The following is a 60948-nucleotide window of genomic DNA, read 5'->3' as shown; positions in this document are numbered from 1 at the left end:
TACGGATTCTGATGGCATATAGTGGTCTGCGGTTTGGATTGGGACTTACATTTAGGTCGAATGATGTGATGAGTCCATCCACGCCTCTATGATCATGCTGCAAGGGCCTGGGGGTCTCCCTCACACAGACCCCCCCTGGGCCCAGGAATGCCTTCATGGTCTAACAGCCATGCTATTGTATACTCTGATCCGATGGTTATCCAATCTCAATCCTGACCCCCCCAATTCATATTCCAACCACACAGAACCTTCTGTTCTCTAAACTTCACAAACTTCTGCACCCGTGCCAGACTGCATTCCCTGCCAGAAACACTCTCCCCGACACCCTGCCTTCTTATCCTGGCACACTGAGATCACCACACTCTGGTAATCATCAGGGACATGAACCCAGCACCTACTGTGTGCAGTGTGGATGAGGAGGGTGAGGGCAACAAGAGACAGAGCTTCTGGCTAAATAGATGACACACAATTTCCTCCACAGCACAGAATGCCCCCTGCAGTGCGCGCCCCCCCCCCACACACATACAGACATGCACACACACACATACAGACATGCACACACACACACACCGCCACCTCCAGGCTGTAGTTCATCCTCCCCTGCTTGTACATTGTCCCCTGACACCTTGTGGCTAAGTTAGACTCCTCTAAGCCTTGGCCTGGTTGCCCTCTCCTCCAGGTGTCCTTGCATATTCGAATTCTGGCTCACTCCATGTCTTTAGGCCTCAGTTTTCCCTTCTGTAAAATAAAAAGGAATAGTTAATACCTAACGCATGGTGTAGTTCTACAGTCAATGAAATAGTACACTAACAAGCCTGTACTGAATGCTGAACAAATGTTAGCATTTCAATTTCTGTACCCTTAGCACCAAGCACATAGTGCATAGTTGGTGGCAAATATTTGTTAGATAGGTGGCTAGATGGATGATATATATAGGGATCAAGTATATCTTCAAAATAGGAGACAATCGTTGATGGTCTCCCATGGCAGTGGGGGGTAGAGTGGGGCCACCAAGAAGAACCTGAAAGAAACTAATCTTTATTGTCCATCTACCACACATCAACGCTCAACATACACGAATTGTCTAATTGGAGCCTTGCAAGAGGAAGAAATTATTGCAGAAGAGGAAGAGACTCTTCTGAGAGTCAAGCCCGCAGATCAATGTCACACAGTGACTCTGAAATTTTCAGGACAGGTGAGTTTGACAATTCCCTTGACACCTGGAAGGAGGGGAAGGGCTTGCTCCATGCCTCTCCATCTCAGACTGGCAGCTCCAGGACGGCAAGGTGCCTCTGTAGGTGGGTCTGAGGGACCCCACTCCAGGCCTGTGTCAATTGCTCAGCTGAGAATTGGCTTTGGGGGAAGAAAGACAGGCTGGGCCGGGAGGACTTAGGTTCTTGCTGGAGACTCTCCAAGCACCCTTCTTGTGACAGCCCTTGTCCTTCTCAGTGAGAGCCCTCGGCAGCTTCTGTAAACAGGAGCTAACTCTGGACTTAAGTTCTAGAAGGAATCTGAAGCTTTTATTCCTTGGCCTTTCCCCCTTCCTGTCTTTGCAAAGTCTTCCTGATCTTTCCTCCTCCAGTAAGTCCCTCCTCCCTACTCCCACCTCCTGGCTCCAAAAACACTGTGATTGCCAGGGTAGGTCAATGGTTAACACTCAACTGGCTTTATATAAGCCTGCCCCGGGGCCACCTACTGGCTGTGCCTTCTGTTTGGTCCTTCAGTTCCTTGGCTCCTGGAGACTGTGGCTCTGGCAGCTCCAGTTGGTCCACACCATGGCCACCTGCTGGCAGGGCCTGTGGGCCTATCGCTCCTATCTGATTGTGTTGCTTCTGCCCATCCTTCTGCTGCCTCTGCCCATCCTCATTCCCAGTAAGGTAAGGACTTAGGGTTCTGGGCACAGAAAGCTCCAGGGGAGGCAGGGGAGGGTCTGTCTGGGCCAGGGTGGGACATCCTTAGGACCCAGCATAGCCTCCTCATCTCCTCTACCCTGGAAGTGTCATTACAACCTCCTGGTCCTCCTGAGGGCTGATGTCCAAGAGGTCAAGGGGGCTTTTGCTTGGTACCCAGAAGTAGAAGTTCCTTGTGAATCAATCAGGTGCATTTGAAATCTGCTGCTTTGGGGAACAGGAAGCCAATCCTGTCTGTAAAGGAGATGCAGGAGGAGGCCGATGGAGTCCATCTGCCTACCACGTGCCACCCAAGTCCCTGCACTGGGCTCTTTGGGGGCGAGGGGGCGGGGTGGTGGAGGACAGGAAGAGGGAGGTCGGTGTCTAGGTTTGGGAGGGAAGGAAGGACAGTAGGAGAAAGCTGACCTCAGGTAGTCTGTACCTTCACAGGTGTAAATAAAAAGAGAAGTTGACCTGTAACCTCAAGGGCTAGGTCTGCTGAGGAGGGGAATGGGAAGAGAGGAACCCCTATCAATGCACACAGTCGGGGCACAGGGTCCCTGCCTCCTTCCCCAGCCCCAGCAGAAGTGATAATTTCATCTCATTCATTTGAGCCCCCACCTCATGGCCTGCACCCTATACCTACTAATCCCAGTCCCCATTTTATGAAGCAAGTCCCACCTTCCCATTTTACAGATGGGGAAGGTAGGTTCATTTACTCAAAAGTCTCAGGACAGATCCTGGTTTCATGGAGCCAGGTTTTTGTACCCTTTCAAGTTCCTCTGTAGGGAAAGAAATGCAGAATTATGAATCTAAAATTAGCCTGCTGACCTATGAGACGAACTTCCTCTCAGGTCAAAGCCAGTGATGTCTCTGTTGGGAATCTATCCGATGCATTTTTCAAATAGGCAAGTGTGATAACCCCACCATCACCACCCTAGGGGAAGCACAACCCAGAAAGATCCAGTAATTTTCCCAGGGTCCCGCAGGAAAACCTGAACCTGTGCTAAAAACCAGGCCTTTTGGTGGGAATGCAGTGTGTTAGGAGGCCCAGCTGTCCCTTTAGTATAGCTGGTCCTGCCACCCACAGCTGGCCCAGACACTGCCTACCTTGTCCTCATTCTGAGGGGGCCCTGGAAACCCACTTGCAAAGACTTTTGCTCCTACAATTATCCTGTCTTTCCTGCCTGGTAAATTTCTCCCCCCGCTGCCTGATCTCTCTCTCTCTCCCATCAGCACACAAACATCCCATAATATCTCTCATCTTGAACAGACAAAAATCCCTCCCTCATCCCATCTCCAGACACTCCTTCCTCTGTTCTCTCACAACAGCAGACCCAAAGACCCTGCCTACACCACACCTGCACTTTCTTCATTGACTGGCTCCCAGCTCCAGGGACCCAGGTCCCCACCAGCTTCCATGGCACCAAACAAACCCCACACCTTTCTCTACCCTTTAGCAGCTTCCATCATAGCCAGTCACCCTTCTCTTTGCCACCATCATTGCTGGCTTCTGTGACACCTTCTGGTTTTCCTTTCACCTTTCCTGGCTCCTCCTCCATCTGATGCTAGAAGCTTGAGGTTTCCCAGGGTCCCCTCCAGCCCCTCCCCTTCCCCTCCCTCTCCCCCTCCCCCAGGTGACCTTATGGTGTTTCACATGCTTTTAAAAGCGTCTCTATGCTGAGTCCCTGGTCTGTACCTTTGTATTCTTCAACTAACCCTGATGGCTTCCCCACTTGAATATTTTCTCTGTAAGTAGCCTACACGTCTCCAGATCCAGATCAAAACCCTGAGTGCCCACCTTCTCCAGCAGGGTCTTCCCTCAGTCTTGCCAAGAAATGATTCAACTTGCTCCTTCATTGTGCTGAGCCAAAAACTCAGGGTCCCTGTCTCCTCCCCCAGCCCCAACAGAAGTGATAATTTCATCTCTTTCATTTGAGTCACCCTAGAGGGCTCACCATCCATGTCCACACACACCAGCAGGCCCTGTGTACCCACTGTCCCCAAAACACCACAGATGCACCCGACTTTATGATGTGGTAACCTCCAATAAACTCCCCCTAGGTTGAACTATTGCCAAGCTGAAAACACACTTTATGAACCCAACCTACCACCCATCCTGGCTTAGCGACACCGTGGAACAGGGGTGTACACCCTCATAACTGTGTGGCTGACTGGCAGCGGTGTCTCACTGACACTGCCCTGTATCACCCAAGGGGACGGGGACCTGACCACATGTTGCTAGCCTAGGAAAGACCAAAATTCAAATCTTCCAGCATGGTTTCTGCCGAATATATGTCAATTTTGCACCAACATGAGTGGAAAATCATTAAATTGAACCATCATAAGTTGGGGAATTTGTACTCTGAATGGAATCCCAGGGTGGGGATGTTGTCATTTCTCATCTGTCCTATCCCTGCCTGGACCATTCTTCATCCAGCAGTCAGGATGATCTCAAAACCTAAGATCATGTCACTATGCCTACAACCCCAAGTGGGCTTCCCATCAAACTTGGAATTAAATCCAAACCTCTCAGAATAAGCACCTTCCTGAGGCTCTGCTCCCTGCCAACCCCTCAGACTCCATGCCCTACCTCCTACATTCCACCTCCAGGTCACTCCTCGGTAGGTAGTCTTTCTAGTCTTTTCTCTGCCCCTCAGACTGCTCCGCCCTGCCTGGACTATTCTCCCAGGTGCCTCCACTAAAGACCATCTCAGAAAACCTCTCTGATCTTCCAGCCTCTCTTTATTACATACCCCTATTTTTGTCATAGAACATTCACTATCTGAAACAATCTTTTGGTTTCCTTTTCTGCTTATCCTCTGACTTCCTACACTAGAATGTAGGCCCCAGGCGGACAGTGGCCTCATCTCAACCAGGGCAGAATCCCAGGGTCACAGAGCAGATGCTCAGAAAGTACTTCTTGAGGGAAGAAATAAAGGTAGGAAGAGATGCAAAGGGAACCCTTTTCTGAATTCCCATTGAATCTCTGCTTTCTGTAATGAGTCTCTAGACTAAGGCTGTGGCCCCCAATGTGGGAAGGAGAAACCCCACACTAGGCTCAGACCTGCGTCCAGAATAATAGTTGACATTTATTGAGTATATTTGATGTGCTAGGCATTGAGCCAGGCACCTTAAAGTATTAGATCACTTATTTCTCACAAAAGCCTCAGTGTGACTATTGCCACATAAGTGGAGTTACTACTGTTCTCTCCGTTTTATAGACATGTAAACTGAGGCACCGGATGATAAAGCTATTTGCTTAAAGTTCCAGCTAGAAAAAAAAAGTCTAGAATGAAACTTGGTCTTGGGGTCTCTGCCTGAGGCTGTTCACGGAGGCAGGGTGTTACCCGCACTGTGACCCCCTCCCAAGCCTTCCTCCTTCGAGCCCATCCAGCCAAACCTTCCACCATCTTCCTGTCCAGAGGTCTGTGGAGCACTTGCTCTGTGCCAGGGGTTCCAGAAAGGGATACAAAGGTTCTGTCCTCAAGCTCCTTACAGTCCAGAGACAGGCGTTTATGCCACACAGAGATACAGCAAGAAGTCTGCAGAACTCAGAGGAGGGAGCAAATTCTTCCAATGGAATCGGGGGAGAATCTGAAGCAGGTGGTGTTCGGTGAGGTTCTGGTCAGAGGCAGATGTAGGGAGCAAGCCAGGTGGAGGGAAGGCCAGGAGGAAAAGTGCAGGGCTGCAGACAGCAGAAATGGCAACAGAACCCTTAAATGCTGGTCCCCTCTGATGGTCCCTGCCAATCGGGGACAGTAAACTCTAACGTACTCCCTGCACCCTCAGCCCTGCAGCCAGAAGCACCCTCAGTGTGTGGCACCTTCCATTCATTCATTCGTGCATCCCTTCCCTTATGGGTGAAGCCAGGCCTGAGTGCCATGTGACGGGTACCATTTAGGTGCATGGAGGAGAGAATTTGACGAAATGGGCATTCCTCATGGGGGCGTGAAGTGGGGAGACATATGGAAAGCACATGCTGTACAATCCATGGAAACACTAGAACACCTTTCGACTGGGACTCAGAGAGGGGCTGCTGTGCACGCAGGGAGGGCAGCCTCCTGAGGGGCACACAGCAACCTGAGACCTGAATGGCAGGTAGGAGCCAGTCAAGCCCAGCTCTGGGTGAAGAGCAGTCTGGGCAGAACATGCAGCAAGTACCAAGGGCTGAGGACAGGAGCGAGCTTGGCAAGGTGGCCTGAAGTGAGACAATCAGAGTATTTAAGACAAGGTTAGAGATGGAGGGAGAGGTCAGCCAATGTCCTGCAAGGCCAGGGGAAGGAGTGGGGATCTTAGGCTATGGACCATGAATGGTAAATGATTGGCTCCAGGGTCAAACGGCTAGTAAGTTAAGAGTCAAAAAAGTAGTTGAGTGTGGTGGTGCACACAAGTTTGAAGCCAACCTGGGCAACTCAGCAAGACTCTGTCTCCAAACAAAAAAGAAAATGAGCTGGAGATGCAGCACAGTGGTAGAGGGACATCCCTGGTAGAGCAAAATTAAACAAATAAAAATTAAAAATAACACTCCTAAATAAATTGTGTTGCTTATTTAGTTACCTAATTTGTGTTGCCTCTGCCCATCCTTATTCCCAGTAAGTTAACTATTCCTCCTAGTTTCTCATCTGGCCCTTCTCCCCTCCCCTCCTTGTTCCTCAAGAGCAGCAGAAGGGACCTCTTGATTCTAGGTGGCTCCTGTCTTCCCCTCAGAGTCGTTTTTCACTCTGAAGACCTTGGGGATGTGGCAGGAGCAGGATCCTCCCAGAGCCCCCAGCAGAGGGCAGGGGGCACCCCGGGGCAGCCCTGTCTCCTAACGCCACCCTCCTGCCCCCAGAAATCCGGCCTGTCTGTGTGGCTGGGAGACAAACTGGCCCCGCTGCAGAGTGTACCACCGCCCGCTACCGCCTTCCTCCTGTGTCTCCTGGTTGCCACCTTCAGTGAGTGCGCCAGCAACGTGGCCACCACCACACTCTTCCTGCCCATCCTGGCCTCCATGGTGAGCTGGACCCCTCCCCCAGGCACCGCTCCTGGCTGCCCCACCAGGGGCTCTGCCTGCTGGGCATAACGACCTGCCTTCAGCCTCCTCTTCTTTCCTGCAGAGGACCCCTGAGCTTTCACCCTTCTCCAGGTTCTTGGGCTCTCGGGCCACAAGGCCCTCTGGCCCCTGACTCACCCCCTCCCTGGTGACATCACCCCTTGAATATCCTGATGGGGCTCAGAGGTGGCCTCGCCCACCTCCCTGCCCCAGCCCCTGTTCTGGTCATTCCAGAGGTGACGGGTAAAATTGCTCCCTGGAGCATCCCCAGCCCCTTCCTCTCCAGGCGCGTTCCCACAGCCTTTGATGACACCTCCCGAGCCCCTTTGAGATCTGTTTTATGGGCCCCTCCCCTCACTACGCCCCACAGCACACTCATCCCCTCCAGGGAGGTCAAGGGGCCTTTCCCAGGTCACCCAGGGTTTTCTTGCAGAAGTGGAGGGTTATGACCAGAGAGTGTGCAGGGGGTTGGGGTTGTCCCCCAGGCCGGGGAAGCAGGAGTATTGGGGCCACAACCTTCCTTCGGGGATGGGGACCAAGCTCAGCTCTGCCCCATGGTCCCCTCTCCAGGCTCAGGCCATCTGCCTCCACCCGCTCTATGTCATGCTCCCCTGCACTCTGGCGGCCTCCCTGGCCTTCATGCTGCCCGTGGCCACCCCACCCAACGCCATCGTCTTCTCTTTCGGGGGCCTCAAAGTGTCAGATATGGTGAGTGGCAAGCAAGGCTGGAGGTCTCAGCACTCCTTCCAGTTCCAACTTCTTGGGCCGCCAAGAAGGCTGAAAGGCACTGAGAGTCTCCAAGCTGAGAGTGGGACCCTCGGGGGTGAGGGGACAGCAGGGAAGACTGGGGACAGGACTAGTTGGCACATCTTCAAGCACTTTCAGCCCTGGGCCATGAGAGAGGGAAGGAAATGGGGGACATGCGGAAGATCCAGAGGGCCTGGTGTACCCATACTAGGGAGATGAACTCAGAGAAAACAAGGCCCAGGTTTGCAGCTCATGAGGAGCCCCCTTTTCCCGGTTAGCCCTGGGAGTCAAGAAAATAGCAAGAAAGTTGCTGAGCCCTGTGGGCTAGATCACAAGAAGGAGTTCCCAAAGTTTTGCTATTGGAAGGGCTCGGAGCACCCCTGGACACTTGAGAGGTTACTTAATGGTGCTGCTCAGTATCTGCTTAGTTGAACTGACTCTCCTCCCACCAGGCCCAGGTGGGATTCCTGCTCAACATCATCGGAGTGCTGGTCATCACGCTAGCCATCAACAGCTGGGCCATCCCCATCTTTGACCTGCACACTTTCCCTTTCTGGGCCCACTCCAATACCATGACCCAATGCCTTCTCATCACCACCACGTCAGGCCCCTAGATCATCCTGGCTGCTGTGTGGAAAGGGGGTTGGCAAGGGTGAGACTGGAGGTAAAGGGACCTAATAGAAGCCTATGACATGGGACAGGATATGTCAGGGGTGTCAGCAATGACAGAGAGAAGCACTCAAGAAATGTTTAGGAATGGAGTTTGCAACTCGGTACTTGGGAGGAGAAAGAAGAGCTGAGGGAGACCTCTGGCCATGAACATAGGCGGCCCAGTGGATGTGGTAAACTGGGTGAAAGGGCAAAGTGGGTGAGAGGAAGAAAGTGAATGCTTTGGGTCATGTTGAGTTGGAGGTACTTGAGAGATGCCCGGCTGGCAAGCTTCAGTGGGCAGTTTAGCCACCTGGGTTCTGGAATCTTGAACCGAGATGGTGACTGGAGACAGAGGCTTGGGGTAGGACATCAGTGTGTCAGCCAAATAACTCTCACCAGCTAGATGTGGAGGCACACATCTGTAATCCCAGCTTCTCTGGAGGATGAGGCAGGAGAATGGCAAATTCAAGGTGAGCCTAGACAACTTAGTAAGATCCTGTTCAAAATGAAATAAACAGCTCGGGATAGAGTGTTTGCCTAGTATGTGCAAGGCCCTGGGCTTAATCCCCAGTACCCAAGAGCAAAAATAAAAACCTCTCACTTTAGTCCCAAAAGGTCCCTACCTCCAAGGTCTAAACCATGGCTTTTGCTTACTGCTTTAACTTTGTATGTGAACTTGGGCACCTTCTCTCCCTTTCTGGGGTTAATTTTTATCCTTTGGAAAATTGAAGGGATTGGACCACAGACTGCAGTTTTTACTCTGGTTGTGGGGCTAGTAATAGTTTCATCATCAAAAGTTTGTGGGGTTTATTTTTAAAATATTACTGGTTCAAGATTATCCCTATAATGTTACTTTCTCTACTTTGCAATCCTCTGGAGGACTTGGGTGTTGGTAACAGCTAGTGCGCAGGGAGTGGTATACCCCATGGCCTACTCTCTCTGCACCCACAGCTGTTATTCATGGGTGCTCAGAGGAATGCATCTCACAGGTGATGGTCACTCATCACATGTGTCCCTTCAGGCAAAAAGACTTGTGTTAGGAGTCTCTGAGGTCTCTTCCAACATCTAATTTTCTAGGAGCTTCTGACTCTTCTCTCTGAGTCTCAGAGTTGAGCCATGAGACTTGCTCTATAAAGCACATCATTCTGCTTTGGGAGAAGGGATTTGGATGGGTGTAGGGAGCAGGACCTCAAGGACTGGGTCTGGGCAGCAGTTGTGACCACAGGCTCTGTCACCCCTTTCCCATCAAGGACAAATGAGTGCAGTTCAATGAAGATATGTTGAATTTCCAGTCTTTGTCCTTCATTGTGCCAGGCATAGAGCTTCTGTGGTGACTAAGCATGTCCTTACCTTATAATCCAATGGAAATTGCATTATCCACTAGTAACAGTGACATTCAGAGCATGATACAAGTCCTGTTTGGAGGTTGTGGACCAAGCTATGGAGGAATCAAAGCAAGCTCCCAGAACAGATGCTAATCAATTTGGATTCTGATGGATGAGTAGGTTTCCTACAAATAGGCTGAAAGCACTAAGGGTTTGGAGACACCATGGGTGGAGACCCGAGGTGTGATCGCCTTGGTAGGTATGTGAAGTGAGCTGGGTGCAGTGGGCTGTGGCTACACTGTGCCTCCTGTTGGCCATGCTGAGAGCTCAGACTTCATCCCAAGGTGGGTAGAAGCTGTGGAAGAGACAGGCGAGGGAGGGGAACCTGGTCAAGAGTCCAGTGAACTTCACAAGGGAGACTCCACAGGACCAGGTGACAGTGGATGAAGGCAGGGTTAGGGCAGATTGAGGCAGAGGGGATTCTCAGCACAGAGATGAGACAAGTGGGAGGGACCGGGTATGTTTGGGAGCGGCTGGTGAGCTGGTGGACTCTAGACGTCCTCTCCTCCCCTCCTCCATAGGTGTTCAGCGACATTGGCGCTATCCAGAGCCTGAAACGCCTCGTTTTCTACTCCACTAATGGCAGTACGTTAGCGCTGGCGAAGCACGCACTGCGCCTGCTGGGCGAGGAGGTGCCCTGGAGCATTCTACCCTGCGCGGCCAGCTGGAAGGAGGCCAAGGTCCAAACGTGGCTGCAGCAGATCGGCTTCTCCCAGTACTTCCGGGTAGAGCTTCGGGGTCGGGCTTCCCTGAGTGGGACGGAGCGCTTCCCTGAGAGCCTCAGGGTCACTGGGGTCCCCATGAGCACAAGCGACTGCATACTCTGTGGCCCTATAGGCTCCAGGCGCCACGGTGCCCTTTGGGGGATGGGGAGCCTGCACTCATCCTGGAAGTCCCTCATCTCTGCTCTGGGTCCCATCCACCTCCTCCACTGCCACTTCCAGTTTCCTACCCTTGTATCTGTGCTTGAAATTTGGGGGTGGGGGAGGGGAGTCCTTCCTCACACCCGACCTCTCCCCCAGGAGCAGCAGGTAGATGGCGACCTTCTTCTGCGGCTCACAGAGGAGGAACTCCAAGCCGACCTGGGCATGAAATCTAGCATCACCCGCAAGAGGTAAGGGGATCTCCGAGCCAGCAGGACCCTACCAGGTCTAACTAACTGCCCGCACTGCCGCTAGCCAGTCCTGAGTCAGGATCTCAGCATCTTTTCCTCCTGTGGTGCAGGTTCTTTAGGGAGCTTACGGAACTCAAGACGTTCGCCAACTATGCTACGTGCGACCGCAGCAACCTGGCCGACTGGCTGGGCAGCCTGGACCCGCGCTTCCGACAGTACACCTATGGCCTGGTCAGCTGCGGCCTGGACCGCTCCCTGCTGCACCACGTGTCAGAACAGCAGCTGCTAGAAGACTGTGGCATCCGCATGGGCGTGCACCGCGTCTGCATCCTCTCTGCTGCCAGAGGTCAGCCCACACACCAGGGACCCCACCACAGCCCGGGCCCTGGAGGGGCGAGGGGAGACAGGGTGGAGGTTCGAGCCTCCCTTGGGAGTGATTGAGTGCTGCGCTGTGGCAGACTGGGCTGTGAGGATCTAAAGATGTAGCCCTCAAGAAGTTCACAGTCTGAATTGAGTATGGCTAGGTGGTTCTACTGGGAAGCATATCCAGTAGGGGGTGGAGGCAGCACTTACTACCCTATTCACCCAGATCTAAACTTCAGAGGAGACGCCTGACCAAGTATTGAGGGGTGTATGAAGGGATGGGGTAGCAGGATGGGCAGCCCAGGCCAGGGCTCAGCTTGTGCCATAGTAGTAGGACAGTGCATGGGCCCATACATGGGGTAGTAGCCAGCTTACAAAGTATGGTTTCTGGAGTTGTTTTGCAATGGCATCTAGGTAGAGCTCTAAAAACTCTATTTACAAACTTATTTTCACTAATTTTCTATTTAGGTAGTAATTATCATCAATACCAGGTACTAATATTAAAATTTTTTATACTTTTATTTTATTTATTTATTTTTATGTGGTGCTGAGGATTGAACCACAGCCCCATAATATTAAATAAATATTACGTCATTAATTTCTACAACCATCCTATGCAGTGGGTGGTGAATATGTTTTAAATCAACTTTATACACCTTTTAAAGAATAGAAAGAGGGGATGGAGTTGTGGCTCAAGGGGTAGAGCACTCACCTAACATGCGTGAAGCACTGGGTTCGATCCTCAGCACTACATAAAAATAAAATAAAGGTATTATGTCCACCTACAACTAAAAGTATATATTTTTAAAAAGAATAAAAAGAGGCCCTAAGAAAAGGAAGTTTCCAATTTGAAGAGTTTGAAAAATATACGCCTCTGTGATAGAGCATTTCAGTCATAAGTATTGCTTCTAAAGATAATGAAACTAAGATTTAAAGCATTTAATTTCTCAAGGTTATAAAAGCCAAAAGGTGACAGAATTGGGATTTGAGCCACTGTTTTTATGCTTCATAAACAGACAAATATCTGTGGGTGTTAATTCTGAATACTATAGGAAGAAGAATTCTTTTCATTGAACCCATCCATTCAGCAAATAGGTACTGAGCACCTTCATGGCACAAGGGACTGGGCCTTGGCTTCATTCTTTTGCTTCAACCAAACCAGGTCAGCTCTTATCATTTTCACTTTACAGCTCTCAACAAAATTCTAATATTTTATTGTTTTAAGAAAACAGGAAGTTCTAGGGCAAAAATAACTTTCAAAAAACAGTTTCTCTAGGGAATAAGGAGCCATGCACAGGTTTTTTTTGTTGTTGTTTTTGTTTGTTTGTTTGTTTTGTGTGTGTGTATAATTGTTATTGTTTTGTTTTGGTACTGGGGATTGAACTCAGAGGCATTCAACCACTGAGCCACATCCCCAGCCCTATTTTGTATTTATTTAGAGACAGGGTCTCACTGAGTTACTTAGTGCCTCACTAAATTGCTGAGGCTGACTTTGAACTTGTGATTTTCCTACCTCAGCCTCCCAAGTCACTGGGAATATAGGCGTGTGCCACCATGCCCAGCTTGCACTGTTTTTAAATGGGGCAGTGACATGCTTAGGTTTGTGGTGACTAGAGATGTAGTTTAGTGGGAGAGTGTTTGCCTAAGGTGTGAGGCCCTGGATTCTATCCCCATCACTTCAGAAAGAAAAAAAGAAAAGAAAAGAAAAGAAAAAAGAAAGAAGGATATTGTAAAAAAATGAATTAGATGGGACAATCCTAGCTGGATTTTGGGAGTCCATTGAGGTGAATAGTGTCAAGGATCTGCACATAGGACCCTGTGGCTAGGTAGAAACCATAGAGCAGGGTGCCTGGTGCTGAGGCTAAACTGCGATATTCAAAAGGCTAGATGTATTAAATGCATTTTATTTATTTTTATGTAATTATTGGTACTGGCAATTGAACCCCAGGGTGTTTAACCTCTAAGCCACATCCACAGCCTTAAATACTTTCTTTCTTTCTTTTTCTTTTGTGTGTGTGTGTGTGTGTGTGTGTGTGTGTGTGTGTTTTGTACCAGAGATTGAACCCAGGGTGCTTAACCCTTGAGCCCTTTTTTATTTGTATTTAGAGACAGAGTCTTACTGAGTTGCTTAGCAATTCACTAAGTTGCTGAGGCTAGTTTTGAACTCTGATCCTCCTGCCTCAACCTCCAGAGCCACTGGGATTACAGGCATGCTCTACTACGCCCAGCTTAAATGCATTTTGACATGATATTTTCAACTTATCATGGGTTTTCAGGAAGTAGTAACCTCATTGTAAGTGGAGAAGCATCTGTATTTATTTATTTATTTATTTTAGTATTTATTTTTTAGTTGTAGTTGGACACAATACCTTTATTTTTTAAAAATTTTATGTGGTGCTGAGGATTGAACCCAGGGCCTTGAACATGCTAGGCAAGTGCCCTATTGCTGAGCCACAACCCCAGCCCCAACATCTGTATTTATTGAATAAATAAAATACCCAGGTTTCTGGTGGAAACTGGAATGAAGGGGCGAGGGGAGGACCTGGGCCGTATTGAGTTTGGAGTGCCTGTGGGCAGCTGGCTGTACAGGTCTGCAGTTCCAGAGAGAGGGCAAGGCTGGAAGTCCATGTCAATGAACCTTTTGAGAGGGACTCATCAATGGCCTTCCTTCCTGTAGGCCCCATATCTCCACCTCAGTCACCTTTATTGAAGCAAGCTACCTTGTCCAGGCTGGGCTGAGAGGGCTGGGTAGACACAGGACCAAGTCTCCAAGGTATGGTGGACTTCATGGTAAGTGGTGGGGAGGGACTGCCCTCACCATGCTTTCTCTCTTATTGGCCTCAGAAATGCTACACTCCCCACTGCCCTGTACTGGCTGCAAGCCCGGTGGGGACATCCCAGATGTCTTCATCAGCTACCGAAGAAACTCAGGCTCCCAGCTGGCCAGGTAAGGAGGGGTAGGCAGCAGGCATCCTGGGCCTTGGGGAGAGGCCAGGGTGGTGACACAGGGCCTCTCTGCAGTCTCCTGAAGGTGCACCTACAGCTGCATGGCTTCAGTGTCTTTATCGATGTGGAGAAGCTAGAAGCGGGCAAGTTTGAGGACAAGCTCATCCAGAGCGTCATGGGTGCCCGCAACTTTGTGCTGGTGTTGTCACCTGGGGCCCTGGACAAGTGCATGCTGGACCATGACTGCAAGGACTGGGTGCACAAGGTAGGAGTTGACCTGTGCCTCTGCCATCCCAGTACTGGCCCCAGGCCCAGGGGACTGAGTTCCCCTTCTATCCCTTCTTTTCTACTCACCCAGCAACACTTGGCCCCAGAACACCTCTCTGGCCCAGCTGGAAGTTGGGAGCCACAGCTCTGACTGGAATGCAGCTTTAGCAAACCACTTTGGATCTCTCTCTCTTTTTTTTAACATTTATTTTTTAGTTGTAGGTGGACACAATACCTTTATTTTATTTTTATGTGGTGCTGAGGATTGAACCCAGTGCCCCACACATGCTAGGCAAGCAGTCTATCATTGAGTCACAACCCCAGCCCTCACTTAGGATCTTGAACCTCGGTTTTTTTCATCTACAAAAGGGGATAACTTACCCATGCTGTTCACCTTGTAGGATTATTGTGAGTGTCAGAGGGGGATGAAAATGCTTTGCAAAATAACCTCTGTGAGGCAGAAGACAGTACAGTGACAGGCAGACAGGAATCATTGTTAAGAGCATAAAACTGGAAGTTTGGATCTTGGCTCTGGCCTTGGGCAAATTACTTAACTCCAAGGAACTTCATATTTATTACTGTAAAGTGGAGAAAATAATAGTAGCAACTCCCTAGGATACTGTTACAAGGATTAAAAGAGCTAAACTGAAGTGCTTAGCAGAATGTCTGGCACATAGTGATTGCTCAATAATGACAGCTATTATTATTATTATTAGGCCGATTGTATCTGTATAATTCACCATTATATATTCAATGTATGACACATAATAGGAACTTAGAATATTTATAGAATAGCTGGTTGTAGAGGTGCACATCTATAATCCCAGCAATTTGGGAGGCTGAGGCAGGAGGATTGCAAGTTCCAGGTCAGCCTTGGCGACTTAATAAGGCCCTAAGCAACTTAGTGCGACCCTGTCTCAAAATAAAAAGAATGAAAAGTGCTGAACTTATGGCTCAGTAGTCAAGCACCCCTGGGTTTAATCTCTAGTATATATATAAAAAAGAAGATGGAAACATAATCATTAATCAGTTAGTAAGAATTGAAGGTTGGTGCTAAGGGATGCAGTAGTTATCTAAGATGGAGTCTCCACCATGCGGCCAGCGCAATGGTTTCATTAATGAGGTTCTTGGCATAAAAGTTAGCTAGCAGAGATCCAAATAAAACACACAGACTCAGTTACCTTATTTCTAATGCCAGGTCCGAGACGGCTCCCCTCTCTGGTTCTCACCTCTAACCGCCCCGCAGGGCAGCAAGGATTACTCAGGGCTAGCAGGAGAGAGAGAGAGTGAACACGCCAGGGAGTAGCCTTTTATTGGGGAACAAGAAATTCAGGGGAGAATTCCATCCAATGAAGGTTGAGTGGGGACCGCACTCCAAGGTCAGGGTCAGTGATTGGGCCCCCGGGGTCAGTGGTCAGTCACACCCCCACAAGGATGGGTTTTCTCATCAGGAGAGGGTCAGGAAAGCTCCAACACAGCCAGAGCGCCTCAGACCCAAACCGGGAGTCACCCAGTCACGTGTCAGAATGGCTCCCCACAGGAGTCCTTGTGTTCAAGCAGTTCATGAGATAAGAATGTGCCATCCCTGAGTCAGGTGTGGTGGCTCACACATGTAGTCCCAGCCACTTTGGAGGCTGAGGCAGGAGGATCACTGAGGCAGGAAAAAGGCTGAGACCAGTCTGGGCAACATAGTGAGACCCCTGTCTCTTAATACACACACACACACACACACACACACACATGCCACCACCACCACCACCACCACCACCACCACCACCACACACACACAGCATATGCTCGCATTGCCTAAATCATATATAAGTTGATATAAATGCTAAACGAGGTAGATGAACCTGTTACTCGCTGTGGAATATGGAGAAGGGAGGGATCATTGAGGGTTGGAATAATCAGGGAAGTTGCCGGGTTTCTGTTCTCACGACTAAAAGGCTCAGGGGTCACTCCAGTTAAACTGGGCTAATTGGGCTGCACGAAATAACCACACAAGAGACACAGATACCTTTTTCTTTGGGGTTGCTGTGACAGCTCCTCTGACCTTAAGGGTCCGCAGGAAGAGAGAGAGCGAGAGCACATGCTGACCCCTTTTATTGAGGAGAAATTATTCAAATGAGGCAAGGGGTCAGGTTTCAGGGGGCTGAGTCTATCTTCATGATGTCCACTGTCAGCAGGTTGACTGACACCCAGGTAGGCCACACCCAAGGGCACAGTAAGAGAAGGGGACACACACAAGGCACTTCCATGGAAGATTCTATCCTAAACAGGGCAAGGGGTTATATTACAAAGGAACAGGTGAGCATAGCTTCACCCATGGGGCTGTAGCAAGACACACCCATGCACAAGACACTGACCCTCGAACCCAAGAAGGGTGGGGAAAGCTCTGTCACATTTCTGTGACTGAGCGCCTCAGCCAGGAGTGTGACTTAGTCATGTGTAAGGTTGGTCTCCCACAGGAAGTTTTCATGGAGGAAGCAGGACTTGAGAAGAGTAGGTAAGTGGAAGAGAAGGCATCCCAGGCAGGGGAACAGCATGAGTGAAGGAATGACAATAGGAGTGAACCCGTATGAACCACTAGTATTGATTTATCTGTCTCACGGATGAAGAAACTGAAGCTCAGAGAAGTACAGTAATTTTTACATGACCACAACTGCCAGTATAGAAATCAGAAAATCTGGTCTTAGACTCTATCTGTCTGACTCCAAAGCCTGTGTTCTCTCCCAGGACCTGCACTATGGTCCATGCTGCTGATCTGAGTTGGTAGGAAGGGAGATGGTAGATAGGGTTGGATTCTGCTGACCCCAAAGCTGATTGTCTGCACCTGCTCTCAGCTTCACATCCAGTGACATCATGTGATGGGAACATTTACATCAAGAAAATTGGCAACCATTACCAATCTATGTGTGTGTGTGTGTGTGTGTGTGTGTGTATTTAATGGGGATTAAACCTAGGGGTGCCCTACCACTCAGCTATATCCCCAGCTTTTTCCGTTTTTTTTTGTTTTTGTTTTTTATTTTGGGACAGAGTTGCTGAGGCTGGCCTTGAACTTGCCATTCTCCCGCCTCAGCCTCCCAAGTTGCTAGGATTACAGGTATGTACCACCACACAGATGGCTTTTTTGTTTGTTTGGTTGGTTGGGTGAGTGTTTTCCTCTATAGAGAGCTAGTTGTTATACTTTTACCAGCACACTGCTGGCTGGATAAGAACTATGGAACCAGGTTATGGAGTCTAAAGGCAGAGAGAAGATCTGTGCTTGAAGCACTGGGAAACAGGGAGCCCATCACGGGATGGGGGAGATGGGCAATGGGTGTTTGGATGGAAGCACTAGAGTATAGTCCAAATTGGCAGCGGGGAGGAGGGCCTAGTTCCAGAAGCCATGCAGGAGGAGGCATGAACTGGGTCTGGTTTCAGGAGGAGGCTCTGGACCAGGAAGACATCCTGGAGGAACATGACTGATGACCAAGAGCAGGCAGCCTTCTAACAGGTGGCAGGTAGCCTTCTGAGAGAGAGGAAGTGTCTGTGAGCTCCATGAGAGTTCAGAGGAAGCTCAAAAAAGTGTATAGAGCTGGGTGCAGTGGCACGTATCTGTAATCTTAGCAACTTGGGAGGCTGAGGCTGGGTCACAAGTTCAAAGCCAGCCTCATCAACTTAGAATGACCCTGTCTCAAAATAAAAAATTTAAAGGGCTGAGGATGTGGTTCACTGGTAAAGCACTCCTGGGTTCAATCTCTAGTACCAGGAAAAAAGTTTATAGAATAACTGACCCAATGACTAAACAAATGAATGATTTTGATGTGCATCTACTAAGTTTACCAGGTCAGAAGACTTGTCGTTAAATTTTCATTCTAGCCAGCTGAGGGATCTTGAACAAGTCATTATCCCTTCCTTAGCCAGTCTCTGAATCTGCACAGAGCAATCTCTTTGGTTCTATGTAATTTTACATGAAACAAATTATTCTAAAGACTTGTGATTAAACTGTGACAGGATTGAAATCCATCCAGATGCTCAGCAGAGATGCAGCAGGGCTTGGTTGAAACAGGCCTGGACTTAGGCTCTGAAGGCTCCAGTTGCAGGCCTGGCCCCTCCCGGAGTGGGTGTTTGGGTGATTGTTGGGGGGTCCTTTCCTTTCTCTAAGCTTCCTTCTCTTCAGCTGTAAAACCAAGAGGCTCCCAGAAGCCAGTCAGGGTTGAAGTTAGGCTGATTCTTTCTTCAAAAAGTCTCCACCCCACAAGGGTGCTTGACACCCATTGTCCCAGCAGACAGTGAGGGGCAGGTGGAAGGCAGAGTGGTGACAGCATTTGCCTTGGACTGGTCCCAAAGGCTCCATCATCCCTCTCTGTTCCTTTTTAATGCTTAATTGCTTCTGGTTTTAATCCTCCTTTCCCTGAAGCCACATTTGGTGGGTAATCGATCTGGAAAACCACAAGTGAACTGCACTCAAGAAAGTCACGTCCCTGTGGTTCCCCCTTGAAAGGAAAAGCATTCAATAAGCACTTACCAGAGTGCCATTAATAGTAAGAAACACCATCAGAACCACCCAGTGAGGTAGGTTTTATTTTCACTTTACAGAGGAAATAAGGACACCGATTACTTCTTAACCATTCACTACATGCTCAGCACTGCGCTCAGCACTTGCCGTGGAATATTGCAGTTATTTTATGCAACAAACCTACAAGATACAGGACTGTCATTAACCTTATTTTATATGTTAGAAAACAGAAACTTTTGAGACCCCATTATTTTTGCTTCTGGTCACAGACATTGTGTCAGAGACTCACTAGGAACCTAGATCTGATGATTCCAGAGTGCAGCCCCCTAACTGCTGGGCTGTGTTGCTTTGTTCATTCATTCATTGTTTCATTCTTTCATCCATCAGTCAAATAGTTAGCGAGAGCTGACCATGGGCAGGACTTTGGGAAAGATGCTAATAAAGTGAGTAAAAAACACACACAGCCCCTGTCCTTCTATTTGGCAGAGAAAACAAACATTAGGTAAACGACATGTTAATTAATTTAAATCTGCAACTGTAGCCTGGGCTGCAGAGCCTGAGAGTATATAAGAGGGGAAGCTGACTTGGTCACGGAAGTAGGACAACTTCCCTAGAAAAGTGTTGATTGTGGGCTGGGGCTGAGGCTCAGCGGTAGCGCACTTGCCTGGCATGTGTGAGGTACTGGGTTCGATTTTCAGCACCATAGAAATAATATTTTTTTAAAAAAAATAAAGGTCTATCAACAACTAAAAAAAATTTTTTTTTAAATTGTTGATTGAACTCAAATCCGAAAGATGTGAGGATGCAAGTGAAAGGGCAGAGAAGCATGTTCAAGGCGGAGGAAACAGCATAGGCAGAAACCCTCTGCAGGGAAGGACGGTAACAGAGCTAAGGGTGTAGGTTCTGTGTGTCCAGGAGGATGGGGAAGGGGTAGAGATTTAGAAATGGGCTGTGGCCAACCATACTGGCCTTTCAGTCTGCATTAGAAAGTTTCTTCTTTATTCTAAGAGACAAAGTCTTGAGGAGTTTTAAGTAGGATGTGACATGATCAGATATGTCAGATTTTTCATTTTTCAGAGATTATTCCGGTGAAACGGCATTTTGGAAAACAAATTAGAGGAGCAAGAGTGGATGAGGAGAGACCTGGTAAATAGGATGGGATTGGACAAGGCTAGGCAGGGTACAGGTAGAGAAAAATGTGGAATTGAGAAATAAGTAAGTACAATGGGCAGGGCTTGTGATGGAGCCACATAGATGCAGGGGTGAGATGAATTTCTTTGACAGAAAATTATATGGGGTTTTTCCTACACTAACAACTAATCAATTTTCTGACACCAAAGGGGTACCCTTCAATTGAGTTTGATCCTGGAGTGTCCAACTCCACAGGCTGAAGAGCCTGACTTCAGTCACAAGTCCTGGGTGCCTAGGCCACCTCTGTCTGACTTGACTATCAGTTTGGCAGTTCTCATGATCACCACCCACCCAGCCCAGTTCAGTTTTTCTCTGTGACTCACTGAACTCAGAAAACCCCCGACCTACTCTTAGTGGGTTTTACTCTAAAGGACACAACTCAGGAAAAGCCAAATGGAAACGAATCACAGGGCAGGGTAAGGAGGGCAAGGGGCTTCCCTACCTTCTCTCTGGCACCAGTTCCTGGCTCTTCACCAACCCAGAAGCTCTTTAAATCCACTGTTTAGGGGATTTGATGCATGTTTTATTAAATAGGCATGATTGCTCAATCATTGGTCATGGGGATTGAACCCAACCTGCAGCCCCTCCCCAGAAGTCACCTAAGCATGCCGGGGTCTTTCTGGTGACCAGCCCTCTTCCTCTCTTTGCCACTGCCCTGGCTCACCCCTGGCTGGGAGTTATCTCATTAGCAGAAGATGTACTCTTATCACTCAGGAAACTGTAATGGGTTTAGAAGCTCAGTGACAGCTCTGTCCCAAGATCAAATCTTTTTTTCACTGTAGGGGGGTGAAGGAGAAGTTGGGGGGATTTGAAGCCCAGTGTCTTGCCTCGGGCTCAGTCCCAGGCCAGCACCCTACTTCCCCACTGCCCCGGCACCTATCTGGCCCTTGGGTTCCTAGATGAGACAGAGGTTTCTTCCTCTTTTCTCTTCTCCCTTTAGGAGATTGTGACTGCTCTAAGCTGTGGCAAGAACATTGTGCCCGTCATTGATGGCTTTGAGTGGCCTGAGCCCCAGGCTCTGCCCGAGGACATGCAGGCTGTGCTTACCTTCAACAGCATCAAGTGAGCCCCAGGGCCCCAGGGAATGAAAGCCAAGGGGAGTGGGTACACATCATCCCTACAGGCAGCAGGGGGGTAAAGCAAACAGGCCCCTGGCCAGCAGCTCCATCTGTGCAGCCATCTGATCCCTTGGTCCTTGTGCCCACAGGTGGTCCCATGAGTACCAGGAGGCCACCACTGAGAAGATCATCCACTTCCTGCAGTGTCGCTCCTCCTGGGACTCATCTGCAGGCTCTGACACCAGTTTGGAGGGTGCTGCACCCATGGGCCCACCTTAACCAGTTTCCAGTTCCCAGTCCCTGCTATGTCTCCCATTTCCATGCTCCTCCCTGAAGGAACAGCTCGTTAAACAGAGTCAGCCTGGGCTCTTAGGAAATGGCTGTCCTTGTCCCCTACCCTCATGGCCCACTTCAACACCCCCTTCCTCAGTATGTGGAAAGGGAAGGAAGCTAGGCTTGGGTGTGGGGGTTCCTCCTGCCTCAGGCCTTGCCATCAGGTTCTCTGTCTCCCGTCCTCAGAGTTGTGTCCCTGCCAAGTTCTGGAAACGCAGGAGATTGGAGGAAGGGTCACGGCACTTTCTCCCATATGTCGCCCTGAGAGCAGCTGGCTTGAGTAGGCAGCCTCTGACAGAAATCAGGGCCATGTGCAGGCCCCTCTGCCTGGGCCCTGTAATCTGAGCAAGGGCCTGAGCCTGGGAGGAGCCTCAATGGCTGTCCACCCAGACTGTTCATGGGCCCTGATGCTACTTCCTACTGTCTTGTGACCTTGCCCTCTAACCACTCAGTGCCCCTCCCAGCCTTCCTCACAGCTGGGGTCAAGGTTGAGCTGAGCTGGCCCACAGGCTGTATATGCCTCGGCTACTTTGCTGTGCTTGTGCATGGGAGCCTCCTACCAGGGTCCAGTTCTGGGCAGGGAGGCCATGTCTCAAAGCCCATCTACCCCAGACCTTGGTGCTCTGCCTAAGATGCCTGACCACCCAGGCCCTACTGGCTTCCCCAGCTCCTCACCCACCCAGGGCTTCCCACCCATTTGCTCAGGGAAGAGGGGGACCGGGCACCCCCACCCCCCCAGCAGCCCCAGTAGCCTGGACAGCACCTGCAGCTCTGTGGGAAGAGGCAAGATCCTGAAGGGCAAGGGTGAAGACCTAGCAGTTTCTCCCAATGTCAAGTGCATTCAGGAATCTTGTTAAAATTCATTTCAGGAGACCTGAGGCAGGGCCTGAGAGTCTGCATTTCCCACAAATCCCTGGCAAACCGATGCAGGCGGTCAAGGGACCACACTGAGCAGAAAGTCCTTCACAAATCTTTTGTCATTCCCAAACACTCCACTCCTGGTCTCTGTAATCATCACAGCAACCCTGTCCAGTACTGTCCCCCTGTACTGGAAGGTAAGGAAGAAAGACTGAGAGATAAATCCCATTTTTCAAATGATTATTGGTAGCCCCAGGATTCAGAGCCGGGTATCCCAGCACCCAGGCTACTGCAGATGGACTGGGCTGATGATTCCTGAGAATCGTCTTGGCGGATGAACCACTGCAGGGCTGTGGCTTCTCCCATGCTCCAGAGAATCTAGCAGCGGGGGATAGGTTTTAGCCAAAAGGCTGACCCAGGGGTCATACAGAAATAGCTAGGGAGGAATGTCTCTGTGGCCCTCTTTCCACTGGAGTAGGAGGGCAAGAAATGCCCTCCCTCCAATAACCCACGCTCCAGCTAGTGGGGTCGGCTGTTACCTCCCTGTACTTCCTACTGGGGGCAGTGAATTCACACCTCAGGGTTGGCTCAGCTCCTAGACCCCAGCCCTGCAGAGCTGGCCAGGTTTCTCCTTGCTTTTGGACCACATCATCAGGAAGCCAAAGATCTCACTGCAGGCTTGGGACTCCTTCCTTCCACTTTCCACCCTCCCCTTGTCTTAAGTGCATCCTGGCCCAATTCTGGCTTTGACCATACACCATCCTCTCCCAGACACTCAGCCCAAGTGCATGCTAGTTCAAGCCCAGGATTCTGTCCTGGATGTGACAGATGAAGCAGACTGGATGTTGCCCTCACATAGCAATCATTAATACAGCGTCTGCATACTCCCAGCAGGATCTTTCTGGGGCTTCTCCCATGCTCCAGAGAATCTAGCAGCAGGGGATAGGTTTTTGTCCCTATGGGTAGTACTCAGAGAAGTTCCTGGTTTTTCTTCAAGCACACGCTCCACCACTGTCCACCTCCACTGTCCAGCCTTCTGCCCCGTCCTCTGTCTCTCCAGGCAATCAGGAGCCTATCTCTAGCTCCAGACAGAGCAACTGAACTGATGAACCTTTCCCAGCCAGGGCAGTGTGTTCAGGAGTGGTGGCCTCCTCTGCCATGTCAAACACTGCTCAGATTGCAGCTAGGGCAAACAGCTGGGCCCTCAACCTCCACCTTAGAGCTCATCTTGAGATAGGGCTCAGAAGTAGCACCCCTCCCACAGCCTGCTTTGACTCAGGTCTGCAGAGTCAAGGTTTTTTGCTTGTCTGGGCTATAGGCATTGCCCCCAGGTTAAGGCTGAGTCAACAAGGTCCCTACTCCACCTCACCTGTCCCTCCAAGAGCTGCTCAGGGACATTCAGAAATCAAAAGTCCAGCCACAATTCATTCATCCTTGTCTTTAGCCCATGAAGAATAACTGAATAACGCACGCAAAAGGTATCAGGTCCTAAATTCTGGAATCTGTAAATGATGCCTTATTTAGAAAATGGGCCTTTGTGGATGTGATTAAGGTAAGGATCTTAAGAAGAAAAGATTATCTTGGATGAACAGGTTGGGCCCTAAATGCAATCATACATATCCTTTCCAGTAGAGGGAGATTTTACATAGACAGAATGGAGAAGGCACAGAGATAAGAAGGCAATGTGTCCACAGAGGCAGAAACTGGTGATGTGATCATGTGTGAGGAGTGCCAGCAGCCACCAGAAGCTGAAAGAGGTGAGAAACGGATTGTCTTCTAGAGCCTTCGGAGAGAGCACTGGCCTTATCAACTTCAGTCTAGCAATATTGATTTGGGACTTTTGGCTTCCAAAACTGTGAGAGAATAAATTTCTGTTGTTTTAAGCCACCCAATTTGTGGTAATTTCTGGTTTTTTTGAAGTACCAGGGATTGAAAAGTTGCTCAAAGTTTGTGCTCTACCACTGAGTGATATCCCTAGTCCTATTTATTTATTTATTTATTTTAATTTTGAGACTGTCTGGCTAAGTGGCTGAAGGCTGGCTTTGAACTTGCCTCCTGCCTTGGCCTCCTGAGTTGCTGGGGTTGTAATAATTGTTATTACATTTGTAATAATTTGTTACAGCAATAAATTTGTTATTAGGAAACTAATACACAGGGTAAAGAGGTAACATCTATAAAGAATGCAGTAAGTACACAGTAAATATACAGCACAGTAAGGACATAGTAAATATAAGCTCCTCTTCCTTTTGCATTTAGTTACTTATAGACATACCCTGTTTCCTTCAGAACTATTCTTCCTACATGACTGTTGTGTCCTCAACAAAACTTCAAATTCCTAGAAGTCAGTGTATCCTCCAAAGTCAGTATATGATGAAGCACCCCAAGACCTCTTTAGTGTCAGGACCCCCAAATTTCACTCTGCTAAGACTCCCAGAATAATGGCAGTAACTTCATCTTCTCTGCACCTCCAAGGCTGCAGGTATGAATGAAAGGTACCTGGACCCCCACCTCCATTGTCAGTCAAGAAACTGAGTTAAGAAATCTGTGACTATTGAATGGTTGACTTTGTACACAAACATATTTTTACTTTGTACACAACACATTTTAGGACTCTAACAAAATAAATCTGTCCCTTTAAAATAGTTCATTTCTTCATTCCTCTGCTAGCAACCCAGCTGGAAGCAAAAAAAAAGTGATGAGGAAGCAGGGAAGAGAGGAACTGAGCAAGCAGCAACTTCCTGTGGTCTGAGAAGACTGCCTTTTTATAAATAAATAAATAAAAATGAAAGTTGACTGAGATATTTGAGGCAGGACCTGTGGTTCTTATCAGAGAAATGAGTATCCAGGCATTAACGGCATGGACTTTGTTTAAGAGCACTATGGATAGGCTACGGGAGGCCAAGGGGTGAAGCAATTAGTTTATGAGCCATACTTTTGTCTTTTGCTCCAATTACTAATAATATTTACAGTTGATAATGTGCATTAATTACTTTGGCTACTTAAAGGCTATATTTTCCATTTATCAAAGATGGCATTTTTCTGGGCTGGGGTTGTGGCTCAATAGTAGAGCCGAGGTCGACGATGAAGCGGTGCCACAGATACTGCGTGGTGATCGGACTCTGCAGGACCAAGGCAAAGTTCCCCAGGAAGACGAGAGGCTCCACGGGGCCGCGGAACAGCACGGGCGCCGCGCGCCGGGTGCGGGATTTGCCCGGGGGCTCGCTTGCCCCTCCATGCGCGTGCGCGTCGGGGGCTGGCTGGCAGCCGGCGGAGGGCTGGAGTGTGACTCCCGGGACCAGTGGCTGGAGGCCCGGGCCTGCGGTGTTTGTACCTGCGCCCGCGTCTGGCGTTCTTAAAGTTAGGCGGGGCGGGGCGTAGTACTCAGACCCCAAACTCTTGCTGCGCGCGCTTTTGGCTGCGTGTGGCGGGCCACGAACTCAGCAGCCCTGGCCAGCAGGGTGACCTCACGCGTACTCCCGGCAGCCCTCCCTCCTGGGCCCAGAAACACTCGTGACAATAACATCAATAATTAACATTTATTGAACACTTACTGTATGCAGGGCACAGTATTGAATCTTTTGCGTGTATTAATCTCCCAACAATGTAATAGGCTAGCCACACCTATTATCCACATCTACTGATGTGGAAGCAAGGTCACCTGGCACTCAGAGCTAGAGGAGCAGGTAACTACTGATGCGGTGCTGATGTTCTGCAGGATTGTACAGAGGCAACTAGGGATGGAGGCGTGGAGACTGAAACCAGCTGTCCCCGCTGGAATACGTGGGCTCTGCCACTGTCTCTGCTGACCTATGAGACGAACTTCCTCTCAGGTCAAAGCCAGTGATGTCTCTGTTGGGAATCTATCTGATGCATTTTTCAAATAGGCAAGTGTGATAACCCCACCATCACCACCCTAGGGGAAGCACAACCCAGAAAGATCCAGTAATTTTCCCAGGGTCCCGCAGGAAAACCTGAACCTGTGCTAAAAACCAGGCCTTTTGGTGGGAATGCAGTGTGTTAGGAGGCCCAGCTGTCCCTTTAGTATAGCTGGTCCTGCCACCCACAGCTGGCCCAGACACTGCCTACCTTGTCCTCATTCTGAGGGGGCCCTGGAAACCCACTTGCAAAGACTTTTGCTCCTACAATTATCCTGTCTTTCCTGCCTGGTAAATTTCTCCCCCCGCTGCCTGATCTCTCTCTCTCTCCCATCAGCACACAAACATCCCATAATATCTCTCATCTTGAACAGACAAAAATCCCTCCCTCATCCCATCTCCAGACACTCCTTCCTCTGTTCTCTCACAACAGCAGACCCAAAGACCCTGCCTACACCACACCTGCACTTTCTTCATTGACTGGCTCCCAGCTCCAGGGACCCAGGTCCCCACCAGCTTCCATGGCACCAAACAAACCCCACACCTTTCTCTACCCTTTAGCAGCTTCCATCATAGCCAGTCACCCTTCTCTTTGCCACCATCATTGCTGGCTTCTGTGACACCTTCTGGTTTTCCTTTCACCTTTCCTGGCTCCTCCTCCATCTGATGCTAGAAGCTTGAGGTTTCCCAGGGTCCCCTCCAGCCCCTCCCCTTCCCCTCCCTCTCCCCCTCCCCCAGGTGACCTTATGGTGTTTCACATGCTTTTAAAAGCGTCTCTATGCTGAGTCCCTGGTCTGTACCTTTGTATTCTTCAACTAACCCTGATGGCTTCCCCACTTGAATATTTTCTCTGTAAGTAGCCTACACGTCTCCAGATCCAGATCAAAACCCTGAGTGCCCACCTTCTCCAGCAGGGTCTTCCCTCAGTCTTGCCAAGAAATGATTCAACTTGCTCCTTCATTGTGCTGAGCCAAAAACTCAGGGTCCCTGTCTCCTCCCCCAGCCCCAACAGAAGTGATAATTTCATCTCTTTCATTTGAGTCACCCTAGAGGGCTCACCATCCATGTCCACACACACCAGCAGGCCCTGTGTACCCACTGTCCCCAAAACACCACAGATGCACCCGACTTTATGATGTGGTAACCTCCAATAAACTCCCCCTAGGTTGAACTATTGCCAAGCTGAAAACACACTTTATGAACCCAACCTACCACCCATCCTGGCTTAGCGACACCGTGGAACAGGGGTGTACACCCTCATAACTGTGTGGCTGACTGGCAGCGGTGTCTCACTGACACTGCCCTGTATCACCCAAGGGGACGGGGACCTGACCACATGTTGCTAGCCTAGGAAAGACCAAAATTCAAATCTTCCAGCATGGTTTCTGCCGAATATATGTCAATTTTGCACCAACATGAGTGGAAAATCATTAAATTGAACCATCATAAGTTGGGGAATTTGTACTCTGAATGGAATCCCAGGGTGGGGATGTTGTCATTTCTCATCTGTCCTATCCCTGCCTGGACCATTCTTCATCCAGCAGTCAGGATGATCTCAAAACCTAAGATCATGTCACTATGCCTACAACCCCAAGTGGGCTTCCCATCAAACTTGGAATTAAATCCAAACCTCTCAGAATAAGCACCTTCCTGAGGCTCTGCTCCCTGCCAACCCCTCAGACTCCATGCCCTACCTCCTACATTCCACCTCCAGGTCACTCCTCGGTAGGTAGTCTTTCTAGTCTTTTCTCTGCCCCTCAGACTGCTCCGCCCTGCCTGGACTATTCTCCCAGGTGCCTCCACTAAAGACCATCTCAGAAAACCTCTCTGATCTTCCAGCCTCTCTTTATTACATACCCCTATTTTTGTCATAGAACATTCACTATCTGAAACAATCTTTTGGTTTCCTTTTCTGCTTATCCTCTGACTTCCTACACTAGAATGTAGGCCCCAGGCGGACAGTGGCCTCATCTCAACCAGGGCAGAATCCCAGGGTCACAGAGCAGATGCTCAGAAAGTACTTCTTGAGGGAAGAAATAAAGGTAGGAAGAGATGCAAAGGGAACCCTTTTCTGAATTCCCATTGAATCTCTGCTTTCTGTAATGAGTCTCTAGACTAAGGCTGTGGCCCCCAATGTGGGAAGGAGAAACCCCACACTAGGCTCAGACCTGCGTCCAGAATAATAGTTGACATTTATTGAGTATATTTGATGTGCTAGGCATTGAGCCAGGCACCTTAAAGTATTAGATCACTTATTTCTCACAAAAGCCTCAGTGTGACTATTGCCACATAAGTGGAGTTACTACTGTTCTCTCCGTTTTATAGACATGTAAACTGAGGCACCGGATGATAAAGCTATTTGCTTAAAGTTCCAGCTAGAAAAAAAAAGTCTAGAATGAAACTTGGTCTTGGGGTCTCTGCCTGAGGCTGTTCACGGAGGCAGGGTGTTACCCGCACTGTGACCCCCTCCCAAGCCTTCCTCCTTCGAGCCCATCCAGCCAAACCTTCCACCATCTTCCTGTCCAGAGGTCTGTGGAGCACTTGCTCTGTGCCAGGGGTTCCAGAAAGGGATACAAAGGTTCTGTCCTCAAGCTCCTTACAGTCCAGAGACAGGCGTTTATGCCACACAGAGATACAGCAAGAAGTCTGCAGAACTCAGAGGAGGGAGCAAATTCTTCCAATGGAATCGGGGGAGAATCTGAAGCAGGTGGTGTTCGGTGAGGTTCTGGTCAGAGGCAGATGTAGGGAGCAAGCCAGGTGGAGGGAAGGCCAGGAGGAAAAGTGCAGGGCTGCAGACAGCAGAAATGGCAACAGAACCCTTAAATGCTGGTCCCCTCTGATGGTCCCTGCCAATCGGGGACAGTAAACTCTAACGTACTCCCTGCACCCTCAGCCCTGCAGCCAGAAGCACCCTCAGTGTGTGGCACCTTCCATTCATTCATTCGTGCATCCCTTCCCTTATGGGTGAAGCCAGGCCTGAGTGCCATGTGACGGGTACCATTTAGGTGCATGGAGGAGAGAATTTGACGAAATGGGCATTCCTCATGGGGGCGTGAAGTGGGGAGACATATGGAAAGCACATGCTGTACAATCCATGGAAACACTAGAACACCTTTCGACTGGGACTCAGAGAGGGGCTGCTGTGCACGCAGGGAGGGCAGCCTCCTGAGGGGCACACAGCAACCTGAGACCTGAATGGCAGGTAGGAGCCAGTCAAGCCCAGCTCTGGGTGAAGAGCAGTCTGGGCAGAACATGCAGCAAGTACCAAGGGCTGAGGACAGGAGCGAGCTTGGCAAGGTGGCCTGAAGTGAGACAATCAGAGTATTTAAGACAAGGTTAGAGATGGAGGGAGAGGTCAGCCAATGTCCTGCAAGGCCAGGGGAAGGAGTGGGGATCTTAGGCTATGGACCATGAATGGTAAATGATTGGCTCCAGGGTCAAACGGCTAGTAAGTTAAGAGTCAAAAAAGTAGTTGAGTGTGGTGGTGCACACAAGTTTGAAGCCAACCTGGGCAACTCAGCAAGACTCTGTCTCCAAACAAAAAAGAAAATGAGCTGGAGATGCAGCACAGTGGTAGAGGGACATCCCTGGTAGAGCAAAATTAAACAAATAAAAATTAAAAATAACACTCCTAAATAAATTGTGTTGCTTATTTAGTTACCTAATTTGTGTTGCCTCTGCCCATCCTTATTCCCAGTAAGTTAACTATTCCTCCTAGTTTCTCATCTGGCCCTTCTCCCCTCCCCTCCTTGTTCCTCAAGAGCAGCAGAAGGGACCTCTTGATTCTAGGTGGCTCCTGTCTTCCCCTCAGAGTCGTTTTTCACTCTGAAGACCTTGGGGATGTGGCAGGAGCAGGATCCTCCCAGAGCCCCCAGCAGAGGGCAGGGGGCACCCCGGGGCAGCCCTGTCTCCTAACGCCACCCTCCTGCCCCCAGAAATCCGGCCTGTCTGTGTGGCTGGGAGACAAACTGGCCCCGCTGCAGAGTGTACCACCGCCCGCTACCGCCTTCCTCCTGTGTCTCCTGGTTGCCACCTTCAGTGAGTGCGCCAGCAACGTGGCCACCACCACACTCTTCCTGCCCATCCTGGCCTCCATGGTGAGCTGGACCCCTCCCCCAGGCACCGCTCCTGGCTGCCCCACCAGGGGCTCTGCCTGCTGGGCATAACGACCTGCCTTCAGCCTCCTCTTCTTTCCTGCAGAGGACCCCTGAGCTTTCACCCTTCTCCAGGTTCTTGGGCTCTCGGGCCACAAGGCCCTCTGGCCCCTGACTCACCCCCTCCCTGGTGACATCACCCCTTGAATATCCTGATGGGGCTCAGAGGTGGCCTCGCCCACCTCCCTGCCCCAGCCCCTGTTCTGGTCATTCCAGAGGTGACGGGTAAAATTGCTCCCTGGAGCATCCCCAGCCCCTTCCTCTCCAGGCGCGTTCCCACAGCCTTTGATGACACCTCCCGAGCCCCTTTGAGATCTGTTTTATGGGCCCCTCCCCTCACTACGCCCCACAGCACACTCATCCCCTCCAGGGAGGTCAAGGGGCCTTTCCCAGGTCACCCAGGGTTTTCTTGCAGAAGTGGAGGGTTATGACCAGAGAGTGTGCAGGGGGTTGGGGTTGTCCCCCAGGCCGGGGAAGCAGGAGTATTGGGGCCACAACCTTCCTTCGGGGATGGGGACCAAGCTCAGCTCTGCCCCATGGTCCCCTCTCCAGGCTCAGGCCATCTGCCTCCACCCGCTCTATGTCATGCTCCCCTGCACTCTGGCGGCCTCCCTGGCCTTCATGCTGCCCGTGGCCACCCCACCCAACGCCATCGTCTTCTCTTTCGGGGGCCTCAAAGTGTCAGATATGGTGAGTGGCAAGCAAGGCTGGAGGTCTCAGCACTCCTTCCAGTTCCAACTTCTTGGGCCGCCAAGAAGGCTGAAAGGCACTGAGAGTCTCCAAGCTGAGAGTGGGACCCTCGGGGGTGAGGGGACAGCAGGGAAGACTGGGGACAGGACTAGTTGGCACATCTTCAAGCACTTTCAGCCCTGGGCCATGAGAGAGGGAAGGAAATGGGGGACATGCGGAAGATCCAGAGGGCCTGGTGTACCCATACTAGGGAGATGAACTCAGAGAAAACAAGGCCCAGGTTTGCAGCTCATGAGGAGCCCCCTTTTCCCGGTTAGCCCTGGGAGTCAAGAAAATAGCAAGAAAGTTGCTGAGCCCTGTGGGCTAGATCACAAGAAGGAGTTCCCAAAGTTTTGCTATTGGAAGGGCTCGGAGCACCCCTGGACACTTGAGAGGTTACTTAATGGTGCTGCTCAGTATCTGCTTAGTTGAACTGACTCTCCTCCCACCAGGCCCAGGTGGGATTCCTGCTCAACATCATCGGAGTGCTGGTCATCACGCTAGCCATCAACAGCTGGGCCATCCCCATCTTTGACCTGCACACTTTCCCTTTCTGGGCCCACTCCAATACCATGACCCAATGCCTTCTCATCACCACCACGTCAGGCCCCTAGATCATCCTGGCTGCTGTGTGGAAAGGGGGTTGGCAAGGGTGAGACTGGAGGTAAAGGGACCTAATAGAAGCCTATGACATGGGACAGGATATGTCAGGGGTGTCAGCAATGACAGAGAGAAGCACTCAAGAAATGTTTAGGAATGGAGTTTGCAACTCGGTACTTGGGAGGAGAAAGAAGAGCTGAGGGAGACCTCTGGCCATGAACATAGGCGGCCCAGTGGATGTGGTAAACTGGGTGAAAGGGCAAAGTGGGTGAGAGGAAGAAAGTGAATGCTTTGGGTCATGTTGAGTTGGAGGTACTTGAGAGATGCCCGGCTGGCAAGCTTCAGTGGGCAGTTTAGCCACCTGGGTTCTGGAATCTTGAACCGAGATGGTGACTGGAGACAGAGGCTTGGGGTAGGACATCAGTGTGTCAGCCAAATAACTCTCACCAGCTAGATGTGGAGGCACACATCTGTAATCCCAGCTTCTCTGGAGGATGAGGCAGGAGAATGGCAAATTCAAGGTGAGCCTAGACAACTTAGTAAGATCCTGTTCAAAATGAAATAAACAGCTCGGGATAGAGTGTTTGCCTAGTATGTGCAAGGCCCTGGGCTTAATCCCCAGTACCCAAGAGCAAAAATAAAAACCTCTCACTTTAGTCCCAAAAGGTCCCTACCTCCAAGGTCTAAACCATGGCTTTTGCTTACTGCTTTAACTTTGTATGTGAACTTGGGCACCTTCTCTCCCTTTCTGGGGTTAATTTTTATCCTTTGGAAAATTGAAGGGATTGGACCACAGACTGCAGTTTTTACTCTGGTTGTGGGGCTAGTAATAGTTTCATCATCAAAAGTTTGTGGGGTTTATTTTTAAAATATTACTGGTTCAAGATTATCCCTATAATGTTACTTTCTCTACTTTGCAATCCTCTGGAGGACTTGGGTGTTGGTAACAGCTAGTGCGCAGGGAGTGGTATACCCCATGGCCTACTCTCTCTGCACCCACAGCTGTTATTCATGGGTGCTCAGAGGAATGCATCTCACAGGTGATGGTCACTCATCACATGTGTCCCTTCAGGCAAAAAGACTTGTGTTAGGAGTCTCTGAGGTCTCTTCCAACATCTAATTTTCTAGGAGCTTCTGACTCTTCTCTCTGAGTCTCAGAGTTGAGCCATGAGACTTGCTCTATAAAGCACATCATTCTGCTTTGGGAGAAGGGATTTGGATGGGTGTAGGGAGCAGGACCTCAAGGACTGGGTCTGGGCAGCAGTTGTGACCACAGGCTCTGTCACCCCTTTCCCATCAAGGACAAATGAGTGCAGTTCAATGAAGATATGTTGAATTTCCAGTCTTTGTCCTTCATTGTGCCAGGCATAGAGCTTCTGTGGTGACTAAGCATGTCCTTACCTTATAATCCAATGGAAATTGCATTATCCACTAGTAACAGTGACATTCAGAGCATGATACAAGTCCTGTTTGGAGGTTGTGGACCAAGCTATGGAGGAATCAAAGCAAGCTCCCAGAACAGATGCTAATCAATTTGGATTCTGATGGATGAGTAGGTTTCCTACAAATAGGCTGAAAGCACTAAGGGTTTGGAGACACCATGGGTGGAGACCCGAGGTGTGATCGCCTTGGTAGGTATGTGAAGTGAGCTGGGTGCAGTGGGCTGTGGCTACACTGTGCCTCCTGTTGGCCATGCTGAGAGCTCAGACTTCATCCCAAGGTGGGTAGAAGCTGTGGAAGAGACAGGCGAGGGAGGGGAACCTGGTCAAGAGTCCAGTGAACTTCACAAGGGAGACTCCACAGGACCAGGTGACAGTGGATGAAGGCAGGGTTAGGGCAGATTGAGGCAGAGGGGATTCTCAGCACAGAGATGAGACAAGTGGGAGGGACCGGGTATGTTTGGGAGCGGCTGGTGAGCTGGTGGACTCTAGACGTCCTCTCCTCCCCTCCTCCATAGGTGTTCAGCGACATTGGCGCTATCCAGAGCCTGAAACGCCTCGTTTTCTACTCCACTAATGGCAGTACGTTAGCGCTGGCGAAGCACGCACTGCGCCTGCTGGGCGAGGAGGTGCCCTGGAGCATTCTACCCTGCGCGGCCAGCTGGAAGGAGGCCAAGGTCCAAACGTGGCTGCAGCAGATCGGCTTCTCCCAGTACTTCCGGGTAGAGCTTCGGGGTCGGGCTTCCCTGAGTGGGACGGAGCGCTTCCCTGAGAGCCTCAGGGTCACTGGGGTCCCCATGAGCACAAGCGACTGCATACTCTGTGGCCCTATAGGCTCCAGGCGCCACGGTGCCCTTTGGGGGATGGGGAGCCTGCACTCATCCTGGAAGTCCCTCATCTCTGCTCTGGGTCCCATCCACCTCCTCCACTGCCACTTCCAGTTTCCTACCCTTGTATCTGTGCTTGAAATTTGGGGGTGGGGGAGGGGAGTCCTTCCTCACACCCGACCTCTCCCCCAGGAGCAGCAGGTAGATGGCGACCTTCTTCTGCGGCTCACAGAGGAGGAACTCCAAGCCGACCTGGGCATGAAATCTAGCATCACCCGCAAGAGGTAAGGGGATCTCCGAGCCAGCAGGACCCTACCAGGTCTAACTAACTGCCCGCACTGCCGCTAGCCAGTCCTGAGTCAGGATCTCAGCATCTTTTCCTCCTGTGGTGCAGGTTCTTTAGGGAGCTTACGGAACTCAAGACGTTCGCCAACTATGCTACGTGCGACCGCAGCAACCTGGCCGACTGGCTGGGCAGCCTGGACCCGCGCTTCCGACAGTACACCTATGGCCTGGTCAGCTGCGGCCTGGACCGCTCCCTGCTGCACCACGTGTCAGAACAGCAGCTGCTAGAAGACTGTGGCATCCGCATGGGCGTGCACCGCGTCTGCATCCTCTCTGCTGCCAGAGGTCAGCCCACACACCAGGGACCCCACCACAGCCCGGGCCCTGGAGGGGCGAGGGGAGACAGGGTGGAGGTTCGAGCCTCCCTTGGGAGTGATTGAGTGCTGCGCTGTGGCAGACTGGGCTGTGAGGATCTAAAGATGTAGCCCTCAAGAAGTTCACAGTCTGAATTGAGTATGGCTAGGTGGTTCTACTGGGAAGCATATCCAGTAGGGGGTGGAGGCAGCACTTACTACCCTATTCACCCAGATCTAAACTTCAGAGGAGACGCCTGACCAAGTATTGAGGGGTGTATGAAGGGATGGGGTAGCAGGATGGGCAGCCCAGGCCAGGGCTCAGCTTGTGCCATAGTAGTAGGACAGTGCATGGGCCCATACATGGGGTAGTAGCCAGCTTACAAAGTATGGTTTCTGGAGTTGTTTTGCAATGGCATCTAGGTAGAGCTCTAAAAACTCTATTTACAAACTTATTTTCACTAATTTTCTATTTAGGTAGTAATTATCATCAATACCAGGTACTAATATTAAAATTTTTTATACTTTTATTTTATTTATTTATTTTTATGTGGTGCTGAGGATTGAACCACAGCCCCATAATATTAAATAAATATTACGTCATTAATTTCTACAACCATCCTATGCAGTGGGTGGTGAATATGTTTTAAATCAACTTTATACACCTTTTAAAGAATAGAAAGAGGGGATGGAGTTGTGGCTCAAGGGGTAGAGCACTCACCTAACATGCGTGAAGCACTGGGTTCGATCCTCAGCACTACATAAAAATAAAATAAAGGTATTATGTCCACCTACAACTAAAAGTATATATTTTTAAAAAGAATAAAAAGAGGCCCTAAGAAAAGGAAGTTTCCAATTTGAAGAGTTTGAAAAATATACGCCTCTGTGATAGAGCATTTCAGTCATAAGTATTGCTTCTAAAGATAATGAAACTAAGATTTAAAGCATTTAATTTCTCAAGGTTATAAAAGCCAAAAGGTGACAGAATTGGGATTTGAGCCACTGTTTTTATGCTTCATAAACAGACAAATATCTGTGGGTGTTAATTCTGAATACTATAGGAAGAAGAATTCTTTTCATTGAACCCATCCATTCAGCAAATAGGTACTGAGCACCTTCATGGCACAAGGGACTGGGCCTTGGCTTCATTCTTTTGCTTCAACCAAACCAGGTCAGCTCTTATCATTTTCACTTTACAGCTCTCAACAAAATTCTAATATTTTATTGTTTTAAGAAAACAGGAAGTTCTAGGGCAAAAATAACTTTCAAAAAACAGTTTCTCTAGGGAATAAGGAGCCATGCACAGGTTTTTTTTGTTGTTGTTTTTGTTTGTTTGTTTGTTTTGTGTGTGTGTATAATTGTTATTGTTTTGTTTTGGTACTGGGGATTGAACTCAGAGGCATTCAACCACTGAGCCACATCCCCAGCCCTATTTTGTATTTATTTAGAGACAGGGTCTCACTGAGTTACTTAGTGCCTCACTAAATTGCTGAGGCTGACTTTGAACTTGTGATTTTCCTACCTCAGCCTCCCAAGTCACTGGGAATATAGGCGTGTGCCACCATGCCCAGCTTGCACTGTTTTTAAATGGGGCAGTGACATGCTTAGGTTTGTGGTGACTAGAGATGTAGTTTAGTGGGAGAGTGTTTGCCTAAGGTGTGAGGCCCTGGATTCTATCCCCATCACTTCAGAAAGAAAAAAAGAAAAGAAAAGAAAAGAAAAAAGAAAGAAGGATATTGTAAAAAAATGAATTAGATGGGACAATCCTAGCTGGATTTTGGGAGTCCATTGAGGTGAATAGTGTCAAGGATCTGCACATAGGACCCTGTGGCTAGGTAGAAACCATAGAGCAGGGTGCCTGGTGCTGAGGCTAAACTGCGATATTCAAAAGGCTAGATGTATTAAATGCATTTTATTTATTTTTATGTAATTATTGGTACTGGCAATTGAACCCCAGGGTGTTTAACCTCTAAGCCACATCCACAGCCTTAAATACTTTCTTTCTTTCTTTTTCTTTTGTGTGTGTGTGTGTGTGTGTGTGTGTGTGTGTGTGTTTTGTACCAGAGATTGAACCCAGGGTGCTTAACCCTTGAGCCCTTTTTTATTTGTATTTAGAGACAGAGTCTTACTGAGTTGCTTAGCAATTCACTAAGTTGCTGAGGCTAGTTTTGAACTCTGATCCTCCTGCCTCAACCTCCAGAGCCACTGGGATTACAGGCATGCTCTACTACGCCCAGCTTAAATGCATTTTGACATGATATTTTCAACTTATCATGGGTTTTCAGGAAGTAGTAACCTCATTGTAAGTGGAGAAGCATCTGTATTTATTTATTTATTTATTTTAGTATTTATTTTTTAGTTGTAGTTGGACACAATACCTTTATTTTTTAAAAATTTTATGTGGTGCTGAGGATTGAACCCAGGGCCTTGAACATGCTAGGCAAGTGCCCTATTGCTGAGCCACAACCCCAGCCCCAACATCTGTATTTATTGAATAAATAAAATACCCAGGTTTCTGGTGGAAACTGGAATGAAGGGGCGAGGGGAGGACCTGGGCCGTATTGAGTTTGGAGTGCCTGTGGGCAGCTGGCTGTACAGGTCTGCAGTTCCAGAGAGAGGGCAAGGCTGGAAGTCCATGTCAATGAACCTTTTGAGAGGGACTCATCAATGGCCTTCCTTCCTGTAGGCCCCATATCTCCACCTCAGTCACCTTTATTGAAGCAAGCTACCTTGTCCAGGCTGGGCTGAGAGGGCTGGGTAGACACAGGACCAAGTCTCCAAGGTATGGTGGACTTCATGGTAAGTGGTGGGGAGGGACTGCCCTCACCATGCTTTCTCTCTTATTGGCCTCAGAAATGCTACACTCCCCACTGCCCTGTACTGGCTGCAAGCCCGGTGGGGACATCCCAGATGTCTTCATCAGCTACCGAAGAAACTCAGGCTCCCAGCTGGCCAGGTAAGGAGGGGTAGGCAGCAGGCATCCTGGGCCTTGGGGAGAGGCCAGGGTGGTGACACAGGGCCTCTCTGCAGTCTCCTGAAGGTGCACCTACAGCTGCATGGCTTCAGTGTCTTTATCGATGTGGAGAAGCTAGAAGCGGGCAAGTTTGAGGACAAGCTCATCCAGAGCGTCATGGGTGCCCGCAACTTTGTGCTGGTGTTGTCACCTGGGGCCCTGGACAAGTGCATGCTGGACCATGACTGCAAGGACTGGGTGCACAAGGTAGGAGTTGACCTGTGCCTCTGCCATCCCAGTACTGGCCCCAGGCCCAGGGGACTGAGTTCCCCTTCTATCCCTTCTTTTCTACTCACCCAGCAACACTTGGCCCCAGAACACCTCTCTGGCCCAGCTGGAAGTTGGGAGCCACAGCTCTGACTGGAATGCAGCTTTAGCAAACCACTTTGGATCTCTCTCTCTTTTTTTTAACATTTATTTTTTAGTTGTAGGTGGACACAATACCTTTATTTTATTTTTATGTGGTGCTGAGGATTGAACCCAGTGCCCCACACATGCTAGGCAAGCAGTCTATCATTGAGTCACAACCCCAGCCCTCACTTAGGATCTTGAACCTCGGTTTTTTTCATCTACAAAAGGGGATAACTTACCCATGCTGTTCACCTTGTAGGATTATTGTGAGTGTCAGAGGGGGATGAAAATGCTTTGCAAAATAACCTCTGTGAGGCAGAAGACAGTACAGTGACAGGCAGACAGGAATCATTGTTAAGAGCATAAAACTGGAAGTTTGGATCTTGGCTCTGGCCTTGGGCAAATTACTTAACTCCAAGGAACTTCATATTTATTACTGTAAAGTGGAGAAAATAATAGTAGCAACTCCCTAGGATACTGTTACAAGGATTAAAAGAGCTAAACTGAAGTGCTTAGCAGAATGTCTGGCACATAGTGATTGCTCAATAATGACAGCTATTATTATTATTATTAGGCCGATTGTATCTGTATAATTCACCATTATATATTCAATGTATGACACATAATAGGAACTTAGAATATTTATAGAATAGCTGGTTGTAGAGGTGCACATCTATAATCCCAGCAATTTGGGAGGCTGAGGCAGGAGGATTGCAAGTTCCAGGTCAGCCTTGGCGACTTAATAAGGCCCTAAGCAACTTAGTGCGACCCTGTCTCAAAATAAAAAGAATGAAAAGTGCTGAACTTATGGCTCAGTAGTCAAGCACCCCTGGGTTTAATCTCTAGTATATATATAAAAAAGAAGATGGAAACATAATCATTAATCAGTTAGTAAGAATTGAAGGTTGGTGCTAAGGGATGCAGTAGTTATCTAAGATGGAGTCTCCACCATGCGGCCAGCGCAATGGTTTCATTAATGAGGTTCTTGGCATAAAAGTTAGCTAGCAGAGATCCAAATAAAACACACAGACTCAGTTACCTTATTTCTAATGCCAGGTCCGAGACGGCTCCCCTCTCTGGTTCTCACCTCTAACCGCCCCGCAGGGCAGCAAGGATTACTCAGGGCTAGCAGGAGAGAGAGAGAGTGAACACGCCAGGGAGTAGCCTTTTATTGGGGAACAAGAAATTCAGGGGAGAATTCCATCCAATGAAGGTTGAGTGGGGACCGCACTCCAAGGTCAGGGTCAGTGATTGGGCCCCCGGGGTCAGTGGTCAGTCACACCCCCACAAGGATGGGTTTTCTCATCAGGAGAGGGTCAGGAAAGCTCCAACACAGCCAGAGCGCCTCAGACCCAAACCGGGAGTCACCCAGTCACGTGTCAGAATGGCTCCCCACAGGAGTCCTTGTGTTCAAGCAGTTCATGAGATAAGAATGTGCCATCCCTGAGTCAGGTGTGGTGGCTCACACATGTAGTCCCAGCCACTTTGGAGGCTGAGGCAGGAGGATCACTGAGGCAGGAAAAAGGCTGAGACCAGTCTGGGCAACATAGTGAGACCCCTGTCTCTTAATACACACACACACACACACACACACACACATGCCACCACCACCACCACCACCACCACCACCACCACCACACACACACAGCATATGCTCGCATTGCCTAAATCATATATAAGTTGATATAAATGCTAAACGAGGTAGATGAACCTGTTACTCGCTGTGGAATATGGAGAAGGGAGGGATCATTGAGGGTTGGAATAATCAGGGAAGTTGCCGGGTTTCTGTTCTCACGACTAAAAGGCTCAGGGGTCACTCCAGTTAAACTGGGCTAATTGGGCTGCACGAAATAACCACACAAGAGACACAGATACCTTTTTCTTTGGGGTTGCTGTGACAGCTCCTCTGACCTTAAGGGTCCGCAGGAAGAGAGAGAGCGAGAGCACATGCTGACCCCTTTTATTGAGGAGAAATTATTCAAATGAGGCAAGGGGTCAGGTTTCAGGGGGCTGAGTCTATCTTCATGATGTCCACTGTCAGCAGGTTGACTGACACCCAGGTAGGCCACACCCAAGGGCACAGTAAGAGAAGGGGACACACACAAGGCACTTCCATGGAAGATTCTATCCTAAACAGGGCAAGGGGTTATATTACAAAGGAACAGGTGAGCATAGCTTCACCCATGGGGCTGTAGCAAGACACACCCATGCACAAGACACTGACCCTCGAACCCAAGAAGGGTGGGGAAAGCTCTGTCACATTTCTGTGACTGAGCGCCTCAGCCAGGAGTGTGACTTAGTCATGTGTAAGGTTGGTCTCCCACAGGAAGTTTTCATGGAGGAAGCAGGACTTGAGAAGAGTAGGTAAGTGGAAGAGAAGGCATCCCAGGCAGGGGAACAGCATGAGTGAAGGAATGACAATAGGAGTGAACCCGTATGAACCACTAGTATTGATTTATCTGTCTCACGGATGAAGAAACTGAAGCTCAGAGAAGTACAGTAATTTTTACATGACCACAACTGCCAGTATAGAAATCAGAAAATCTGGTCTTAGACTCTATCTGTCTGACTCCAAAGCCTGTGTTCTCTCCCAGGACCTGCACTATGGTCCATGCTGCTGATCTGAGTTGGTAGGAAGGGAGATGGTAGATAGGGTTGGATTCTGCTGACCCCAAAGCTGATTGTCTGCACCTGCTCTCAGCTTCACATCCAGTGACATCATGTGATGGGAACATTTACATCAAGAAAATTGGCAACCATTACCAATCTATGTGTGTGTGTGTGTGTGTGTGTGTGTGTATTTAATGGGGATTAAACCTAGGGGTGCCCTACCACTCAGCTATATCCCCAGCTTTTTCCGTTTTTTTTTGTTTTTGTTTTTTATTTTGGGACAGAGTTGCTGAGGCTGGCCTTGAACTTGCCATTCTCCCGCCTCAGCCTCCCAAGTTGCTAGGATTACAGGTATGTACCACCACACAGATGGCTTTTTTGTTTGTTTGGTTGGTTGGGTGAGTGTTTTCCTCTATAGAGAGCTAGTTGTTATACTTTTACCAGCACACTGCTGGCTGGATAAGAACTATGGAACCAGGTTATGGAGTCTAAAGGCAGAGAGAAGATCTGTGCTTGAAGCACTGGGAAACAGGGAGCCCATCACGGGATGGGGGAGATGGGCAATGGGTGTTTGGATGGAAGCACTAGAGTATAGTCCAAATTGGCAGCGGGGAGGAGGGCCTAGTTCCAGAAGCCATGCAGGAGGAGGCATGAACTGGGTCTGGTTTCAGGAGGAGGCTCTGGACCAGGAAGACATCCTGGAGGAACATGACTGATGACCAAGAGCAGGCAGCCTTCTAACAGGTGGCAGGTAGCCTTCTGAGAGAGAGGAAGTGTCTGTGAGCTCCATGAGAGTTCAGAGGAAGCTCAAAAAAGTGTATAGAGCTGGGTGCAGTGGCACGTATCTGTAATCTTAGCAACTTGGGAGGCTGAGGCTGGGTCACAAGTTCAAAGCCAGCCTCATCAACTTAGAATGACCCTGTCTCAAAATAAAAAATTTAAAGGGCTGAGGATGTGGTTCACTGGTAAAGCACTCCTGGGTTCAATCTCTAGTACCAGGAAAAAAGTTTATAGAATAACTGACCCAATGACTAAACAAATGAATGATTTTGATGTGCATCTACTAAGTTTACCAGGTCAGAAGACTTGTCGTTAAATTTTCATTCTAGCCAGCTGAGGGATCTTGAACAAGTCATTATCCCTTCCTTAGCCAGTCTCTGAATCTGCACAGAGCAATCTCTTTGGTTCTATGTAATTTTACATGAAACAAATTATTCTAAAGACTTGTGATTAAACTGTGACAGGATTGAAATCCATCCAGATGCTCAGCAGAGATGCAGCAGGGCTTGGTTGAAACAGGCCTGGACTTAGGCTCTGAAGGCTCCAGTTGCAGGCCTGGCCCCTCCCGGAGTGGGTGTTTGGGTGATTGTTGGGGGGTCCTTTCCTTTCTCTAAGCTTCCTTCTCTTCAGCTGTAAAACCAAGAGGCTCCCAGAAGCCAGTCAGGGTTGAAGTTAGGCTGATTCTTTCTTCAAAAAGTCTCCACCCCACAAGGGTGCTTGACACCCATTGTCCCAGCAGACAGTGAGGGGCAGGTGGAAGGCAGAGTGGTGACAGCATTTGCCTTGGACTGGTCCCAAAGGCTCCATCATCCCTCTCTGTTCCTTTTTAATGCTTAATTGCTTCTGGTTTTAATCCTCCTTTCCCTGAAGCCACATTTGGTGGGTAATCGATCTGGAAAACCACAAGTGAACTGCACTCAAGAAAGTCACGTCCCTGTGGTTCCCCCTTGAAAGGAAAAGCATTCAATAAGCACTTACCAGAGTGCCATTAATAGTAAGAAACACCATCAGAACCACCCAGTGAGGTAGGTTTTATTTTCACTTTACAGAGGAAATAAGGACACCGATTACTTCTTAACCATTCACTACATGCTCAGCACTGCGCTCAGCACTTGCCGTGGAATATTGCAGTTATTTTATGCAACAAACCTACAAGATACAGGACTGTCATTAACCTTATTTTATATGTTAGAAAACAGAAACTTTTGAGACCCCATTATTTTTGCTTCTGGTCACAGACATTGTGTCAGAGACTCACTAGGAACCTAGATCTGATGATTCCAGAGTGCAGCCCCCTAACTGCTGGGCTGTGTTGCTTTGTTCATTCATTCATTGTTTCATTCTTTCATCCATCAGTCAAATAGTTAGCGAGAGCTGACCATGGGCAGGACTTTGGGAAAGATGCTAATAAAGTGAGTAAAAAACACACACAGCCCCTGTCCTTCTATTTGGCAGAGAAAACAAACATTAGGTAAACGACATGTTAATTAATTTAAATCTGCAACTGTAGCCTGGGCTGCAGAGCCTGAGAGTATATAAGAGGGGAAGCTGACTTGGTCACGGAAGTAGGACAACTTCCCTAGAAAAGTGTTGATTGTGGGCTGGGGCTGAGGCTCAGCGGTAGCGCACTTGCCTGGCATGTGTGAGGTACTGGGTTCGATTTTCAGCACCATAGAAATAATATTTTTTTAAAAAAAATAAAGGTCTATCAACAACTAAAAAAAATTTTTTTTTAAATTGTTGATTGAACTCAAATCCGAAAGATGTGAGGATGCAAGTGAAAGGGCAGAGAAGCATGTTCAAGGCGGAGGAAACAGCATAGGCAGAAACCCTCTGCAGGGAAGGACGGTAACAGAGCTAAGGGTGTAGGTTCTGTGTGTCCAGGAGGATGGGGAAGGGGTAGAGATTTAGAAATGGGCTGTGGCCAACCATACTGGCCTTTCAGTCTGCATTAGAAAGTTTCTTCTTTATTCTAAGAGACAAAGTCTTGAGGAGTTTTAAGTAGGATGTGACATGATCAGATATGTCAGATTTTTCATTTTTCAGAGATTATTCCGGTGAAACGGCATTTTGGAAAACAAATTAGAGGAGCAAGAGTGGATGAGGAGAGACCTGGTAAATAGGATGGGATTGGACAAGGCTAGGCAGGGTACAGGTAGAGAAAAATGTGGAATTGAGAAATAAGTAAGTACAATGGGCAGGGCTTGTGATGGAGCCACATAGATGCAGGGGTGAGATGAATTTCTTTGACAGAAAATTATATGGGGTTTTTCCTACACTAACAACTAATCAATTTTCTGACACCAAAGGGGTACCCTTCAATTGAGTTTGATCCTGGAGTGTCCAACTCCACAGGCTGAAGAGCCTGACTTCAGTCACAAGTCCTGGGTGCCTAGGCCACCTCTGTCTGACTTGACTATCAGTTTGGCAGTTCTCATGATCACCACCCACCCAGCCCAGTTCAGTTTTTCTCTGTGACTCACTGAACTCAGAAAACCCCCGACCTACTCTTAGTGGGTTTTACTCTAAAGGACACAACTCAGGAAAAGCCAAATGGAAACGAATCACAGGGCAGGGTAAGGAGGGCAAGGGGCTTCCCTACCTTCTCTCTGGCACCAGTTCCTGGCTCTTCACCAACCCAGAAGCTCTTTAAATCCACTGTTTAGGGGATTTGATGCATGTTTTATTAAATAGGCATGATTGCTCAATCATTGGTCATGGGGATTGAACCCAACCTGCAGCCCCTCCCCAGAAGTCACCTAAGCATGCCGGGGTCTTTCTGGTGACCAGCCCTCTTCCTCTCTTTGCCACTGCCCTGGCTCACCCCTGGCTGGGAGTTATCTCATTAGCAGAAGATGTACTCTTATCACTCAGGAAACTGTAATGGGTTTAGAAGCTCAGTGACAGCTCTGTCCCAAGATCAAATCTTTTTTTCACTGTAGGGGGGTGAAGGAGAAGTTGGGGGGATTTGAAGCCCAGTGTCTTGCCTCGGGCTCAGTCCCAGGCCAGCACCCTACTTCCCCACTGCCCCGGCACCTATCTGGCCCTTGGGTTCCTAGATGAGACAGAGGTTTCTTCCTCTTTTCTCTTCTCCCTTTAGGAGATTGTGACTGCTCTAAGCTGTGGCAAGAACATTGTGCCCGTCATTGATGGCTTTGAGTGGCCTGAGCCCCAGGCTCTGCCCGAGGACATGCAGGCTGTGCTTACCTTCAACAGCATCAAGTGAGCCCCAGGGCCCCAGGGAATGAAAGCCAAGGGGAGTGGGTACACATCATCCCTACAGGCAGCAGGGGGGTAAAGCAAACAGGCCCCTGGCCAGCAGCTCCATCTGTGCAGCCATCTGATCCCTTGGTCCTTGTGCCCACAGGTGGTCCCATGAGTACCAGGAGGCCACCACTGAGAAGATCATCCACTTCCTGCAGTGTCGCTCCTCCTGGGACTCATCTGCAGGCTCTGACACCAGTTTGGAGGGTGCTGCACCCATGGGCCCACCTTAACCAGTTTCCAGTTCCCAGTCCCTGCTATGTCTCCCATTTCCATGCTCCTCCCTGAAGGAACAGCTCGTTAAACAGAGTCAGCCTGGGCTCTTAGGAAATGGCTGTCCTTGTCCCCTACCCTCATGGCCCACTTCAACACCCCCTTCCTCAGTATGTGGAAAGGGAAGGAAGCTAGGCTTGGGTGTGGGGGTTCCTCCTGCCTCAGGCCTTGCCATCAGGTTCTCTGTCTCCCGTCCTCAGAGTTGTGTCCCTGCCAAGTTCTGGAAACGCAGGAGATTGGAGGAAGGGTCACGGCACTTTCTCCCATATGTCGCCCTGAGAGCAGCTGGCTTGAGTAGGCAGCCTCTGACAGAAATCAGGGCCATGTGCAGGCCCCTCTGCCTGGGCCCTGTAATCTGAGCAAGGGCCTGAGCCTGGGAGGAGCCTCAATGGCTGTCCACCCAGACTGTTCATGGGCCCTGATGCTACTTCCTACTGTCTTGTGACCTTGCCCTCTAACCACTCAGTGCCCCTCCCAGCCTTCCTCACAGCTGGGGTCAAGGTTGAGCTGAGCTGGCCCACAGGCTGTATATGCCTCGGCTACTTTGCTGTGCTTGTGCATGGGAGCCTCCTACCAGGGTCCAGTTCTGGGCAGGGAGGCCATGTCTCAAAGCCCATCTACCCCAGACCTTGGTGCTCTGCCTAAGATGCCTGACCACCCAGGCCCTACTGGCTTCCCCAGCTCCTCACCCACCCAGGGCTTCCCACCCATTTGCTCAGGGAAGAGGGGGACCGGGCACCCCCACCCCCCCAGCAGCCCCAGTAGCCTGGACAGCACCTGCAGCTCTGTGGGAAGAGGCAAGATCCTGAAGGGCAAGGGTGAAGACCTAGCAGTTTCTCCCAATGTCAAGTGCATTCAGGAATCTTGTTAAAATTCATTTCAGGAGACCTGAGGCAGGGCCTGAGAGTCTGCATTTCCCACAAATCCCTGGCAAACCGATGCAGGCGGTCAAGGGACCACACTGAGCAGAAAGTCCTTCACAAATCTTTTGTCATTCCCAAACACTCCACTCCTGGTCTCTGTAATCATCACAGCAACCCTGTCCAGTACTGTCCCCCTGTACTGGAAGGTAAGGAAGAAAGACTGAGAGATAAATCCCATTTTTCAAATGATTATTGGTAGCCCCAGGATTCAGAGCCGGGTATCCCAGCACCCAGGCTACTGCAGATGGACTGGGCTGATGATTCCTGAGAATCGTCTTGGCGGATGAACCACTGCAGGGCTGTGGCTTCTCCCATGCTCCAGAGAATCTAGCAGCGGGGGATAGGTTTTAGCCAAAAGGCTGACCCAGGGGTCATACAGAAATAGCTAGGGAGGAATGTCTCTGTGGCCCTCTTTCCACTGGAGTAGGAGGGCAAGAAATGCCCTCCCTCCAATAACCCACGCTCCAGCTAGTGGGGTCGGCTGTTACCTCCCTGTACTTCCTACTGGGGGCAGTGAATTCACACCTCAGGGTTGGCTCAGCTCCTAGACCCCAGCCCTGCAGAGCTGGCCAGGTTTCTCCTTGCTTTTGGACCACATCATCAGGAAGCCAAAGATCTCACTGCAGGCTTGGGACTCCTTCCTTCCACTTTCCACCCTCCCCTTGTCTTAAGTGCATCCTGGCCCAATTCTGGCTTTGACCATACACCATCCTCTCCCAGACACTCAGCCCAAGTGCATGCTAGTTCAAGCCCAGGATTCTGTCCTGGATGTGACAGATGAAGCAGACTGGATGTTGCCCTCACATAGCAATCATTAATACAGCGTCTGCATACTCCCAGCAGGATCTTTCTGGGGCTTCTCCCATGCTCCAGAGAATCTAGCAGCAGGGGATAGGTTTTTGTCCCTATGGGTAGTACTCAGAGAAGTTCCTGGTTTTTCTTCAAGCACACGCTCCACCACTGTCCACCTCCACTGTCCAGCCTTCTGCCCCGTCCTCTGTCTCTCCAGGCAATCAGGAGCCTATCTCTAGCTCCAGACAGAGCAACTGAACTGATGAACCTTTCCCAGCCAGGGCAGTGTGTTCAGGAGTGGTGGCCTCCTCTGCCATGTCAAACACTGCTCAGATTGCAGCTAGGGCAAACAGCTGGGCCCTCAACCTCCACCTTAGAGCTCATCTTGAGATAGGGCTCAGAAGTAGCACCCCTCCCACAGCCTGCTTTGACTCAGGTCTGCAGAGTCAAGGTTTTTTGCTTGTCTGGGCTATAGGCATTGCCCCCAGGTTAAGGCTGAGTCAACAAGGTCCCTACTCCACCTCACCTGTCCCTCCAAGAGCTGCTCAGGGACATTCAGAAATCAAAAGTCCAGCCACAATTCATTCATCCTTGTCTTTAGCCCATGAAGAATAACTGAATAACGCACGCAAAAGGTATCAGGTCCTAAATTCTGGAATCTGTAAATGATGCCTTATTTAGAAAATGGGCCTTTGTGGATGTGATTAAGGTAAGGATCTTAAGAAGAAAAGATTATCTTGGATGAACAGGTTGGGCCCTAAATGCAATCATACATATCCTTTCCAGTAGAGGGAGATTTTACATAGACAGAATGGAGAAGGCACAGAGATAAGAAGGCAATGTGTCCACAGAGGCAGAAACTGGTGATGTGATCATGTGTGAGGAGTGCCAGCAGCCACCAGAAGCTGAAAGAGGTGAGAAACGGATTGTCTTCTAGAGCCTTCGGAGAGAGCACTGGCCTTATCAACTTCAGTCTAGCAATATTGATTTGGGACTTTTGGCTTCCAAAACTGTGAGAGAATAAATTTCTGTTGTTTTAAGCCACCCAATTTGTGGTAATTTCTGGTTTTTTTGAAGTACCAGGGATTGAAAAGTTGCTCAAAGTTTGTGCTCTACCACTGAGTGATATCCCTAGTCCTATTTATTTATTTATTTATTTTAATTTTGAGACTGTCTGGCTAAGTGGCTGAAGGCTGGCTTTGAACTTGCCTCCTGCCTTGGCCTCCTGAGTTGCTGGGGTTGTAATAATTGTTATTACATTTGTAATAATTTGTTACAGCAATAAATTTGTTATTAGGAAACTAATACACAGGGTAAAGAGGTAACATCTATAAAGAATGCAGTAAGTACACAGTAAATATACAGCACAGTAAGGACATAGTAAATATAAGCTCCTCTTCCTTTTGCATTTAGTTACTTATAGACATACCCTGTTTCCTTCAGAACTATTCTTCCTACATGACTGTTGTGTCCTCAACAAAACTTCAAATTCCTAGAAGTCAGTGTATCCTCCAAAGTCAGTATATGATGAAGCACCCCAAGACCTCTTTAGTGTCAGGACCCCCAAATTTCACTCTGCTAAGACTCCCAGAATAATGGCAGTAACTTCATCTTCTCTGCACCTCCAAGGCTGCAGGTATGAATGAAAGGTACCTGGACCCCCACCTCCATTGTCAGTCAAGAAACTGAGTTAAGAAATCTGTGACTATTGAATGGTTGACTTTGTACACAAACATATTTTTACTTTGTACACAACACATTTTAGGACTCTAACAAAATAAATCTGTCCCTTTAAAATAGTTCATTTCTTCATTCCTCTGCTAGCAACCCAGCTGGAAGCAAAAAAAAAGTGATGAGGAAGCAGGGAAGAGAGGAACTGAGCAAGCAGCAACTTCCTGTGGTCTGAGAAGACTGCCTTTTTATAAATAAATAAATAAAAATGAAAGTTGACTGAGATATTTGAGGCAGGACCTGTGGTTCTTATCAGAGAAATGAGTATCCAGGCATTAACGGCATGGACTTTGTTTAAGAGCACTATGGATAGGCTACGGGAGGCCAAGGGGTGAAGCAATTAGTTTATGAGCCATACTTTTGTCTTTTGCTCCAATTACTAATAATATTTACAGTTGATAATGTGCATTAATTACTTTGGCTACTTAAAGGCTATATTTTCCATTTATCAAAGATGGCATTTTTCTGGGCTGGGGTTGTGGCTCAATAGTAGAGCCGAGGTCGACGATGAAGCGGTGCCACAGATACTGCGTGGTGATCGGACTCTGCAGGACCAAGGCAAAGTTCCCCAGGAAGACGAGAGGCTCCACGGGGCCGCGGAACAGCACGGGCGCCGCGCGCCGGGTGCGGGATTTGCCCGGGGGCTCGCTTGCCCCTCCATGCGCGTGCGCGTCGGGGGCTGGCTGGCAGCCGGCGGAGGGCTGGAGTGTGACTCCCGGGACCAGTGGCTGGAGGCCCGGGCCTGCGGTGTTTGTACCTGCGCCCGCGTCTGGCGTTCTTAAAGTTAGGCGGGGCGGGGCGTAGTACTCAGACCCCAAACTCTTGCTGCGCGCGCTTTTGGCTGCGTGTGGCGGGCCACGAACTCAGCAGCCCTGGCCAGCAGGGTGACCTCACGCGTACTCCCGGCAGCCCTCCCTCCTGGGCCCAGAAACACTCGTGACAATAACATCAATAATTAACATTTATTGAACACTTACTGTATGCAGGGCACAGTATTGAATCTTTTGCGTGTATTAATCTCCCAACAATGTAATAGGCTAGCCACACCTATTATCCACATCTACTGATGTGGAAGCAAGGTCACCTGGCACTCAGAGCTAGAGGAGCAGGTAACTACTGATGCGGTGCTGATGTTCTGCAGGATTGTACAGAGGCAACTAGGGATGGAGGCGTGGAGACTGAAACCAGCTGTCCCCGCTGGAATACGTGGGCTCTGCCACTGTCTCTGGCATACATACCACTTACCTCCCTGTGCCTGTTTCTTCATCTGTAATAAAACCTGCCTCAAAGAGTTATTGGGAAAGAACCGTGTCTGATAAGTTGAGAGTGCTATTATTTTTGATAGTAGGCTGTCACTTGCCCTACTCTTGAGCTAGAATCCCTTCCTGCAAAACTAGACTTGTTTCTGGGGCTGGGGTCTGACTCTGCAATTCCCTTAAAGGAGCAGAGTGTGAGCAGAAGACAGTGGAGGGCTCTCTGGGTGTGGCCTTATTTTCTTGGGTGCTACCACTGCAGGAACTGGGCCAGAAGGCAGTCACCTGGTCTGCTGTTGAGCAGCTCAGACCTCCTGTCTGGGCCTCTGTTTTATTGTGTGTAAAAGGAAATAACAGGGCTGGAAGTATAGCCCACTGGTAGAATGCTTGCCTGGCATGCAGAGGCCCTGAGTTCCATCTCCAGTACCATAAATAAATAAATAAATAAATAACCTGTCTTATTCCCTATCTTTTATTCACTCATTAAATGCATTTATCAAGCACCCTTATGAACCAGCCACCATACTGGGGGACTCTGGGAACATAATATTGAAGAAAATAGACAAAGTCCTCTCTAGGCCTGGCAGCTTCTGGAATGGTAGGGGAGATATAATTGATGGAATTGATTGGTCTCACCAACTGATATAAAACTGAAATCAAGGCAAATATTTTAAAGAAGTGGTGGGAGGCTCCAAGGGTGCTCATTCAGAGGCCTGGTCAGAATCAGGGAAGGCCTTCCCTGACAACTAACAGGACAGCTGAATGCATGGTTGTCTGGAGGCAGGCTCTTCATCTGTTATGGCACACCTGATTCTTGGGGTGGAAGGTGACTCCGTTTCTAGCCACCATGCCCATGCGTGCCTGGGCTTTCTTGACTATCCTCATCTCTCCTGGGCCAGAGTCTGAGGCTCAGACTAATGGCTAGGTACTGATGCCCCGCTACCTTCCATGGACTTCCAGACAATTCCACATGAAACATTCAAATCTCTGGGTGCCTTTTGTCACCCACACACACCTACTCAAATCTTAGTCTAGTGAGGTCAACTAAAGAGAGGAAGGGGCGCCATAATTGCTGCATTAAGATGTACCATTTCTCTGGCTTGGTGGGAAGGAGTCTAGTGGTCCACTAGCAATGTCTGCCATGGGTTCAGGGGTGGTAAGTCCTGGGCACTCAAAACTGTGTTGTGGGACTGGGGCTGTGGCTTAGCGGTAGAGCTTGCCTTGCACGTGGGAGGCCCTGGGTTCGATCCTCAGCACCACAAAAAATAAACAAAATAAAGGTACTGTGTCCATCTAGAACTAAAAAGATTAAAAACAAAACTCTGTTGTCTAAGCTGGGAGCAGTGGTGCAGGCCTGTAATCCCAGCGAGTCAGCAGGCTAGGCAGGAGGATTGAGAGTTCAAAGCCAGCCTCAGGAAAGGTGAGGCAGTAAGCAACTCAGTGAGACCCTGTCTCTAAGTAAAATACAAGATAGGGCTGGGGATGTGGCCCAGTGGTTGAGTATCAACCTTGTTGTCTAATCCTGGATAGGTAAACAGGTGCTCTGTAAGCTTTGAGAGGCTTTGGGAAGTGCCTAGAAGCTTCTTCCTAGGGGACACTGGAACAAGGAACATGGATTCCTCACTCTGATGGCAACTATGTCAGCCTGCACCCAATCTGAGCTTTCTTTCCAGAAGTGGCCAGTCACACTTCCAGTTTCTGTTTTAGGGTACAAAGAGGAAGAGAGGGGCAAGCAGGAGGGAATGCCATTTCCTGCTTTGGGTTTTGCTTCTCATGTATCAGCCCAAAAAATCAGATCAGCATCCATTTCAGTATGGACTAAGGGTGTGTTCATAGCACTGAGTGGGAGTTACAACTATGTCCCTGTCACAGTGAGACTTTGGCCAAGTCCCTGTCTGGACCTCAATTTGCTCATCTATGAAATAATTTTTGGTCTTGTGTTTCCTTGTCGTAAAAATAGAGCAATAATACCTACCTGTCAGGAGCTGCCACATAGGAGCTGAAAACCCTTAGCCCAGAGAGATGGAAATGTGGAGACTGGTTTCCTTGTTGTGTGGGGAAACAGGTGGATCCCATCTGCACTGCAGGGGAGTAAGGCTTTGGGAGTGGGTGTTACCCAGTGGGAGTGGGCTGCCTTCTTGTTCCTTTGTAATACTACCCCTGATCTTTTTTGGATGGAATGTTCTATCCCGCAGCTCCTCTCAATAAATAGGGCTTCGAGACACACCCTCACTCTCTCTCCAGCCTCCAGTGTTTTTCCCTTCGCTTCCTTGTGGGAGCTTAGAGCTGGAGGTGGAGAAGCTGCCCTGAATGGCCCTGAGAAAGGTATTTTCTGTGTGACTCATTTGTGCCAGCCCAATTCACCTGAGTGACCCTGGTTTCGTAGTCTGTGCTGGACAGGGGCTACACCTACCCACAGGGTGGCTGTTAACATCAAATGAAAAATATGTGCAGCTGGGAGCTGCATGTGGCGGTGTCCAGGTGCCAGAGATGGTGGTTGCTATTGAACTGTGCTTGTGATGAGAAGAGATTTCACCACAAGGAAGCCAGGCTGTCCTGGGTGAGAGGAACAGCTGGGCCTCAGAGAAATGCTGTCCAGAATCCAGAAACACACAGGGATGGAGGTCACTCCCCATCATGTACTCCTTAGGTGGGCTTCCCTGAGTTGCTTAGCATCTTGCTTTTGCTGAGGCTGGCTTTGAACTCATGATCCTCCTGCCAAAGACTTCCAAGTCACTGGGATTCAGAAGTGCATCCCCATACCTGGTTTTACTCCATTTTGAACAATGTAGAATCTTAAAATCATTTAACTTCATTAAGCACCTGCTGTCTTTTGTGCTTTTGCTCTCTTACATTTTACTTCCATGTGTTTTTTTTTATATATCTTTATTTTTTATTTATTTTTAGTGTGGTGCTAAGGCTCAAATTCAGGGCCTCGCACGTGCTAGGCGAGCGCTTTACCACTGAGCCACAATCCCAGTGTATTTTGAATCCCATGTTAAAATTATTGCTGGTTTAAACTGTTGATATTTATCTACCTATTTGCTTTATTCAGTGCTCTTTATTCTTCTCTTCTATGCTACCATCTTCCTTTGGCCTAAAGACTGAATTCCTTTTCCTTTTTCTTATGATGTGGATCTTCTGGCAACACAGTCTCTTGGCTTCTGGTTGCAAATATTTCTATTTCACTTTCACTTTGAAGGATATTATTCCTGGGTGTGAAGCTCAGTTTTTATTTTTTTCATCCCTTTGACAAAGTCATTCCATTGTTTTCTGGCTTTCTTTTTTCTCATGTCATCTCCTGTCAAGGATTGTAAGCCGTTAAGCCATGTCATTGCTTTTAATTTTTAATTGTGGTACTATCTTAATCATATTTATTTATTTATTTATTTATTTTAATGATCCTAGGGATTGAGCCCAGGGCCTCATGCATGCTAGGCAAATGTGTTCCTAGTTTTATGCTTTTTTTTTTTTTTTGTACTAGGGATTGAATCCAAGGGGCGCTTTACTACAGCGCTACATCCCCAGACTTTTTTATTCTTATTTTTTCAATTTTGAGACAGGATCTCACTAAGTTTCTTAGGGCCTTGATAAGTTGCTGATGTTGGCCTCAAAGTTGCAATCTTCCTGCCCCACCCTCCCAAGTCAGTGGAATTACAAGTGTGCCCCACTGTGCCTGACAAATATATATGTCTTTAAAAGCATAGGGTTAGCCAGGTGTGGTGGTGCACACCTGAAATTCCAGCAACTCACAATTTCAAGGCCAACCTGGGCAACTTATTGAGACCCTGTCTCAGAATTTTTAAAAGTGGGAGGGGGTACTAGGGATGTAGCTCAGTGATAGAGCATTTGTCCATATGCCCAAGGCCCTGGGTTCGATTATTTTTTGCAGCCAAAAAATAAGTAAATGATAAAAACACCCCTGCCTCAGGTGGCAAAAATCAGCTTCGTATCCTTGGAGTTCTGAGTGTATCATTAGGAGTTGACTATGGAGCCAGTCTCACCAAGGGCATTACATGTCTATTATCTTATTGGATCCTTACCACAATTTAGGAGGTAAGTCTGACTAGCCATTTTTCTAGTCAATGCAACTGTGACTAGAGGAATGAAGGGAAATGGTCCCTGTCACGCTGGGCTCAGGTTCTATTCTCCCTACACTCTCCTTGTGCATTCTGTATTCCAAGCCTTAGTATGTGTTAATCCCTGCACTAGCCTTAAGAAAAGGGGGACAGTAAAACACAAGTCCCTGAATACCCTCTTTCTGTTTCCAAAAACCTGGCCAAATTAAAGGAACAATGAAAGGAAGCCTGGGCTGAAATGCCCACATACATATTACCTTGAAGTACTCTGGCTTTCTCTTATATGCACTGGGAACTGGGGCAAGTTAGTGTTATCTGTAGAAAGCTACTTTCTTGCAGGAACAGCAGTTGCTCCTTGGGATGCTGGTCACCCAAGCAAACTAAGCAAGCTCATGCTGATGATGTCACTGCTTCTGCAGCCTAACAGATCAAACCCCTCTGTCAGTGGTGACTGGAGCAGAACTGAAGGCACTGTAGAAAGAATATGTGTCACCTATGCAGCCAGCTTCCTCTGGACAAAACTCTGGGAAGTAGAGGAGTCTTTGCTTATTGAAGCATCTCAAGGGATGGAGGAGATATTAGTTCAGCCTATCGCCACTGAACTCTTCTTGGAACATCACTGATCTCTTGTAAGCTTTCTCCAATAAGTGAAATATCTTGCATTATGATCAGGTTACATCCCAATAAACTCATCAGAAATAGAAAATATCATAAGCCAAAAAATGTGGTAATATGCCTAAACTAGAAAACATCACAGCTTCGTGTAGCTTACCTTAAACATGCTCGTAATTCTTACATTAGCAGGCAATTGGGTACAATCACCTTACCAAAAACCTGTGTTGTAGGGCTAGGGATATAGTTCAGTTGCTAGAGTGCTTGCTTTGTATGCACGAGGCTGTGGGTTCAATCCCCCCCCCAAAAAAACCCCACCACACCTGTTGTAATCGGCTCTTGCTTGTTTCCTTTTATTTCTTGAATACTGTGTGGATGCTGCAGAGTGTCCATTGTTTACCCCCATGATCATCAGGCTGGCTGGGAGCTGTGGCCAGCTGCCTCTGCCCTGCATCATGGGGGACTGTTGTGCTGCATTTCACTCTTTTGGGAAGAGATAAAAATTCAAAGTTTAATTTTTAATGAGTGCATACTGCCTTCACACCATTGTAAAGTTGATAAATGGTAAGTTGAACCCTCATAAATCAGGGACCATCTGTATATTGATTTTGAAATCATGTGTGAATAGCACAGTTAAGTAGTATTATATTGTGTGTCAAAATGTGTTAATTTATTAAATGCAAATATTTAAAATATTTTATAGAGGGCTGGGGATGTGGCTCAAGCAGTAGCACGCTTGCCTGGCATGTGTGGGGCATTGGGTTCGATCCTCAGCACCACATAAAAATAAAATAAAGATGTTGTGTCCACTGAAAACTAAAAATATAAATATTAAAAAACTCTCTCTCACTCTCAAAATAAATAAATAAATAAATAATAAAATATATTATACAAACCTGCCTTGGCAAGTCTTCATTTTTAATTTGTCTGGATTCTCAAATAAGAGAAGAGGCTGAGAGCCTCTTGACCTTGGGAGACCCTCAGGAATGCCTCATGCCTGATACAGGTGATGTCTCTAAGGAATCCCATTTGGATCTCACTGAATTTGAGATGCCTGTGTGCCGTCCTGGTGGAGGGGCTCCAATGGGCAGCTGTGCCCAGAGCTTCTGGGGAAGGGTGGGGCAGGAGTCAACTGCATCTGTGTGGCACAGGTAAGGGATTGCACAGAGCATGGTGTGAGGACATGAAAAATGACGAGGAGCCTGGGCAGGGGTGTGACTCAGGACAGACACGGGGAAGGGGCAGGCAGAGAGGGCAGGCAAGTCGGTGTGATCTCCATGGCCTGTGTAATGTCCTGGAGCATATCTGAGGCTGAAACCTGGTCAGGGGCAGAGAGAAGGCCAAGGACTCAACCTGGCCCCACCCTGGCTGGTCAGGTGGATGACTGCTGCAGATGTACGCTCCAGGCATTAACCTGTCCAGGCGGCCAGGGCTTTCTATGGTCCGAGCATGGACCCTTTTGCATGTATACACCTGTTGGAAGCTAAGCTGGGACATCTAACACCCCAGGCTGTCCCATGGTGCCTTCTCCACTTTTAGCTTTATTGTGACATTTGGGGGACAGTTGTTCTTATTTTGTCTCACTGAGTGGCAGATACACTTCAGTTAAAGATAGAAAATCATCAGGCACCTGAAAGCCATGGATGCAGGCCACAGGTGGGTTGGTCATGGCCCTGAGGGTGGGGGATGGGGTGTTCAGTGGTGAAGAAAAGGAGATTTTAAGGAACATTTAGGAATGATGTAACTGTGCCTCAAAGAGGGCGTCCAAACTAGGAAGACATGGGAGGTCTCTAAAGTGACAAATGAAGGATCAGGACCATCTACCTGGAGCACAGGATCAGTTACCTCAGGAATGCTCCAAAGCACTGGGACAAAGATGACAGAACATGCATGGGGGTTTCTCACAAGATTCCTATTTCTTGACCTTGTTTACGATTATAGTCAGCCACTGTGGGCATCTGGCCCTTCTTCCCCACCGCTCACCGTGTCCCTCTCCCTCCAGGGTCTCTTACAGGGTCTCTACAGCCTAGTGAAGTATGACCCTCAGTGTGTGGATGGTGCATCCTCAGAGAGAGGAAGACGAGTCTCTCACATTCAAAGCACATTATGTCACATAAACTGATACAGTCACCCCCACAACACACTTTTTCTTTTCTCATGGTACTCAGGATTGAACCCTACTCTAATACTGAGTTGCATCCTCAGCCCTTTTTCTTTGGACACAGATTCTGGCTAAGTTGTAGAGAATAGCCTCAAACTTGCTATCCTCTTGCCTCCGTCTCCCAGTCATGGGACTACAGGCATGCATCTCCATGCTCAGCAATTATGCCCTTTCTTTTTGAATGTGCCTGAGTCTCCTTTCAGATATATGTGTGTGTGTGTGTGTGTGTGTGTGTGTGTGTGTGTGTGTCTGACCTGTCCTCTGTAATTCCCCATTTTAAAAATGCATATTTAATCACCTTTTGAATGTACATTTTCTTTACTTCTTTGTGTTCTCTAAGAATACACTTGAATCACATTCCAAATATATAATCCGAGTGTGTTCTTTGTGAGGTACAAGGACCTCTCTTTACTGTGGATCCTAAAACAGATCTGCATGATGGTAGTGGTACAGAGAGACCACGTGTGACCCCCATGAATCACAAAGAACCATAACATGATGTGAGCTGCATCCAGCCTCTACAAAGTGGGATATCCTTTCACTGTTTCCTGAATGCCTATTTTTTTGTAGGTAAACTATCAAAGTCATATTCCAAAACATAAATTAATAATAATGACAAAGAAATGTTGCTGATCCAAGTGCAATAATAAGAACAAAACTAGCTAATGGTTAATGAATAGTTACCAAGTGCTATGCACAGAAATAGCTCAACTCACCTTATAGAACCTTATGTACAAGCTGGTTATTGTTACTCCCATTGATAAAGGAAACAGAAGCTTAAGGAGAGTGAGTGGCTTATCAATGGTGCTATGGCCAATTTAGGGTCAAAGTCGAGACTGGAACTTCTACCTGTCTGCTTCCAAAGCCAGACTTCTCACTTCTGTCCTCTGATGCCCCCAGACATGCAGAGCTCTGGGTGGACAGCCAGGTCATTACCAAATCCTTCCTCCAGCAAGAAACTAGCATTCACTTTTCTCTTGAAGATTTTAAAGAAAAGTTCCTACAACCTCATCAACATTTACACCATAATGTCTTGTTATGTTGATTCTACAATATCCCTGTTGAAAATTCAGCAAGTCTTTATTCTCAACCTGGAAATAAATTTCTCCTGTCTCCTAAGACAAGAGAACAGGAAATGAGTAGTAAGAAATTACTCTAGAGCCTGGTGCCATGGTGCACACTATAATCCCAGCAGCTCAGGAGGCTGAGGCAGGAGGATCACGAGTTCAAAGCCAGCCTCAGCAAAAGTGAGGTAATAAGCAACTCAGTGAGACCCTGTCTCTAAATAAAATACAAAATAGGGCTGTGGCTCAGTGGTCCAGTGCCACCCCCGACCACTGCGGGCAGCCAAACTAAGGGTCGCTCAAGTGAATTTCCTAGGGCACCAGATAAAACACAGACACTCAATCTACCTTTAATTCAAGCCCCTGGATGGCTCCTCTGTCCTAAGCTTCATGCCCCCCAAATGGGAGAGCAAGGAATGTCACCAGAGGCTGGCAAGAGAGAGCTAGCATGGTCAGGAGTGGACTTTTATTGGGGGAACTCTCATTCTGTAGAAATTTCCATCCAAAAAAGGTCAAGAGGGACAGGGTTACAAGGACAGGTAAGGTAATTCAACCCCTGGGGCTATAGGAAGGCACACCTATGCATGAAGACACATTTTGCGACATTCTGCGACTTCAGGGATCAGGGAAGCCATCTAGGGCCGATTTGATGTGGCCAGATCCCTGGAAGTGACCCACAGAGCTTCAACCAATCAGGGAAGGAAAATGCTGGTCACTCAGCACAATGGCCTCACACAGTCCAATGCCCCTGAGTTCAACCTCTGGTACCCCAAAGGGGGGTAAAAAACCTAGAAATTTAATTTTTATTGTTGCTATTGTTTAATCCATTTTTAACTTTTGCATGATTATGAAAAATTTCAAAATACACAAAACAGATGGACTGAGGGTGTAGCTCAGCGGTAGAGCACTTGCCTAGCAAGTGAAGGTCCTGGGTTCAATATCCAAAACCACAGAGGAAAGACTATTTTACTGGGTGTGGTGGCACATGCCTGTAGTCCCAGCTACTGGGGAATCTGAGAAGCAGAATCCAGGAGTGTGAGTCCAGCAACATAGCAACACAGTGAGACTCTGTCCAATAAAAAAAAAAAGTTAAGCATGTGAAAAATAGAGCAATGCAATTCCATATACTCATCACTGAGATTCAACAAATCTGCCACAGATTTTTATCTATTTTCCCTTTACTGAAGTGGTTGTTCTTGTTTTTTGTTTTTTGTTTTCTACTGGGGATTGAACTGAGCTTGTTTGTATACCACTTAACCACTGAGCCACATCCTCACCCCTTTTTTGTATTTTGTTTAGAAACCGGGTCTCTCTGAGTTGCTTAGGGCCTCAATAAGTGGTTAAGGCTGGTTTTGAACTTAGTCTTCCTGCCTCAGCCTCCCAAATCCCTGGGATCACAGGTGTGCCCTACCTGGCTCACCCCTACATACATTCTCATGAATCTCTGAAGCATAAAGACATTTTCTCCCAGAAGTACCTTCATGTAAGGGTAAGATATCTTCATACCTTAGCATTCAAGAATTCTGAGACATGATAATGATACTGGACACTCAATAACTGTTTCAAAAAACACCTCTTTTATGACTAATATATTTCATTAGATGTCTGAGAAGCCTGAACATTGCATTTTTTTAATATTTATTTTTTAGTTCTCGGTGGACACAACATCTTCATTTTTTTTTAATGTGGTATTGAGGATCGAACCCAGCTCCCCGCGCATGCCAGTCGAGTTTGCTACGGCTTGAGCCACATCCCCAGCCGTGAATATTGCATTTTAAGAGCATGTTAAACTGGATATGGTGGCACATGTCTGTAATCCCATCGATTTGGGAGGCTGAGGCAGGAGGATTACAAGTTTGAGACTAACCTCAGCAACTTAGCAAGGCCCTAAGGACTTAGCAAGACCCTGTCTCAAAACAAAAAAATAAAAAGGGCTGGGAATGTTGTTCAGTGGTTAGGCACCCTGGGTTCAATCTCTGGTACCAAAAAGAAGAAGAAGGAGGAGGGGGGGGGGAGGAGGAGGAGGAGGAGGAGGAGGAGGAGAAGGAGGAGGAGGACAAAGAATGTTAAAGCTCTAACTCTTTTTTAATCTCCATTTCCCATTGTACCCTGTCCCCCAAAGTTTGTTTGTATTCCATCGACTTGTTACAGAAATGGTGTTTTAAGATTTCAAAAAAACCCATGCATATATTGAATAACATCTCAGTATAAAAAGTACCCATAAGGGCTGGGGTTGTGGCTCAGTGGTAGAGTGCTTGCCTAGCATGTTCGAGGCACTGGGTTTGATTCTCAGCACTACATATCAATAAATTAAATAAAAGTCCATCAGGAACTAAAAAATTTTTTTAAATACCAATAAGCTTTTACATCATAAAAAGGGATTTTATAGCATCTCTAGACTCTAAGAATGGATTTCTCCATATGACATGCAAATCTATTGCTCAGCTTTTATATCCTTGATTTCTATAATATGGAAGAAATAAATGCACAGCCTGTAGTGCAGAAAAGTGCCAAATGAAAAACTGGCTTCATATAGGAGGTGTCCAGGAAGTGGAGAACAAAGGGAAAGGGAATTTGCCAAATTATCTGTTCTAGGTGTGGAATTCAGCAGACCTGAGCCTTCCCTTCATGGGCACTGCAGACTTATCTGTGGACAGGACAGTCCTCACATTGCTCACAGTCTTCATAAATGTCCTTACAAGCTGGGCACAGTGGTGCACATCTGTAATCCCAGTCACTGGAGGGTCTGAGGCAGGAGGATTGCAAATTTAAGGCCAGTCTGGGCAACTTTACTAGACCATGTTTCAAAGTAAAAAGGGCTGGGGATGTAGCTCAGTAGTAGCATACTCCTGGGATCAATCTCCAGTACTACAAATAAATAAAGCAAAAAAAAAATGTTAACTGGTACATAAAAATTGTATATATCAGGAGTAATGTTTGATATGTTTGATATATGTATACATTGTATATGTTTGCATTTTGCATTTTTCTAAATGAATTTGTTTTTTAAAAGGAATTTGAAGGTTCTAGAGGAGCAACACCTGACCAACTAAGTGGAAAATACAGCATGAAGAAGGACAGTTCTGGGAATCCAGGCACATGAATCATGTGACATACTCTGTCTGCAGGACATTGCTATCTTAGAGATCAGCAGTAACCCTATTCTGTCACTCTACTCAAGATTCCAGTCCCCAGGGAACAGGCTGGCTGGCCCATTTGAGCCCCACCCCCCTCCCCTTGGCCAAGAGGGAGACATCTTGTGAGATAGTGCCTCTGAGGCTGCACCCAGTGCAGCAGGCAAAACAAGATGCTGTTATCCAGAAGTGAGTTTTGATTCTCTGATACTGGTGCTGCTGTTCTTTTAACATAAATTGAGCAAATTCTGGAGACTGTGGAAGCTAGGGTAGGCAAGATTTATTGTTCTGTGCTGAGGATCACCTTG

General features: G+C 48.3%; 4 protein-coding genes across 5 annotated transcripts; all 4 read left to right on the top strand.

The window, feature by feature from the left end:
- Window positions 1-1684: 1684 nt before the first annotated feature.
- Window positions 1685-8285, top strand: LOC144375629 (solute carrier family 13 member 2-like). Its single transcript, XM_078041080.1, has 4 exons — window positions 1685-1877; window positions 6724-6885; window positions 7495-7632; window positions 8124-8285. Exons 1-4 carry the CDS (start codon window positions 1776-1778, stop codon window positions 8283-8285), a joined length of 564 nt encoding a protein of 187 aa, XP_077897206.1. The 5' UTR covers window positions 1685-1775.
- Window positions 8286-8486: 201 nt separating this feature from the next.
- Window positions 8487-24230, top strand: LOC101971810 (NAD(+) hydrolase SARM1). The gene is made up of 8 exons (XM_040270530.2): window positions 8487-8513; window positions 10229-10432; window positions 10730-10821; window positions 10932-11167; window positions 14029-14131; window positions 14206-14395; window positions 21030-21151; window positions 21297-24230. The coding sequence occupies exons 1-8, from the start codon at window positions 8487-8489 to the stop codon at window positions 21424-21426; spliced, it is 1104 nt and encodes a 367-aa protein (XP_040126464.2). The 3' UTR covers window positions 21427-24230.
- Window positions 24231-25419: 1189 nt separating this feature from the next.
- On the top strand, window positions 25420-31710 carry LOC144375628 (solute carrier family 13 member 2-like). Its single transcript, XM_078041079.1, has 4 exons — window positions 25420-25536; window positions 30149-30310; window positions 30920-31057; window positions 31549-31710. Exons 1-4 carry the CDS (start codon window positions 25420-25422, stop codon window positions 31708-31710), a joined length of 579 nt encoding a protein of 192 aa, XP_077897205.1.
- Window positions 31711-33646: 1936 nt separating this feature from the next.
- Window positions 33647-47655, top strand: LOC144364767 (NAD(+) hydrolase SARM1-like). Of its 2 annotated transcripts, XM_078042537.1 has the most exons (7): window positions 33647-33857; window positions 34155-34246; window positions 34357-34592; window positions 37454-37556; window positions 37631-37820; window positions 44455-44576; window positions 44722-47655. In XM_078042537.1, the coding sequence occupies exons 2-7, from the start codon at window positions 34221-34223 to the stop codon at window positions 44849-44851; spliced, it is 807 nt and encodes a 268-aa protein (XP_077898663.1). In that variant the 5' UTR covers window positions 33647-33857; window positions 34155-34220; the 3' UTR covers window positions 44852-47655. The 2 variants fall into 2 exon arrangements, with proteins under 2 accessions (XP_077898663.1, XP_077898662.1); XM_078042536.1 differs by lacking the exon at window positions 33647-33857 and having other exon boundaries at window positions 33891-34246; window positions 47458-47655.
- Window positions 47656-60948: the final 13293 nt, after the last annotated feature.

This window comes from Ictidomys tridecemlineatus, chromosome 3 (genome assembly GCF_052094955.1).
Source record: "Ictidomys tridecemlineatus isolate mIctTri1 chromosome 3, mIctTri1.hap1, whole genome shotgun sequence".
In the NCBI taxonomy this organism is placed as follows: domain Eukaryota; kingdom Metazoa; phylum Chordata; class Mammalia; order Rodentia; family Sciuridae; genus Ictidomys; species Ictidomys tridecemlineatus.
The sequence above is the reverse complement of the archived record's forward strand: the minus strand, read 5'-3'. Positions and strand labels throughout refer to the sequence as shown.

Coding starts and splice junctions, on each gene's coding strand:
- LOC144375629 (XM_078041080.1), top strand. CDS start 1,776: ATGGCCACCTGCTGGCAGGGCCTGTGGGCCTATCGCTCCTATCTGATT. Junction 1,878..6,723: donor CCATCCTCATTCCCAGTAAG/GTAAGGACTTAG, acceptor TCCTGCCCCCAG/AAATCCGGCCTGTCTGTGTG. Junction 7,633..8,123: donor GCCTCAAAGTGTCAGATATG/GTGAGTGGCAAG, acceptor TCCTCCCACCAG/GCCCAGGTGGGATTCCTGCT.
- LOC101971810 (XM_040270530.2), top strand. CDS start 8,487: ATGAACATAGGCGGCCCAGTGGATGTG. Junction 10,822..10,931: donor TCTAGCATCACCCGCAAGAG/GTAAGGGGATCT, acceptor CCTGTGGTGCAG/GTTCTTTAGGGAGCTTACGG. Junction 21,152..21,296: donor CTTACCTTCAACAGCATCAA/GTGAGCCCCAGG, acceptor TTGTGCCCACAG/GTGGTCCCATGAGTACCAGG.
- LOC144375628 (XM_078041079.1), top strand. CDS start 25,420: ATGAAGCGGTGCCACAGATACTGCGTGGTGATCGGACTCTGCAGGACC. Junction 25,537..30,148: donor GCACGGGCGCCGCGCGCCGG/GTGCGGGATTTG, acceptor TCCTGCCCCCAG/AAATCCGGCCTGTCTGTGTG. Junction 31,058..31,548: donor GCCTCAAAGTGTCAGATATG/GTGAGTGGCAAG, acceptor TCCTCCCACCAG/GCCCAGGTGGGATTCCTGCT.
- LOC144364767 (XM_078042536.1), top strand. CDS start 33,933: ATGAGCACAAGCGACTGCATACTCTGTGGCCCTATAGGCTCCAGGCGC. Junction 34,593..37,453: donor CATCCTCTCTGCTGCCAGAG/GTCAGCCCACAC, acceptor TATTGGCCTCAG/AAATGCTACACTCCCCACTG. Junction 37,821..44,454: donor GCAAGGACTGGGTGCACAAG/GTAGGAGTTGAC, acceptor TTCTCCCTTTAG/GAGATTGTGACTGCTCTAAG.